Raw genomic sequence first — 68,233 nt, 5'->3', positions numbered from 1 at the left:
TCTAACTTTATCTCTAAAGATATTTTGAATATGGTATATAATACAATCATACTTCCTCACCTAGAATATTGTAATGCAGTTTGGGGAAATTGTGGTATGACTGTTGTAAATAGATTGCAAATAATCCAAAACAGAGCTGCCCGCATTATTTGTGGAGCCCCTTGGGATACCTCCAGTGCAATTGTTCTTGATCAGCTTAATTGGAAGCCACTTTCGTATAGGCATCAATATAACATCTCAATTTGGATTTTCAAAATTTTAAACAACCTTGCACCTCCTTACCTTCTTACTGTTTCAACTTTTTCAAATAAAAAATACAATTTTCGGCAAAGTGCTCACAACATCTTTATTCCACAACCTCGTACTGACTTTAAGAAACGAAGCTTATCCTACAGAGGTGCAATCATTTGGAATAACCTTGATAACAATGTCAGGAATTCTCCAAATTTAAATATTTTCAAAAATAAGCTGAAGGAGGTTTTGTTCTAATTTATTATTTTAGTTTAAATTTATATATTATAATTTATATAAATTTAGTTTTCTCTGAAAATAATGTAAATAATTAAGTCCTCACATATGTGTATCTGTATTTAAGTAAGTTTCTGTAAAAATGTGTATATTCTATGCATGTATTGTATTTATGTCCACGGCCCCAAGGAAGAACAACCTTTGGGTTGATTTGGGCACTCCGTGGTTAAATAAAGTTGAATCTGAATCTGAATCTGAATCTGAATCTGAATCTGTAAGGTCATAGGAAATTATGTAAATAGGCCTGTATATATAATGTTCCACATCGGCTCACGCACTTTTTTCACTCAGTCGAAATTTCGCTAACACTAACAGCACTATAGGCAGCCATTCGATGATGTCAATGCCTTTATGCGTTACGTATTTAAAACGCCCAGTCAGATGTATTTTACACCTGCCAAGCACAAGTCACCCAATTTCGAAAATTGGACGTTGAATGTACACTCTCATGAATATTGATTGGCAACATTTTCCAAAATGTCAGCGCTCAAATCGGACACAATAGAACAATAGACCATTCAGTGCGTTGGTTGTTTATTCAGGGATAGACATGGAATAGGTTTAAGGTGACAGAGAACAGGTGTGTAGTTCGATTCCCAAACCATTCATACCTATCACCTGTTTTTATCTGTATTATCATGCGATTGGCCCGTGGTACCTTATACGACTGTCAAAATTTTATTTCAATGAATATGATGAAATTAACTCTGCCATGAGTGACATTGTATTGTTAGTCTCCACAGCAGCCAGTTTGGTTCCGCTCCCTCCACACAAACAGTCTGCCAATGATCACGAACTGGTCCTTTTTGATTCGCTAACGGTTTTCTGCCGACGTCATCCAGCTTGACGTCAAACAAAGCTTTCAATTGGTCGATCGGCTAGACGGCTACTTTATTATTCATGAGCAAGTTTGACCCGCCATCTCGCCAGCTGACTGAGGTCAATCAAGTTCCCGTATGTACAGCTCTATGGCTACATTCGTGTAGCTAATCAGAAACGGCGTTATAAGTGGCAATTGGCAGACTGTTTGTGTGGAGGGAGCGTAACCAAACTGGCTGCGGAGGAGACTAATTGTATTGTATACCCTCTATTGCTTTAGACTTGACCAAGTCTTTTGACATGGTTAGAACAGTCAAATTAATTTTCAGTGAAAATTCATGTAGACTGTATTATAACATGTATAATAGGCCTATGCCTAAATTACTAAAGTTATAATGGGTGTGCGACATTATCATTATCAAGATATCATAGGCCTATTATTTTGTATTTAACATAGGCTCTAACTTTACAGTTAACACAGTAGGCCTACTTTATGAAGTAGGCCCTAGTGTCAATGAATCATCAAAAATGAAAATTCATGTAGGCCTATATACCAAAATTATTAAGTTCAAAATCTTCCAAACAAGATATAAAAGGTATAACTTACGAGGGCACTATTTTGGTGCCACAGATGCATGCATGTAATCTAAGACCAATTGTAGGATATTGAGTTTGGATCTATGATTTGGTCAGTTTCCTAAAACTTGTAAGTACACTATTTTTGGTCCTACATGAAAATGAACACCTAATTGAAGCGATTTGGTGGACCATTTTGGCACTATTACTGTGTAAAATTTAAGTTTGAACAGTTGAAAAGCCGAAAATTGTGAAATGACGGTCCATAAAGCCTTTCGTTGTCACGTTTTCCCCATTAGACCTATAAATTGTGTTAAACATAGGGCCTGAATTGGCAAATGTCGAGAGCAGAAGCGAAAATGGTCACCTGTTTATCCACTACGCATGGGGGTGTCTGAGTGGGATGTTCCCCCCTGAGAGGGAAAATGTTGTTAAAGTCCAATTGAAGACATGCATCATTTAAACAGAAAAAAGGACCCGAACCCAATTTGCAAGATTTCAAACTGACATTATACAATTTTAGAGACTCGCAATCACTAAAACATACATGGATCGATGCTGACAAAATGTCGGGAGTAGGTCCTAAATACCAAAAGCCGAGAATAAATGCACAATATCGGGTGTTTCTCTATTCAAATCTTGCAATATCTGAACGCGTACGTTTTCAAGATTTTGTACGCATTGGACTTTGGGACTATGGATTTGAAGGAGTCAGAAAAGTGCCTGAACGCGTAAATACGCGTGTTTTATGCGTTAAAGTAAACCCTGCGTGTTATATGGGACTGACAAGCGTTTTTCCTCCTGAAATCTTTGTCTTGGCTGAAAACCGCCCTCCTTGTATATGCCGACTCACAAGCCGCCCTCCTTGTATGTGTCACCCTGTAGGCCTAGTTATAACGCCTGTTGTTCTTTTTCGCCCATCTTTCTCCTGGTAACTCCTGGTTACAAGCCATCATGTGCCGCCCTTAACATGCTAAATAATAGGTTACTGACCAGCGTTTTTGTCTCCTCCTCTTACTTTTTTCCTAGTTATAAGCCACCTTCCTGGTACGTGCCGCCCACAAGTCATCTTACTTCTATGTGCCGCCCACCCTCCTTTCACACCGAAGGCCCATAGTTATAAAGCGTAGTATACTTTTCCATCCCCTCTTTTCTCCTGCTTACAAGTCACAAAGTGGCGCCATTTATAGGTGACTGATACTACTTTTGTCCTGGTTACAAGACGCCCTCCTTGTATGTGCCGCCTCACAAGCCGCCCTCCTTATATGGGTCACCCTGTAGGCCTATAACGCGTGTTGTAATTTTCCGCCCCTTGTATATATTTCTCCTGGTAACAAGCCAACATGTGCCGCCCTAAATAGGTGACTGACAAGCGTTTTTTCTCACCACTCCCTTACTTTTATCCTGGTTACAAGCCGTCTTTCTTGTACTATGTGCTGCACCACAACACATGCCACCATACTTATGTGCTGCCCCACAATGTGTCAAAACCTTAGGCACATAAAGCGTGATCTACTTTTCCACTCCTATTTTCTCAAGTCACAATGTGCCGCCCTTTATTGACGACTGACAAACGTTTTCTCTCCTCCCTCCCTCTTCTTTTGTCCTGGTTACAAACTGCCATCGTATGTGCCGCACGTTACAAGTCGCCCTCGTATAGGTTACCCTGTACGCATAGGCCTATAGTTATAACGCCTGTTGTATATACTTTTCCGCCCCCTCTTTTCTCCTGGTTACAAGTTACCATTGTGCCGCCCCTTATGGGTGACTGACACGCGTTTTTTTACAAGCCAGCCTCCTTATACCGCCCTCCTTCTACGGTTTCGCCCCACAAGCCGCCCTCCTTGCCACCCTGTAGGCCTAATATGGCTCTCTCCCCCTTACCTAAATGTATCGCACATTATAGGTGATAAGCGTAATTTTCTTTCTTTTTTCTCTTTCCTTCTTTTTCTCTTCTTTTTTCTCTTTCCTTCTTTTTTCTTTTTCTTTTTTTTTTTTTTCTTTTTTTTTTTTTTTGCCGCCCTTTTTTTTTCCTGGGGCTGGCGCCCCAAAGCCCTCCCCAAAATACTCGCATGATAACTCTAATAATAATCAAATAATTCTATATAATTACATACCTTTAATTCTGGCGAGTCAGCATTGGCCTCTGTCGACGCCATTGAAATGTTGCCGTTAACAAACGACTCCTTATTATCAATTAGATATTCAATGAAATGTTTACGTATGTTTCAAAGTTCAACTATTGCATGAATGGGGAATTTCCCATATTTTCCCACAAGGCACCAACCATCGAGTCTGATTGTAATAATATTTGAGCTGATCTACTATGTCACATGCTTACATTCTTACATGCTTACGCCCACTGTTGCTTCATACAATGCAAAATAACTAGCAGTGTTATGGTAGACCACATAATATCTTTTCAAAACTAATTTGTCAAGTTGTTTTAATTGTGTGATATTATATGTGCATGTAGCTTGTAGCAACTGCACTAAGAAACGTTTCTAATGAACATGTTAGGCGTTTATTATGTATTTAAAAAAACACGTTGTGGCAAGGTGTTTAAAATTGCAAAGTTAGCCTTATTTCCACGTTAACTCAGATAATTCAGTATTATTCGTCGCGTTTATAATATATAAACACGTGCGTTTAAACGCGTATTAAATCGTGACATATATGTATTGTATAGCTTCTTGAAATGCTTCAATGTATCATACATTTTTTTCACAGCCTAAATTTCGGGTTTTTAAATTACAAATTTTAGCACATGGTATATGTTCACCCCCCCGTGTTCACCAGTTGTACTAAACCATTATAGTAATCGATTGTCCAATGCAAGTTTATTACCACGTGATAATATTAATCCAATGAGCGATCGAATTGTCCGCTACGGTCGATAATTGACGCTATTGACAGGTACGGGTGGAGCTCCACTGAGTTTTGGGGGTATTTTTCAATGGTTTGCTGTCATTTATTCATCAAGGCGGTCCCCTGTTAGGACTATGCTAATGATTTAAAAATTAACATGTAGAGAATAAACCATACTTGATTGACAGAAAGTACTAAGTTTGTACCTATTACGGTTTCGTGATACCCCTCTTCCAAATGCGACCAAGCCAGGGCGGCCCGGTGAAGCAAAATGTGGAATGGGATAACACGGGAGTTTGGATATAGATGCTAGGATTTCTTTCTCATACAAATTTTATTAAAGCTTGTACCGGGTTGAAAATTCAGATATTTTGAAAAGAATAAGTAATTGAAACATAGAACAAGTACTAACAGCATAGCTTTTATAGTTTTTGACATATGACGTTAACTAGTTCATCTCCTATATCGACAAAACAGCGCTACCAGTAGGGGTCAATTGCCTATTGTGAGTGCCCCTGTGTTGTGTGCATACATGTAGGCAACAATAACTTGCACGATGGACAGCTTATGATAGAGGAATAGTTGAGCAGCAGATAAAAGCACAACACTGTTAGTAAAGAAAAGGTGGCCGTTTATTCAGCTGAAAGACGATTTCGTAAAAACTCGCGCTGTATTCAAAAACATGGCTGCCCAGATGACATAGCGGAGGCTGGAGGAACTAAAAATCGCGTCAATCCAAAGATACTCATTGGTTAATCAGTCTTGCTACAACGGTTGATCATTATGCTACTATAGTGATAATTTTGTGTGTGCGATAAATGCTATCAGAAATCGTATCATGCCTATTATAGCACCTATTGTAGGGTCAAGGGTGGGGGAAGTCATAAAGAAAATACCCCAGTTAGAACTCTTGCCGCCAGTAAAAACCCAAAATTACGGAAATTTCCATTTTTTGTGGCAATTTTGCGCAAAATTGTTTGTTTTTGCATCCCCGAATGCCCCGACAAATCCTGGCGCAGCCACTGTTGTAGGGCATTGTGTCTTCTTCATACCGGCGCTGTTGTATATTAAAAAACCTATTAGCTGACATTAAGCTTAGGGTGGGCAAAAATGTAACATGTGTAGGAAGGGTCGGCCGGTCGGTAAAATATTCTATTACAATATTTTGACATTTGGACGCCAACGACTCTGACAACCTGTTCACACCGATCTACTCCTACATGAAATGATTGAAACTACATAATTAATATTAATTAATATATACTTTATTTTACAAATTTTAACAGGTCACAATCAACCTTGCCTTTACTATACGCAAGTAGCTAAACGTTCCTAGAGACAGAAAACCTCTAACCACATCCTCCTCAGACATGCTGGCAGTCTTTCCAACTTTATCAGCTGCGGTCCCACCGGCGCACCGCGGTCCCACCGGCGCACCGCGGTCCCACCGGCGCACCGCGGTCCCACCGGCGCACCGCGGTCCCACCGGCGCACCGCAAGTCTGTATTTCAGTTATGTCATCGTGATTCTCCATTCATATTGATCTTCAGTCTCTTTTTCAACCGCACTGTTCTCAACACACCGCCATTGCCGAAGTTAATGCCAAAAAACCCCAACAAATCATCTTCCTCCATGTAGACTATAGGGTCTTTTGCCCTGCAGGTGTACATGGTGTCCCCCCAAAAAAGAGGCCCCTCATTACGCCCTCTTTTTCTCCAATTCTGAAAGGTTGATTAAATATATTGTGGTATATAAAGAAACCTTAAGGTCATAAGCAAGATCAGACCTACCAAATGTGTAACAACCAGAAGTAACAAGAAATAGCACACACTGCTTGTGTGTAGGTAAGCACAAAAGAAATGGTCAAATTCTTTTGTGTATGCCTATTGTGATTGTGCAAGTGTGACCTTGTATGCAGATACACTAAGATGCACACAGCAATTTCAGCTTTTCTATATGAAGAAATCTATGTGTTTGCTAACATGAAACCTTAGAATTGATATTGAAACTTAAATGTCATTTAAGAAAATCATAATGACAGCATTTAAAATAAGAAATTTAATGAAATATAATGTAGGCCTATAATAATAAACATGTTAACCATGTTAACTATAGAAATCAAAGGGCATTACATGCTTTATCTATTGGTCCATTGTTAAATGTCTCTGAACAAGCATCTTGAAAAATGGACTGATCTTTGCAAAAATGGTGTCAAAAATTATTGGAAAGAGCTATCTACTTTGTTTTTTCAGTACTTACTGCCAATTACATGTTCATTAGTGTGTAAAAGTTTTAAGAACAACAGTAGAAAAATACTGCTACTACAGGGGTTAATTTAAGCAGACACAAACCTTGTAATCACTGTTAAAGTCAGTCTTGAAAAGTGGACTGATCATGGAAATCATCTCCTCTGAGCTCCTGGAGCATTTTGTTTGTCATCCTAAAAATTTTAATTTAAAAGTGCTAATTAAGCAGTTAATTAAGAACTTTATTTTTGTTTTTTTGGCTGAAATATGTAACCTAATATCTTATTCATAAAAAGAAATAATTAGATTGATGTTAATAATAGTTTAGACTGAATTCTACCAATTAAAAGATCAGTGGTGGGTACACAATGCAATTGGTAGGTCTAATCTTGCTTATGACCTTAATCGTTAGCTTTAATAAACCAAAACAATTATTTCAATCGGCTCATAACTTTTGAAGATATGCCCTTTTGAATAAAAGTACCCGTTTTTCACTCTATCCACGGATAGCAAACAGAGTGGTTGGGATGGCTCATGCTGTGGAGTGGATCACCAGACCTCACATCACTTGATTTTGTTCCTTTGTGGCAAAATCCAAGATCTTCGCAAACGTATTACTGAATGCATTCGCAAGTATCCGGCGCACAAGGATGGTACGCAACGCAATTGATGCAATGAGGACCAGGGCTGGAACCAGGGCTGTTTTCGCCAAGGAGGCAACCAGGTAGAGGGCAGAGCAACACAGTAAACTCACTTCAGAAGAACCAAAGACAAACCAAACAGCCTTTTAGGGCTACCTTTTATCCTAAAAGGAGAAACGACTTATGTTATAAATAATAAGAAGAAAGCAAGAAATAACAAAGTAAGAAAGTAAGAAACTTAATAAAACAAAAAGGCATAAATAACCAAGAAAAAATAAGTAATTGCAAGTAAAGCAAACGAAGTCCCATTCGGCATCCATTTTACCCACAAATTAATGACACTATTATAAACCCACCGGTACAACCCATTCTATATAAAGTTATCATTGAGGAATGTTTGATATTCATGCATGGTATGTGTAATCCTTTTCAATCTTTGAAGTAGGCAAACCTTCTCCGTGGACAGACGGGTACATTTCTTTAAAAGCGCATATCTTCGAAAGTTATGAGCCGATTGATATAATTGTTTTGGTTTATTAAAGCTAACGACTCAAGGTTTCTTTAAATATCAAAATATATTTGATCAACTTTTAAGAAATAGGAGAAAAAGAGGGCGCAATGAGAGGCCTCTTTTATTTGGGACACCCTGTATCTCATACCAAGACAAACTTTGGTATAGTGGAAATATTTGCTCATAGTTGGAATATTTCTTATCTTGTTATTTCTTTCAATAGAACTTTCAGATTGAATTTGGGCCTGAAGCACATGATAGCCTTAACATTGCCCTTGCCTAATTAAAGTGGGCAAATATGTGGACTCGAGTTGTTTCTATATTCTTCAGGTATTTAAATATAATGGTCTGTAATCGTCGTGCTTGCTTTATTGTTGTTGATTACTCAAGTACGTTTTACAAAAGTGTTGTTGTTTCAGCCCTCTTTACAACATAACTCCAGAATCACATGACCTACAAAAGTATATCTGTGATATTTGCATTCTTCTACAAACTCGCTATGAAATGATCAATGCTGTTCTTGCCATAAGCTCACTACCATTCGCAAGATGCTGTGAACTACCAAATCGCAATAGTTTAAAATAGTTGCTAACCTTGAATATATAATAACTCAAAATCTATGCATCGCATCCAATTTTCAAATTGAAATATCAAAAAGAAACCCAGTTTTGTGTCCCTTTGAATCAAAAGGATGATAGCGTTATTCGATATATTGGTTATCTTTATTCAAAGGGTCACCATGACAACAAATTCTGGACAAATGAGCAATCAAAATGTGCGGAACAGAACTGGGTTTTGTTTTGCTATTTCAATAATTATTTTAAAATGCATATAGATTTTGAGATATATATCGTGGTGTGTTTACTTAACCTTATTTGAAATGGACAGAGATATGCTCCTGTTGTCTATTCACTCTATTTATATACTCAATTCATATCATTATTTTATACATCGTAATCTTCAATCTGAAACCAGGCTTCATTCCATTTTTCAATCGCCTCCGATTTCCTCTGGCGCCTACCAAGAAAAAATGCTTCGGCTGGATCAGTGGCAACTCTCTATCTTGAAAATTCGCAGCAAGTATACCCCAATGGGATGAGCACTGCGCACAGACAATACGCTTCGTCACTGTTACACCACCATCGAGAGTTTTAGGTCGCTCATGTTCCTTGGTTTCGAAACGCGAAGTGAACGATTCATCAACAACTACTCGATGTTTGCCACTGATGCAACGTATGTCGTCACTGTAGCAAGCGAACGTGTTGCATATCAAGCAACTGAATTTGACTCGTTCTTTAATACGTTGTTCCTGCTTGGAAGCTTCATACCTACGTTTCTCTTCGCGGTCGTGATGATCTGTCTTTTGCAGTTGCAGAATCTGAAACAGTATGTTTGAACCAGGGAATTAAAACAATGACAATAACAATTAACAACTAGAAGGCTATATATTTGTACACAAATACGGCTATACCCGCATGTTATCGGTGTACCCAAACTTACAGTCCTTATTTGCTGAGGACTTAAAATAAAGAAATTGTAAAAAGTCGCCCGATTGGGCAGAAAATGTGTAAAAAGTGAAAGTCCAAGTCATAAGCTTTAATTGAATGTAGGTTGCACTGTCGTAGCACTTAAAATAAAGAAATTGTAAAAAGTCCCCTCCCAGGGGAGCCGTCTCCCTTACTCTCCATAGGTTGCTGTTGTCAGTCTCTCTTACTCACAGTGAGGCTATGCAATGTAATTGGGGGGGGGGGGAACTATTCCAGAGGGAGTACATGTAAATTAAATGGAACAGCAATTTCAAAGGGAGTATGTAAATTAAACGGAACATCCTTTTTGGGGGCCATTTCAGAGGGAGCATGTAAATTAAATGGAACAGCCAATGGGTATGTAATTTAACTGGAACAGCCTTAACGCTTCACGCTGGTATTTCCAATTATGATATAATACGATCTGTCTGTTTAGTCCTACGTGTGTGTGGTGGATGGGTGTGTGGGTGTTAGTAACAATATAATTCTCAGGTGCTATCTGTGTACAAATTCTGAGCCCGGAAGCTGCTTTCTTTGATGAGAAACGGCCCGCCCTTTGTTTTAACATTTGGGGCCTTGGGGCCCATAATATTTGACTTATGAGGCCCATGTACATAATTATGTTGAAGTATAATTCTCTAGTGCTATCAGTAGACTCAAGCTGGCCACTGTAGCTACTTTATTTACTGAGTAACGGCCGGCCCTATGTTTTAGCTTTTGGGGCCCTGGGGCCAATATTATGTGATATATGGGGCTCATATGTACATATAACAATGTAATTCTCAGGTGCGATCGGTGTACAAACTCTGAGCCATAAAGCTGCTTTATATGATGAGAAACGGCCGGCCCTTTGTTTTAACATTTGGGGCCCTGGGGCCCAATATATATGACTTATGGGGCTCATGTACATATGTTGAAGTATGATTTTCAAGTGCTATCAGTAGACTCAAGCTGGGCATTGTAGCTGCTTTATTTACTGAGTAACGGCCGGCCCTATGTTTTAGCGTTTGGGGCCCTGGGGCCCATATTATGTGATATACGGGGGTTATATATACATAGGACAATATAATACTAAAGACCTATCTGTGTACCAAATCTGAACCCTGTAGCTACTTTATTTGCTGAGAAACGGCCGACCCTTTGTTTTAACATTTGGGCCTCTGGGGCCCCCAGCCTTGTACATCTGGGGCCAAAATGGGCAAAAGGCACATCTACAACTTAGGGCCCATACATATGCCACATATGAGCCATAGTGATCTTGTACTTTTAGAGCTAGGCTTGCCAATCTGTTGCACCATATTTTAACATTTGGGCCCCTAGGGCCCATAATATATAACATATGGGGCTCTTGTATATTTGTAAATATAGAGTATCCCTAGGGCTATCAGTGTACCAACTCAGGGCCCTGAGGCTGCTTCATTTGATGAGAAATGGCGTGCTTTGTATTTTCACATTTGGGCCCCTGGGCCCGTGACCGTTGACCTCTGGGGCCAAGATGGGCAAAAGGCACTTCTACGGGATAGGGCCCATAAGTGTACCACATATGGGCCCTGTGGCCCTTGTAGTTTTAGCGCTAGCCTTGACAGAATGATGTGTTTGATAGGAGAAGGAGGAGGAGGAAGAGAAGGAGGAAGAGGAGGAGGAGAAGGAGAAGGAGAAGAAACTAGAAGGCTATATATTTGTACACAAATACGGCTATACGCGCATGTTATGGGTGTACCCAAACTTACAGTCCTTATTTGCTGAGGACTTAAAATAAAGAAATTGTAAAAAGTCACCCAATTGGGCAGAAAATGTGTAAAAAGTGAAAGTCCACGTCACAAGCTTTAATTGAATGTAGGTTGCACTGTCGTAGCACTTAAGGCCAGAGTAATGGAAGACACATTCGTCCACGACCGAATTTGAGATTTTTTGATATTTATCAACACTAAGATGTATTCTTTCACTTGAAACTGATAAAATACAACTTGCTAATATTTATTCGTATTTTCGCTTGATTTATTTCACTCTTTTCAACTCTAAAAAGTCACATGGCTGAAGACAGCTTAGTAAATTGGCGGGAAATAATCTGAGTCAGAAATGCGTGAATGCGGAATATTGATATTACGCGCGCGATTCGCGTCGCGTGACGCGGCGCAACTCTGCGCGTATGTCAAACGCAGTCAAGGCGCATTCGGTATGTTGTTAACGCCAGCAAATGTGGTGTAAACAAAACAAAAATTTGCAGTCAAAATGCCACTTAGATTTTTTAATTATTTTGAATTTTGGCGCACTGAAAGCAGAGATTATAGATTCATTGGTGCAAAAAGATGCATATTTAGACCATGCACCAGATACAGCTTTTACAAGTGTGAAAGTCTTACCGTTTTAAAATTTAAGGACGTTTTGTGCATAATTTTGACATTTTTTTACTAAAACGTCGATTTCTCAGAGTTCACTTTTGACAATATTGCGCGATTTTTGTGACAAGATAACTCGAAAAATATGCAAGCAAAGGGTAAACTTTTTGCACTATCCTTTAGAGTACATCAAAGTCTAGGGAAGTTTTTTCATTTTTTAAAAATATTTGTTTTAAACAAAAATATACACCATTATGTGCAATTTTTAGCTTAATAGAGTGACAAAATGGCTTTTTTCACATGTTTTTTTCAATATTTCGAAAAAAGAGACGAATTTCAAAAAAATAAAAAACCTTCCCTAATTTCATGTCTCTTCTTCATGAAAAGCTAACTGAATTTTTTTTTTTACTCCGAACGGATTTTTTCTAAGTTGTCACAAAAAAATTGGGGTAAAAAAGTGAATTTTTGTTCTTTTTTCAAAAACTTGAGATTTTTGAACAAATCTGACGTCACCATGGGATTCCTTGACTCATTTCCTTTCCAAAATGTATAGTTTTATATACTTTGGACATACAATTCAGAAATAATGAAGCTCGAAAAGGTCCATGTTCTCTCCCATTACTCTGCCCTTAAAATAAAGAAATTGTAAAATGTCCTCCCAGGGGAGTCGTCTCTCTTACTCTCCATAGGTTGCTGTTGTCAGTATATGATTAGGGGGAAACTATTCCAGAGGGAGTATGTAAATTAAATGGAACAGCCATTTCAGAGGGCGTATGTAAATTAAACGGAACAGCCAATGGGTATGTAATTTAACTGGAACAGCCTTAACGCTTCACGCTGGTATTTCCAATTATGATATAATACGATCTGTCTGTTTAGTCCTACGTGTGTGGGGTGGATGGGTGTTAATAACAATATAATTCTTAGGTGCTATCTGTGTACAAATTCTGAGCCCGGAAGCTGCTTTCTTTGATGAGAAACGGCCCGCCATTTCTTTTAAAATTTGGGGCCCTGGGACCCATAATATTTTACATATGAGGGCCATGTACATAATTATGTTGAAGTATAATTCTCTAGTGCTATCAGTAGACTCAAGCTGGCCACTGTAGCTACTTTATTTACTGAGTAACGCCCGGCCCTATGTTTTAGCGTTTGGGACCCTGGGGCCAATATTATGTGATATATGGGGCTCATATGTACATATAACAATGTAATTCTCAGGTGCAATCTGTGTACAAACTCTGAGCCATAAAGCTGGTTTATATGATGAGAAACGGCCGGCCCTTTGTTTTAACATTTGGGGCCCTGGGGCCCAATATATATGATTTATGGGGCTCATGTACATATGTTGAAGTATGATTCTCAAGTGCTATCAGTAGACTCAAGCTGGGCATTGTAGCTGCTTTATTTACTGAGTAACGGTCGGCCCTATGTTTTAGCGTTTGGGGCCCTGGGGCCCATATTATGTGACATATGTGGGGTTATATATACATATGACAATATAATACTAAAGAAATATCTGTGTACCAAATCTGAACCCTGTAGCTACTTTATTTGCTGAGAAACGGCCGGCCCTTTGTTTTAACATTTGGGCCCCTGGGGCCCCCAGCCTTGTACATCTGGGGCCAAAATGGGCAAAAGGCACATCTACAACTTAGGGCCCATACATATGCCACATATGAGCCCTAGTGATCTTGTACTTTTAGAGCTAGGCTTGTCAATCTGTTGCACCATATTTTAACATTTGGGCCCCTGGGGCCCATAATATATAACATATGGGGCTCTTGTATATTTGTAAATATAGAGTACCCCTAGGGCTATCAGTGTACCAACTCAGGGCCCTGAGGCTGCTTCATTTGATGAGAAATGGCGTGCTTTGTATTTTCACATTTGGGCCCCTGGGGCCCGTGACCTTTGACCTCTGGGGCCAAGATGGGCAAAAGGCACTTCTACGGGGTAGGGCCCCAGGGCCCTTGTAGTTTTAGCGCTAGCCTTGACAGAATGATGTGTTTGATGGGAGGAGAAGATGGAGAAGGAGAAGAAACCACAGGATGGCAATATACCCGTCCATGCTTCGCATGCGGGTATAAATGCGGGTATAACTAGAAGGCTATATATTTGTACACAAATACGGCTATACCCGCATGTTGTCGGTGTACCCAAACTTACAGTCCTTATTTGCTGAGGACTTAAAGAAATTGTAAAAAGTCGCCCAATTGGGCAGAAAATATGTAAGAAGTGAAAGTCCAAGTCACAAGCTTTAATTGAATGTAGGTTGCACAGTCGTAGCACTTAAAATAAAGAAATTGTAAAAAGTCCCCTCCCAGGGGAGCTGTCTCTCTTACTCTCCATAGGTTGCTGTTGTCAATATCTCTTACTCACAGTGAGGTTATGGAATATGATTAGGGGGAAACTATTCCAGAGGGAGTATCATCGAGTATGTAAAGTAAATGGAACAGCCATTTCAGAGGGAGTATGTAAATTATACGGAACAGCCTTTTTTGGGGCCATTTCAGAGGGAGTATGTAAATTAAATGGAACAGCCAATGAGTATGTAATCTAACTGGAACAGCCTTAACGCTTCACGCTGGTATTTCCAATTATGATATAATACGATATGTCTGTTTAGTCCTACGTGTGTGGGGTGGATGGGTGTATGGGTGTTAGTAACAATATAATTCTCAGGTGCTATCTGTGTACATATTCTGAGCCCGGAAGCTGCTTTCTTTGATGAGAAACGGCCCGCCCTTTCTTTTAACATTTGGGGCCCTGGGGCTCATAATATTTGACTTATGAGGCCCATGTACATAATTATGTTGAAGTATAATTCTCTAGCGCTATCAGTAGACTCAAGCTGGCCACTGTAGCTACATTATTTACTGAGTAACGGCCGGCCCTATGTTTTAGCGTTTGGGGCCTGGGGCCAATATTATGTGATATATGGGGCTCATATGTACATATAACAATGTAATTCTCAGGTGCAATCTGTGTACAAACTCTGAGCCATAAAGCTGCTTTATATGATGAGAAACAGCCGGCCCTTTGTTTTAACATTTGGGGCCCTGGGGCCCAATATATATGACTTATGGGGCTCATGTACATATGTTAAAGTATGATTCGCAAGTGCTATCAGTAGACTCAAGCTGGGCATTGTAGCTGCTTTATTTACTGAGTAACGGCCGGCCCTATGTTTTAGCGTTTGGGGCCCTGGGGCCCATATTATGTGACATATGGGGTTCATATATACATATGACAATATAATACTAAAAGACCTATCTGTGTACCAAATCTGAACCCTGTAGCTACTTTATTTGCTGAGAAACGGCCGGCCCTTTGTTTTAACATTAGGGCCCTGGGGCCCCAGCCTTGTACATCTGGGGCCAAAATGAGCAAAAGGCACATCTACAACTTAGGGCCCATACATATGCCACATATGAGCCCTAGTGATCTTGTACTTTTAGAGCTAGGCTTGTCAATCTGTTGCACCATATTTTAACATTTGGGCCCCTGGGGCCCATAATATATAACATATGAGGTTCTTGTATATTTGTAAATATAGAGTACCCCTAGGGATATCAGTGTCCCAACTCAGGGCCCTGAGGCTGCTTCATTTGATGAGAAATGGCGTGCTTTGTATTTTCACATTTGGGCCCCTGGGGCCCGTGACCTTTGACCTCTGGGGCCAAAATGGGCAAAAGGCACTTCTACGGGGTAGGGCCCATAAGTGTACCACATATGGACCCCAGGGCCTTTGTAGTTTTAGCGCTAGCCTTGACAGAATGATGTGTTTGATGGAGGAGAAGGAGGAGGAAAAGGAGGAGGAGGAGAAGAATCCACAGGATAACAATATACCCGTCCATGCTTCGCATGCGGGTATAACCACAGGATGGCAATATACCCGTCCATGCTTCGCATGCGGGTATAACAACAATCAACAGCAACGTCAATATCAAACAAAGCACAAAACAAGCGGAGATACTAAACAGAAAAACGAATTTAGGCTAAAATGGAATCAGCAAGAAACAAAAACGAACGAACGTAAGACAAGACTAGAAGGCTATATATTTGTACACAAATACGGCTATACCCGCATGTTATCGGTGTACCCAAACTTACAGTCCTTATTTGCTGAGGACTTAAAATAAAGAAATTGTAAAAAGTCGCCCAATTGGGCAGAAAATGTGTAAAAAGTGAAAGTCCAAGTCACAAGCTTTAATTGAATGTAGGTTGCACTGCCGTAGCACTTAAAATAAAGAAATTGTAAAAAGTCCCCTCCCAGGGGAGTCGTCTCTCTTACTCTCCATTGGGTGCTGTTGTCAGTCTCTCTTACTCACAGTGAGGCTATGCAATATGATTAGGGGAAACTATTCCAGAGGGAGTATGTAAAGCGTTGAACACACCAAATCGAGAGAGCGTCGGGAAATTAAACGGAACAGCTTTTTTGGGGCCATTTCAGAGGGAGTATGTAAATTAAATGGAACAGCCAATGGGTAATAGGCTCTCTTATTCACAGTGAGGCTATGCAATATGATTAGGGGAAAACTATTCCAGAGGGAGTATGTAAATTAAATGGAACAGCCATTTCAGAGGGAGTATGTAAATTAAACGGAACAGCCTATTTGGGGCCATTAGAGAGGGAGTATGTAAATTAAATGGAACAGCCAATGCGTATGTAATTTAACTGGAACAGCCTTAACGCTTCACGCTGGTATTTCCAATTATGATATAATACGATCTGTCTGTTTAGTCCTATGTGTGGGGTGGATGGGTGTGTGGGTGTTAGTAACAATATAATTCTCAGGTGCTATCTATGTACAAATTCTGAGCCCGGAAACTGCTTTCTTTGATGAGAAACGGCCTGCCCTTTGCCCTGGGGCCCATAATATTTGACTTATGAGGCCCATGTACATAATTATGTTGAAGTATAATTCTATAATAATAAGTGCTATCAGTAGACTCAAGCTGGGCACTGTAGCTGCTTTATTTACTGAGTAACGGCCGGCCCTATGTTTTAGCGTTTGGGGCCCTGGGCCCATATTATGTGACATATGGGGCTCATATGTACATATAACTATATAATTCTCAGGTGCAATCTGTGTACAAACTCTGAGCCCTGAAGCTGCTTTATTTGATGAGAAACGGCCGGCCCTTTGTTTTAACATTTGGGGCCCTGGGCCCATAATATTTGACTTATGGGGCTCATGTACATATGTTGAAGTATAATTCTCAAGTACTATCAGAAAACTCAAGCTGGGCATTGTAGCTGGTTTATTTACTGAGTAACGGCCGGCCCTATGTTTTAGCTTTTGGGGCCCTGGGGCCCATATTATGTGACATATGGGGGTTATATATATATATGACGATATAATACTAAAGACCTATCTGTGTACCAAATACGAACCCTGTAGCTGCTTTATTTGCTGAGAAACGGCCGGCCCTTTGTATTAACATTTAGGCCCCTGGGGCCCCTAGCCTTGTACATATGGGGCCAAAATGGGCAAAAGGCACATCTACAACTTAGGGCCCATACATATGCCACATATGAGCCCTAGTCATCTTATACTTATAGAGCTAGGCTTGTCAATCCGTTGCACCATATTTTAACATTTGGGCCCCTGGGGCCCATAATATATAACATATGGGGCTCTTGTATATTTGTAAATATAGAGTACCCCTAGGGCTATCAGTGTACCAACTCAGGGCCCTGAGGCTGCTTCATTTGATGAGAAACGGCGTGCTTTGTATTTTCACATTTGGGCCCCTGGGGCCCGTGACCTTTGACCTCTGGGGCCAAGATGGGCAAAAGGCACTTCTACGGGGTAGGGCCCATAAGTGTACCACATATGGGACCTGGGGCCCTTGTAGTTTTAGCGCTAGCCTTGACAGAATGTTGTGTTTGATGGGAGAAGGAGGAGGAGGAGAAGAAACTAGAAGGCTATATATTTGTACACAAATACAGCTATACCCGCATGTACCCAAACTTACAGTCCTTATTTGCTGAGGACTTAAAATAAAAAAATTGTAAAAAGTCGCCCAATTGGGCAGAAAATATGTAAGAAGTGAAAGTCCAAGTCACAAGCTATAATTGAATGTAGGTTGCACTGGCGTAGCCCTTAAAATAAAGAAATTGTAAAAAGTCCCCTCACAGGGAGTCGTCTCTCTTATTCTCCATAGGGTGCTGTTGTCAGTCTCTCTTACTCACAGTGAGGCTATGCAATATGACTCAGGGCAAACTATTCCAGAGGGAGCATGTATATTAAATGGAACAGCCATTTCAGAGAGAGTATGTTAATTATACGGAACAGCCTTTTGGGGGGCCATTTCAGAGGGAGTATGTAAATTAAATGGAACAGCCAATGGGTATGTAATTTAACTGGAACAGCCTTAACGCTTCACGCTGGTATTTCCAATTATGATAATACGATCTGTCTGTTTAGTCCTACGTGTGTGGGGTGGATGGGTGTGTGGGTGTTAGTAACAATATACTTCTCAGGTGCTATCTGTGTACATATTCTGAGCCCGGAAGCTGCTTTCTTTGATGAGAAACGGCCGGCCCTTTGTTTTAACATTTGGGGCCCAATATATATGACTTATGGGGCTCATGTACATATGTTAAAGTATGATTCTCAAGTGCTATCAGTAGACTCAAGCTGGGCATTGTAGCTGCTTTATTTACTGAGTAACGGCCGGCCCTATGTTTTAGCGTTTGGGGCCCTGGGGCCCATATTATGTGACATATGGGGATTATATATACATACGACAATATAATACTAAAGACCTATCTGTGTACCAAATCTGAACCCTGTAGCTGCTTTATTTACTGAGTAATGGCTGGCCCTATGTTTTAGCATTTGGGCCCTGGGGCCCATATTATGTGCTATATGGGGCTCATATGTACATATAACAATGTAATTCTCAGGTGCAATCTGTGTACAAACTCTGAGTCCTAAAGCTGCTTTAATTGATGAGAAACGGCCGGCCCTTTGTTTTAACATGTGGGGCCCTGGGGCCCATATTTTTTTACTTATGAGGCTCATGTACATATGTTGAAGTATAATTCTCAAGTGCTATCAGTAAACTCAAGCTGGGCATTGTAGCTGCTTTATTTACTGAGTAACGGCCGGCCCTATGTTTTAGCGTTTGGGGCCTTGGGGCCCATATTATGTGACATATGGGGGTTATACATACATTTGACAATATAATACTAAAGACCTACCTGTGTACCAAATCTGAACCCTGTAGCTACTTTATTTGCTGAGAAACGGCCGGCCCTTTGTTTTAACATTTTGGCCCCTGGGGCCCCTAGCCTTGTAAATCTGGGGCCAAAACGGGCAAAAGGCACATCTACAACTTAGGGCCAATACATATGCCATGTATGAGCCCTAGTGATCTTGTACTTTTAGAGCTAGGCTTGTCAATCTGTTGCACCATATTGTAACATTTGGGCCCCTGGGGCCCATAATATATAACATATGGGGCTCTTGTATATTTGTAAATATAGAGTGCCCCTAGGGCTATCAGTGTACCAACTGAGGGCCCTGAGGCTGCTTCATTTGATGAGAAACGGCGTGCTTTGTATTTTCACATTTGGGCCCCTGGGGCCGTGACCTTTGACCTCTGGGGCCAAGATGGGCAAAAGGCACTTCTACATGGGGTAGGGCCCATAAGTGTACCACATATGGGCCCCAGGGCCTTTGTAGTTTTAGCGCTAGCCTTGACAGAATGAGGTGTTTGATGGAGAAGGAGAAGGAGAAGAAGGAGAAGAAACCAAACTAGAAGGCTATATATTTGTACACAAATACGGCTATACCCGCATGTTATCGGTGTACCCAGACTTACAGTCCTTATTTGCTGAGGCCTTAAAATAAAGAAATTGTATGTGTAAAAAGTGAAAGTCCAAGTCACAAGCTTTAATTGAATGTAGGTTGCACTGTCGTAGCACTTAAAATAAATATATTGTAAAAAGTTCCCTCCCAGGGGAGTCGTCCCTCTTATTCTCCATAGGGTGCTGTTGTCAGTCTCTCTTACTCACAGTGAGGCTATGCAATATGATTCAGGGGAAACTATTCCAGAGGGAGTATGTAAATTAAACGGAACAGCCATTTCAGAGGGAGTATGTAAATTAAACGGAACAGCCTTTTTTGGGGCCATTTCAGAGGGAGTATGTAAATTAAATGGAACCGCCAATGGGTATGTAATTTAACTGGAACAGCCTTAACGCATCACGCTGGTATTTCCAATTATGATATCATACGATCTGTCTGTTTAGTCCTCCGTGTGTGGGGTGGATGGGTGTGTGGGTGTTAGTAACAATATAATTCTCAGGTGCTATCTGTGTACAAATTCTGAGCCCGGAAGCTGCCTTATTTGATGAGAAACGGCCCGCCCTTTGTTTTAACATTTGGGGCCCTGGGGCCCATAATATTGGACTTATCAGGCCCATGTACATAATTATGTTGAAGTATAATTTCCTAGTGCTATCAGTAGACTCAAGCTGGCCACTGTAGCTACTTTATTTACTGAGTAACGGCCGGCCCTATGTTTTAGCGTTTGGGGCCCTGGGGCCAATATTATGTGATATATGGGGCTCATATGTACATATAACAATGTAGTTCTCAGGTGCAAACTGTGTACCAACTCTGAGCCATAAAGCTGCTTTATATGATGAGAAACGGCCGGCCCTTTGTTTTAACATTTGGGGCCCTGGGGCCCAATATATATGACTTATGGGGCTCATGTACATATGTTGAAGTATGATTCTCAAGTACTATCAGTAGACTCAAGCTGGGCATTGTAGCTGCTTTATTTACTGAGTAACGACCGGCCCTATGTTTTAGCGTTTGGGGCCCTGGGACCCATATTATGTGACATATGGGGATTAAATATACATATGACAATATAATGCTAAAGACCTATCTGTGTACCAAATCTGAACCCTGTAGCTACTTTATTTGTTGAGAAATGGCCGGCCCTTTGTTTTAAAATTTGGGCCCCTGGGGCCCCCAGCCTTGTACATCTGGGGCCAAAATGGGCAAAAGGCACATCTACAACTTAGGGCCCATACATATGCCACATATGAGCCCTAGTGATCTTGTACTTTTAGAGCTAGGCTTGTCAATCTGTTGCACCATATTTTAACATTTGGGCCCCTGGGGCCCATAATATATATCATATGGGGCTATGTATATTTGTAAATATAGAGTACCCCTAGGGCTATCAGTGTACCAACTCAGGGCCCTGAGGCTGCTTCATTTGATGAGAAATGGCGTGCTTTGTATTTTCACATTTGGGCCCCAGGGGCCCGTGACCTTTGACCTCTGGGGCCAAGATGGGCAAAAGGCACTTCTACGGGGTAAGGCCCATAAGTGTACCACATATGGGCCCCAGGGCCTTTGTAGTTTTAGCGCTAGCCTTGACAGAATGATGTGTTTGATGGAGGAGGAAAAGGAGGAGAAGAAACCAAAGGATGGGAAGATACCCTGCATGCTATTGCATGCGGGTATAACTAGAAGGCTATATATTTGTACACAAATACGGCTATACCCGCATGTTATCGGTGTACCCAAACTTACAGTCCTTATTTGCTGAGAACTTAAAATAAAGAAATTGTAAAAAGTCACCCTATTGGGCAGAAAATGTGTAAAAAGTGAAAGTCACAAGCTTTAATTGAATGTAGGTTGCACTGTCGTAGCACTTAAAATAAAGAAATTGTAAAAAGTCCCCTCCCAGGGGAGTCGTCTCTCTTACTCTCCATAGGTTGCTGTTGTCAGTCTCTCTTACTCACAGTGAGGCTATGCAATATGATTCAGGGGGAAACTATTCCAGAGGGAGTATGTAAATTAAATGGAACAGCCATTTCAGAGGGAGTATGTAAATTAAACGGAACAGCCTTTGGGGGGGGCATTTCAGAGGGAGTATGTAAATTAAATGGAACAGCCAATGGGTATGTAATTTAACTGGAACAGCCTTAACGCTTCCCGCTGGTATTTCCAATAATGTAGCTGCTTTATTTACTGCCGGCCCTGTTTTAGCGTTTTGGGCCCTGGACCCATATTATGTGACATATGGGGCTCATATGTACATATAACTACATAATTCTCAGGTGCAATCTGTGTACAAACTCTGAACCCTGAAGCTGCTTTATTTGATAAGAAACGGCCGGCCCTTTGTTTTAACATTTGGGGCCCTGGGGCCAATAATATTTGACTTATGGGGCTCATGTACATATGTTGAAGTATAATTCTCAAGTACTATCAGAAAACTCAAGCTGGGCATTGTAGCTGCTTTATTTACTGAGTAACGGCCGGCCCTATGTTTTAGCTTTTGGGGCCCTGGGGCCCATATTATGAGACATATGGGGGTTATATATACATATGACAATATAATACTAAAGACCTATCTATGTACCAAATCTGAACCCTGTAGCTACTTTATTTGCTGAGAAACGGTCGGCCCTTTGTTTTAACATTTAGGCCCCTGGGGCCCCTAGCCTTATACATATGGGGCCAAAATGGGCAAAAGGCACATCTACAACTTAGGGCCCATACATATGCCACATATGAGCCCTAGTCATCTTATACTTATAGAGCTAGGCTTGTCAATCTGTTGCACCATATTTTAACATTTGGGCCCCTGGGGCCCATAATATATAACATATGGGGCTCTTGTATATTTGTAAATATAGAGTGCCCCAAGGGCTATCAGTGTACCAACTCAGGGCCCTGAGGCTGCTTCATTTGATGAGAAACGGCGTGCTTTGTATTTTCACATTTGGGCCCCTGGGGCCCGTGACCTTTGACCTCTGGGGCCAAGATGGGCAAAAGGCACTTCTACGGGGTAGGGCCCATAAGTGTACCACATATGGGCCCCAGGGCCTTTGTAGTTTTAGCGCTAGCCTTGACAGAATGATGTGTTTGATGGAGAAGGAGAAGAAGAAGGAGAAGAAACCACAGGATAACAATATACCCGTCCATGCTTCGCATGCGGGTATAAGGATAACAATATACCCGTCCATGCTTCGCATGCGGGTATAACCATAGGATGGCAATATACCCGTCCATGCTTCGCATGCGGGTATAAAAACCAATGAAAGAATGAAACAGAGAGAAGCAAATTAAGAAATAAGTGTCAGTCTGAATGAAAAAAACAACAACTCCGGAATAACACGACTAAGAAAGGATAAAGGGAAGAAGGAAGGGAAGACGAAACACAGATATAAATGAACGAAATAATGTACAAGAAACAAAATACAAGGAAAAGACGAAAACGAAATATAGGTCAAACAGAAATGGATTAAAATTACTCTAACCTTTTTACGGACAGCTTGTGGGCTTTCATGCAAAAGTTTTTGGACCTTTTTTGTAGCATTCATCATGGTCTTCTCTCCAATGCGATTCATCATCTCTTTATCCCTTAGCTTGAGGCCTTCATCTACTACTAGGTAGTATACGCTATCTTTGGCACGGTTCCTGCCTGAAATGATTATACAGATGTGCGTTACATGCATCATACTTTTACTGAGATCCATACCACGGTAATCTTTCTGAAAAACTCAAACGTATAGGCCTATATCGCTTAAGAACATTTTTGGTTCTACAAAGAACTCCATTGGTTTTCCATGGGTTCTTTGGGGATCTAAGTTTAGCCAAGAAAATGGTTCTGTATAGAACCTTTTAAGGTTAAAAGCTTAACGAACCTTTAAGGATCCATTAAGAAAGAACCCTTAAAGGGAAAGAACCTTTAAAAGGTTCTAAGTAGAACAAAAAAGGTTTCTTAGCCAAGAAAATGATTTTAACCAAAAAGGGTTAACACCTTACCTTTCTTAACCCTTTGTGATGAGTCCCTGAATTAACTAATCAGAAAGTCCCTCGGCCTATTTAAATCTGTAAGGTTCTTTATAGAACTTTTTAAGGTCATTTATACAACTTAAACATTGCTTAAAGGTGAACCTCATTGAAAATAAAGTTATATATCAATGAAAAGCTTATGATGTCAGGATACTAGAAATTATTTTTTCCGATTTTTTGATGGCCAATAAAGCTGAAAAATTAAAAAATGAATGAATTTTTGGTCTTTTTAAGGCGCCCAAAAGCACCCAAATCAATCGTCTATGACCTTGTGTACCTTCGAAAACACGTAAACAAGACTTGCTTCCTGTACTTTGCAAGCTGCCCGGCAAGTCTGATTTTCACAATAAACATGATAAAGCTTGAAATTAGAGGAATCTTCAAGTTGCTGGTTCCTTCTATATATATTAGAAATAATAGAATTATTGTCAACACATAAATTTTCCGTAAATTTTTGACAAAATCAGTCATAACTGGCTGGGTATAACTGGGTAATTGAGTTTGAATTTCGCGCTGGGATCAATCCCATGCGCAAATGCTTGCTGCTACCGAGTACCGTTCATGTCATGGACTGAATAAACATGATCGAATAACAAATTAAATACTTGTTTGTGACATTCCCTATTCTTGATTCATTTTAAAATATCCGATTTAAAAAAATATCGTCTTGCAGTAATCAAAAAATTAATAAAGAACCGCCGATTTCGTCAAATCCAGCCCATATAAAGGTTTTCATATTTAGCGCATTGCGGTAATCATGGTAATACATTCTTTCCACACAATCACGATTGAAAGAAACAGATACTCGGGCAGATACTTTATGATAAAATAAATACAATTTAGGCTTAGTAGACCGTTATTAAATGGAAATCTGAATAAAATTAAAACATTGTCACTTGTGTCACGATTCTTTAATGATAGTACAATCCGTGTACGGTACTGAAAAAGTGAAACATTCATGTTTTATGGATTACCGAACACGATGCGTAAATTGCTGAAGAAATTGCAGGGACGGATATGCACAAACACAGCGACTCGCTTCGGGGCTTCGTCCGCCGGCAGCACTTGCGTTGTGTGTTCCATATATCTGTGGTTTCATGGGGTGTTTCAGCAGATTTGATCAATCGTTCCCTTATATTTGGAACATTTACAGGAATAAATTTTGCTGATGAAGTAGCAATAAGTTGGAAATATCAGAATGTGAATATCAAATCGGTCATTCTGTCTGCAAGTACAGTACAGTCGCGGATACTGAACACTCGGCGTAGTGAGACTCAGTCAGTCACTGAGCTAATCCCGTATGTATCTATATACAAGTTCGCCTATCATACATGACCGGTTGTAAAGCTAAGAAATAATTAAAAAATCCTGTACATGTACCTTATTCTATTCCTTCATTTTCTCATTGTGATAAGTTCATCTCAACTTGGTGTGACGATCTGAACTGGTAGCACTAGCAGTTATTTTTTGCAATCTGTTTTCATTCGGCGAATCTTCGCTCTTCGTGCTTTACTGTAATATTCCCTATGCATATCGTGGATGGCTTGGCCTATCCCAAATCACCCCGGCCAGCACATTTTTAAATCCCCACACTTTATTCAGGAACTTCATTCTTGATTTGATCATGATATTTCCTTCATGTAATTCTTATTTTATTGAAGATATTTTTCATGTAAAGTTGACAATGACTGAATTGGCCCGATGCATGCCACAGTAATACACGGACATTGTGTTTACAATCAAACCCGGAAGTAACTGTGTGTCCCTGGGCTGACGTCATCAACGAAAGCGCCCAATTTGAACGATTTCGTTTTGTAATTTAGGGGGGGTGCCAATATCCAATCTTTGCATGGAGATTATGTCTAGCCTGGTACGCTATGCAAATAAAAATATTCTTTTCTGCTTCCTGACATCATAAGCTTTCCATTGATATATAACTTTATTTTCAATGAGGTTCACCTTTAAGGGACAAAAAATAGGTTTTAAGTTGCAACTTTTTTCTGAGAGTGAAGTATGCATGCTGCTAAGAAGATTTCGGTACACCGTATTACGATTGCAGTAGTCGTGAAACACAGGAATAATAATCTATATTTGTTAATTGGTGCCAGGACAGATTTATTAATTGGTGCCAGGTATATCAATGACTAACTTTTTAAGGTTTCTTTATAGAACCGTTTCATTTATTTATAACATTCGGCCGAAGCCAGGCTAATCCCAATAGTGCTCAGAGGCTACTAAATTCAAGGGATGCCATCCGGATATGACGGGACAGGGATATGGAAAGAAGTCCGATTTTAGATGCAGGAGGAAAACCGGAGCACCCGGAGAAAAACCTGCGAGGACGAGCATGGATCGGCAACCAAACTCACATGTGGCGCCGCGGGGAATTGAACCCCGGCCACAGCGGTGAGAACCCAGCAAACACAAAACGTTTTCGATATCATTCGCACAAGGTTATAAAATGTTGTCAGAAAACGTTTAAATGTCGGGTTATATAAAGGGTATATTAAGAGTATAAAACGTTTTCATAACCTTAAAAATAATTTTTTAATAATCTACTACTCAGCAAACAAAATGTTTTACAGAAAACGTTTAAATGTCGGGTTATATAAAGGGTATAAAAACGTTTTAATATCATTCCAAAAACATTCTTGAAAACTTGATACAAAACATTCTAAACAGAATGTTATTTTGGGGTTGAAAAAATATTTTGCGAAAAATGTTTGCCCAAAATATTTTCAATAACGTTTTAAAAACGTTTTCATGACCTTTATATAACCCGACATTTAAATGTTATTAAAAGGTTTTGAAAAAACATTTTAAGAACATTTCAGTGTTTGCTTGGTTCAAATATTTTAACATAATGTTATTTAAGTATTGACACAATATTTGGCAAAAAGATTTGCAAAAGTAGTTTACAATAACATTTTTTGAAAACATTTAAAAATATTGTTGTAGTGTGTTTTCATACAAAACGTTTTAAAACGTTATCTTGACCTTTATATAACCCGACATTTTAATGTTATTAAAACGTTTTTACCTAAACCAAAAGCCAAAATATAACTTATTTAAAACGTTTTTAAAACGTTTTTGTGTTTGCTGGGAAGCGAGTGAGAAGACCACTACACTAACCCGCCCTCCCTAAATGTTTCATTGCTTGTGGTGCTGTATAAAAAGGTCTAAGTTGCATTTTTTTCTAAGAGTGTTCTCTTCCCTGATTTTATCATAAAAATGGCAAAAAACATGAAAGATGAAGTTGCAATCAGAGAAAAAGAAGATTAAGAATTACCTTTAGTCTGAATTCGTCCCACTATATTCGTTGTGTGGTTATATCGTACAACCACATTGCATGATGCGACATCCAACCCTTCCTGAGCAATAGACGTCGCTACGATTAGCTGGTGATTGCCTTCACGAAATCTAGAGAGGAGATCTATCTGCTGACTTTGTGTCATTCGTATTTCTGAAACTAAATAGAGTGTTTGAGAGCTTTTGAGACGAGAGTGCAATAAAAAGAGTACCTTTGTATACACGTGCGTGAGTGGGTGGGTGGCGGCGGTGGCTGTGCATGATAGTGGGCGAGAACTTGTGCAAGTTCGGCCATCCCTCTTTGTGAAATGTCTTTTGAGACCGCGGATAGTGCAGTGACACACGTCTTTGCACTGCAAGATTTTAATTCCATGATAAAATTTACATTGGAAAAAAATTACACTGATCATTCCATAGCGAGTGTGTAGAATAATTCAAATATCACAGATATACTTTTGTAGGTCCTGTGGTTCTTGAGTTATGTAAAGAAGGCTGAAACAACAACACATTTGTAACACGTACATAACTCATTAACAACAATAAATCAAACAAGTTTTCAAAGTATATGATTTGTAGAATGAACTTTTGCAAAACATCAAAGTGTTATTTTTCAATGATATATTGATTTAGATAATAAAAATCGTGTACCCTTAACTGTGTTATAGTGTAACGAGCTACACAGTTGAGTGGAAGTACACAGGTACACCCGTAAATACCCGACTACAGTGGTAATTAAAATGCGGCAAAAGAAACGGTGGATCTTTCTAATGTCTTACCAGTTTCTGGAATCACATTTCTCAAAAAGATTGTGAAACTTTGCTCAGTGGAAAGAACCCGAAATCATTTTTTTACGCACATTGACTTATTTCTTAATTAAGTACGCACCACGATCACCAGCATTGCCGGTGCCTGTTAAAAATCCAGGTCTCAGAAATTTCAAATCGTCTGTTTCTTCAATCCACCTCTTGAGAGCAGCAGTATATGACCTAGTCTTTGCAAATAGAATTCCGCGCTTCAATCCGGTGCGGACCAATGGGGTGAAAGCTTTCTTGAGTACTGCTTCTAACTTCATGAGAACTGGATTGGGATTGGCTGGGTCGTTGCTTATTTCCTGTAGACGATTTCTCTTTTCTGCATTAATGAAACGCACGGGAATAATATGTTATTGGTATTAACATGATTATAGAGCAGGCATTCTTAAATAGATTCTGTGAAGTGCCACATTAAAAATGAAATAACATAACCAAAATAGAGTAATAAAACAAATAAATTATTATTAATATTATTATTATCATCATTATTATTGTAACGACCCTACATCCTGGTATAGGCCTACACAGATCGTGACTTGAGTAACTGAGTGACCATGCTACATTCCTTGAACTCCAAGCCTTGCCAGGGCGTTGAACTACTAGCCACCTTGGACTTGTATGTATCTCTTGACCAACATGTGATAGCCATGAGCTTGCACTTGATCAACATGTGACTAGCATCCTCTCTTAATCGTGCAAAGTCAGCATAATGATATCTTAATCGTTCAAAGTCAGCATAATGATCAAGTGCCACGTCACCTCCCAAATAGTATAAATACAATAAGTTGCTCATGTTCAGTGTTCAGTTTGGACCTGGCGGCCCATAGTACAGATGTACTGGCAGAATATACTTCAACTACACTAGCCGCCTACTACCGGCTTGATTGGTAGAAGTATAGTTACGACACTAGTCGCCGTACTGGCTTGATTGGTAGTAGCGGGCCGGCTCTGGCTAATAACTTGGCCACCTCTGCCAGCGCACCCTTCACGGGACTGATCCCTGCTAAGTCCAGCAGTATTCTCTCACATGCGGTCAACATACAGGTTTAAGGGACCCTCCCTGATATGATGTTGAAGAAATAATACCAGTACAGCTACCAGACAAACATAAAAGCCTAGTTGTCAAGACAGTCTCACTTCTTGTGTGATTCATTCCTTCTACCAAGCCCCTCTCGCCCCGGCAGAAAAGTTACATTATTATTATTATTATTATTATTATTATTATTATTATTATTATTATTACTATTACTATTACTATTATTATTATTATTATTATTATTATTATTATTATTATTATTATTATTATTATTATTATTATTATTATTCCTGAGGTGGACTCGATCAATGAAGGCAAAGCCAAGCAAATGTCGATCCCATGCCATGAAGAGATTTGTTTCAAATAAGAAACAAAAGCAAGAGTGACATAAAACCTGAGACTAATATTCGTCTCAGCATAAAACCCAATATGTGGCATACCATCCAAAGTTGACAATAGATGAAGAAGAGATTGCAAATATCTACGACCAACCCATGCGATTCCTCGGCAAGCTTATCTGAAAGATAAGGAAATCAGAGAGTATGTAAAGCAGAAACTAACAAACATGCTGAAAAAGACGGACAAAAGCCTACTCAATGGAATCATGAAGATGTGGATATATAATAATTCAATCCTACCCAAACTGACATGGGAGTTTACCATCTACAACTTCCCAATTACATACATCGAGGGCTTGGAAGCTACCTGCACCAAATACTTGAAAAGATGGGCAGGAATAAGCCGATGTACCACCAACAGTGCTCTATACAGAAGCAGGAAGAAGTATGGGCTTCACCTTAAAAGACTCACCACTTCTGTAAAATGCATGAAGTCACCAAGCACCATCTCAACAAGTATTCTATAGATGGAAAAACACAGACTCTCTACGAAGACTGCCTACAAAGAAAAGCAAATCAATCAAGGTGGAACGGTGTCAGAGAACTTGAACAAAGAGAGCGACATCTGATACTGAATGAGATGTGCAGAGGTCAAACAGACAGAGCAGGCCTTGGTTTCAAAAAGAACCAGAAACTGTTAAGAGACATGTAACCCCAAGAACACAGGAAATGCCTCACTAGTCTGGTAAAAGATGTAGATGAAGATGACATGCTTGTGTACATCTATGGCTGCGCCAAACAAGGACAATGGCTCAGATGGGACTCTGCCATGCAAGTAGATACATCTTGGAAGAAGCTCCTTTATGTATGGACACCAGAGCTCATATCTTTCCATGTCAATGCCATCCACGACCAACTTCCATCACCAGCTAATTTGAGACTCTGGGGAAAGACCAACCTCGGATCCTGCCATTTATGTCATCATAATAACTGCACTCTATTCCATATCTTAAATGGATGTAACTATTCTCTGCAGAGTGGTAGATACAACTGGAGACATGATCAGACACTGAAAGCTGTAGCAAATGGCATAATGCCCTTCATTGAAGATGCAAATCAGAAGTCGTACACCCCTCCAGAAGATACCCACTATATGACTACTATCAAATTCCGCACTGCAGATGGTGTAACCTACCGGAATCCAGCACTGCCTCTTCCAAAAAGGGATTCAACAAAACTCTTACAGAAGGCCAATGACTGGGAATTTCTGATGGATGAGGAACATAAGCAAGTAGTATTTCCTTCCATAATCACAGAGACTGCAAGACGTCCTGATATTACAATCTATTCTGAAAGGACCAAAACAGTTATCATCATTGAGCTTACAGTCCCAATGGAAGAAAACCTGTCAAATGCCAATGCAAGAAAGAAAAGCAAATACCAAGATCTTGTAGCCGAAATTGGAAGCAGAGGTATTTACAACACATCGCTGACAAAATGCATCGCTGCTCTCGGAGTACCAAGTGGAAAGAGACGTAGCATCACGGATGTGGCTTCTAAAACCGCACTCAGAACCAGCTATGTGATATGGTTATGCCGTCAAAGCAAAGCATTCCGACAGATAGACCTGATTCAAAGCTGGAAACCGTCTCCATGTGAAGATAAAGAAGACGAACCAGCACAAGTCACTCAGACCTAAATATGCCAAATGATACTTATAAATATTCCTCAACGACACTTTTCATAGCTGTACACTAGTCCTGCCTGCTGCCTTATATCACCTCGGGTGGACCGTTGCAACGGTGTGGCACTTGCTAGTGTAACAAGCTGATTTTGTTCGTGTGTTAGTTAGACCGCAACAAGGTGATTTTTCCAATTTTGTCATCTTCCAAGAGAGAAATACACCAGGAGTGCTCATCTTAAGAAGGGTGAAATTAGACTCCGAAGATAACCGCGCTGGTGATCTCTGATGATGGTTTAATTAAATCTATCTCTGAGGGAAGCGTGACGGTTGTGCGCTCTCAAAACCGGTTTACCAGAGTCTGGTCCTAAGTCCAGAGACCTCAGAGATTCCTGCTTCGTGGACACAACGTCTGAGGATGTCCTTTTGAGCTCGCTGCATGTATGCAGGTGCTCGGGATCATTTCGGCTGATGGAGTTCATGTCAGCACTGGAATATGCTCTGAGGGAAGCGGGAGGGTTGTGCGCACTTAAAACCGGTTTAACCCACCAGAGTCTGGTCCTAAGTCCAGAGACCTCAGGGAATCAATTGATGCCTACCCAAGACAAGCAGATATGCAATGCAAGAAATACTTCCCAAGACACCTTCAAAGAGGCATTATAATGGAGTGCTCATCTGTATAAGGGTGAAATAAGACTCCGAAGGTGACTGCGCAGGTGCTCTACCAATGAATTACTTCTCTTCCTTATTATTATTATTATTATTATTGGATCCTGCACTATTGGGAGGGCGAGTTAATTCTCGCTCGCCTCTCATCAACAAGGCCCGGGTTCAATTCCTCACGTTGACACAAGTCAATTTGGTTGCCGATCCATGTTCGTCCTCCTAGATTTTTCTCCGGGTTTTCCTCCTGCATCTAAATCAGACCTCTTCCCAAATCCCGGTCCCTGTCATAGTCGGTTGGCATCCCTTTGATGTAGCAGCCTCTGGGCACTATTGGGCTTTGCCTGGCTTCGGCCGAAAGTTATAAAATAATTAGCCGACTTACTCACCATCAAAGAGCCGCACTAAATATTTATCGGTATCGTCAAATCTCTTCCGATTGAACTCGAGATCTTGTCTAAAATTCTCCAAATGCGCAAGGGCGTCCTTTGAACGAATGTTGCGATTGATGTCAAGGCTCTCATTGTATTTCTAGATTAAGAAAACATGAAATTGACAAGGGTTTGAAATTTGTACATTCTTTTGGTATTTGGGGTAAAATATTGGTATTATTAATGAATTTAGTGAAATGAAACAAGGCGGTTCTTGAACTATGAGCCTACTTTCGCGATCACCTGGAACATTTGAAAATCCAACAATAATTATTTACTAATTTGGCCTCAGATGACCCCTGATGACCTTAATAAAATAGCCATATTTTTCAAGTAGATGTACCAAATTTCATGAAAATTCAATATTTCCAAATTTCAAGTATATAGAAGTACCAATTGTAGTAAAAAGCCCACAATCTTTACTATTTTGACCTCAGATGACCCCTGAAGACATAAGAATGACCTTGAAACAAATTAAATTTCTATATTATTCAAGTAGAAGTACCAAGTTTCATGAAACTGCAACAATATTTACTAAATTGACCTCAGATGACCAATGGCTACCTTGATATATGAAAAACCCCACTCATATCCTAATGACACCACAACACTTACCTTCCCACCCCAAACTTTAAAGCTTGGTTATGGGTGGGGGTGTTGGTTAGGTACGGTTGGGCTGTGTGAACTTGGGCAAACCTGAACCCAGCCGTATCCAACCAATACCCCTACCCATAACCCAAAACATTAACCAAAACTTAACCTTTGTGCAACAATCTTTATTCAGTTGACCTCAATGACCTCCCGAGACAAATATCCTAACAATTACGGTACGTATCTGACCCTTGGAACCCTACTTATAAGCATAACACTGATACACCCATACTACAAGAATGTGTTGCAATATGGGATTAAAACGATTCACCTGAGAGCATTTTGATTAAACTTGAACCAAATCTTGTAAATGGATACGACAATACATTACATAAATACAACCATAAATGCTTATGGAAGGTTATCTACTTCCAGACTAGACTGTAAAATGAACAAAACAGCCGTGAGTTTTAGGTTGCTGACAATTGAATCGTTTGCTGTGTCAGATGTTAGCTCGGATTCTGTTATTCCGTAAACAAGTTAAACAACAACAGCAACAATGAAAAACAAACAAGTTAACCAACCTCAAGATGTTTTGCACACGTCAGCAGCTTGCGTCTTAATTTATCATTGGTGACTATCATGAATGCAACGTCTTGTGTGTGTCTTAGCCACTTAATGTAAGCGGTGTGTCCGTGATGGTTTGAAATCTCTAACAGGGGATTGTCCTCCACGAGAGCATTGAAAGCTATAGAAAAATAACAATAATTAGTCCTATTTAAAAGGTTTATTCAGCGCTTTGCTCATTCGGAGGATCGTAAAAATCATCCAAATTCACACAACGAAATTAAAAGTAGGGCCCCATTGGCGGTCACATATAAGATTCTTGAAATACTGATTAAGAAAAGTGCTTCATAAATCCACGAAAGATTCTGAATGATAGTTAGCAGAATCATAGGATATATGTGACGTGTCATGTCAAAAGGAGACACTCTTGGGCAGGTTATGAATTTTGAGTTTTTACATATCTTAAATATAGAGATATTTTGCTCCACAACGCCGTTTTCCCCAATGAAATCGGACATTCCTAAGGGAAGATATTGAGTTCGAAAGTTATGGTATTATGAAATTGGCAATTGAGATATCGGCCTTAAAAAAAATATTATTGACAATGTTGATAGTATGAAATAACTTGAAAATGTCTCAAAAACTACACGATGCCATGCAGTTATATTCCGGTCTGAAACTATCAGACAATATTTTTAGCATTCATAACATCACAAATTTGCAACAAACCTAAATTGTGAAAAAATCACCCCCGGACAGATTTTTGGCTATTTCTCCATTTATGATCCTGCCCAAAAGTGTCTCCTTTTGACATGACACGTCACATATATTAAGCCAATGAGCAAAGTCATTGATGATTTTTACGATGAGAGCATTTTCTTCTACGATTTACTTAAAGGTGATTATGATATGGGTGGATTATCATATACCTGGTGTATTCTGCATCAGTCCTTCAATCTGCTTCATGATTATCTTGATTTCATCTGCAAAGGGATCTTGCCTTCGTCCGGGAGCCTCCACAATGGCTAATAAAAGAAATGAAAAGTTGGGATCATTTTTATGAGCCGGTGTAGCAATATCTATCTATTCCAAGCCTGTTCTGAAGCTTTCTGGCGATTTGGATACAACAACTCATTGGATACAACAAATAACATATATAGATCAAATACACGAAGCTGGTAAATTTGTGACTATTTTTGCATTTTTCTCAAAAATTAATAACACACTGGTAACAAAAGTTATGTATATTATTGGGGCCAGGAATCCAATTACTACACTGAAATTTCAGTGAATCAAGACAAGCTGTTCAGTAAATATGATAGGAAATGAGGTACATCCTAGCGGTACCTCATTTTCTATCACTAGTATCGAACCGCTTGTCTTGGGTCACTGAAATTCCAGTGCAGTAATTGGATTCCTTGCCCCTATAATATACATAACTTTTGTTACCAGGGTGTTTTTAGTTTTTGAGAAAAATGCAAAAATAGTCACAAATTTATTGAGGGGTGTAGTACCCCCTTAAACTTTCATAATTACCTTCATCGGGGACGTTTTGATGCTCAGCAAGTTCTTCCAGACATTCCGGGCTGTGTACAGTTGATATAACTTCAGCGTCCAGATTGGCGCACAGTAACAACGTGTTTTCTTCAGCTTGGATATCCGTATTAGCTTGGCCACGGGAAAGGGATGCCGTCATGCCAAATATCTGTGGAAATCGTGATGGTGGACGATGGGTAGGATGATGAACAATAATGATTATAAATATTTGGGTGTTCAAATGGGTATATCAGCAACTCACTCACACACACTCACATATCGTACTCCATCCACACAACCCACCCCATCCAATACGTGTGGGGGTGAATGTGTAAGTTGGGGTGGGATGTGGGGTGTGCTTGTTGTGGCGGGTGAAGTGTATGTGATGAAGGTGTTTGTGACGCCAAATCATGCCACATTCATGTTGTACCGGAATTATCATACTGTATAGATAATATAAGGGCTAAATACTGTATTGCCAAAAAGGAGGAAGTTAAGGTCAGTTGGTCGGTTTTAATGTAAAAATAGTTTGCCATAATTATACAATATTAAAAAAACGCAAGTTTGTCACAAAATACAATGGTAAAAATGAGTTTTTCAGGCTGGTTGTTTGAATAATCAGAGTTGAAGTACGAATTACAAACAGGCAAAATATTTTTGCGAATTTCATACTCTAGTATGAAAATTCAATAGGCCTATGGAAAAAAGCGTGACTATTTTTTTTTCTGAATTCCCGACGAGAAAGCTTATCTATTAATTTGGTTTTTTTTAGGCCTAAAGTTTTACCTGTGGTCTTGAGTCTTCTCCAGAGAGCTTCATTGACCTATATATTGCCATGATTCTGTTATATGGGTTGCCTCCCTGTAAAACAATTAGAGAAGAAGCAAGGAGTCAAATATTTCTTCATTAATATTATGGTTTTTTTGTATTTTGATATTATGACCAGAGATTAGACATTTCGTCTGGTGCATTACATAATGATTTGTGACTTTTTTTGGAGAAAATTGGTGAATGGGAATGTGACATTGTGCTTTTCATATCGACAAAGATTCAGACTTGACTCTGCTTAATTAGCTACAGCCTCATCCCCATTTTTCGTCACAAAAACGGAGATTGTGGTATCAGATGAAAGTTCATATTTTTCTCATTATCCCAGTAAAATTTAACGCCAAATACATCTTTTCGTCCAAATGTTGTGAACATTTTTGGAAACAATAATGATAGGCCTCAATGTACAATAAAAAACGGAACATATAAAATCGGACAACGGTTCTTTTATTACATTTTTATTAATTAATTGGGGTAATATCAAATTTCACACACAGCATCCAGAACCGGCATCCAGTACTCAAAATATTGGTCCAGCCGTGTACAGGACAGTAAAAACAAACATTCCTATCGTTTCTCTAAGGATAGACAGGTCGAATATTTATCGTATTGTTCGCGGTGTTATTGGTCCAGCCTATTCTGTGTCAGGGATAGGCAGGTCCAATATTTTATCGTAGTGGTTATGGTGTTATCATGGTTATTGGATCTGCCTATTCTGTGTTAAACGATAGAGGATAGTAAAAACAAAAATTCCTATCGTTTATTCTTAACCAATTCGACCCGACCAACCTGGCAGTTGTGGCATTCATCCAATATAAGCAATCCAATCTCAGATAGTTTGACAATCTTTTCCTCCAAGGCATAGATCAAGATTCCTGCAGTCATCACAATGACCGACTTCTCCTGGAGTATGTGATTGAGAGGACGGTAAGGGGTTCCTCCGCTAACACCGATAATCGACTTGGAATCCAAAAAGCGACGAAACACCTTGCACTGCTGGTCAACTAGAATAACCTTATGTTGATTCGAAAAAATAGAAAGGTCAAAACTAATCCCCCAAGCATTGATGACTTTTTGGGCGGGTGCGTGCCGCACCCGCCCTATATTCTTTGGCTATTGACCTACTTTTTCACATGCCGCAGTGTTGAGAAAATATTCGTGCCGGTTATATCCCAAACACCCACAGAGGTGATAGTTTACGGCGAGTTTTGTAATTATTACTTGATTTTGATATGTAAGTAATACGATAAAGTCGTCATAGGCAGTAATGTGTTTGTATTAAAAGAAATAACAAAAATAATTATTTAAGTAATAGAAATACTATTTGGAAATTGCAGCAAGATTTGCCGATGTTTTTATTTGAACAGTACCAGTTCACCAGTTTTGCTAGTTTTCCTAATCTTTGGGCTAAATTAATAGCATCGTGAAGGTCATTTTTATACTGATAGCTTCGGTATGTACTTAAATACAGCTTGTATGTGCATTGTGTTCAGTGTGTACATAAGCTATTTACTTTTCAAATCTTGTGACAAATTGCTGATGCTTGTATAAGGTATCATAGACAAATTATTAGAATGCATGTGCACCAGTAGAAATGACCCAGGTTGAATAAAATAAATAAACATATGAATGAATATTTTATTCCCTGGATTATTTTTGTTGGGACAAAATAATGATATAGTTTGACGCTTTAAAATACAGTTATGTTAATCATACAAGTTACAAAGTTAAAAAATAATATCGAAATATTGTAAAATCAAATATTTGATGTATCAAAACAACATATTGAGGAAATTGATATGACAGATTTTTAAACTTTGATATGGAAAGATACCCCAGCCCTGTTGTCTCACCAGAGAAGATGAGCAGAAGTCTTTCTATCTGATGATAAAAAAACTCTAGGTATGATTACGAAAATGTTTTAAATAACTATTATCTACAAAAGTTTTATAACAATGTTTTATATAAAATGTTAACATAAAACGTCTTCTGTTATGATGTGAAGGGTTAATATAAAAACAGGGAAAATCTGTTCCAAATGACCAGTAGAGAACAAGGGATAAGCAATAGATAAGATTCAAATCAGGGAAAATATGACACAACCTCCAATTGGGAATAACAAACGTATAAACGTATAAAGTTAAAAACTCCTTTAACTTTGGTTATACGTTTTGTGTTATTCCCCCATTGGAAATCGATGTTGTGTCATATTTTCCCCGTTTTTAATTGTGAAGACTTACTCATTCTTTCATTTCTCTTGACAATTTTTCATTTGCCCGCCCTATTCCTTTTAAAGGAATTTTTATTTACTTATATTGAATGTGTATTTCGATTTTAAGCACTAAATCTGTACTCCGTCTTTCGGAGGGGATGTCAGCCCCTCGGTACAGCATAGAGAGCTTGGGGCACTTAATATTGAGGTTTGCATTGCGGGCCTTATAAGACCTCTTGTTTTATTCCCCAAAACTTATCCTAAATCGGCCTTGTATCGGGACAAGGGACAGGAATATCACATATCTTGTCTTTCGATCCAAGGTCTAAGGGCAAAAATATAAATTGTTACTTGTTGGGTGTCAGAGGATGGCCTCCATTTTTTTTAAATCTATATCTTGTTATTCTTCTTTGTTTTAACTAAAGGTATACTTTTGATAGGTTTCTTAGTTTGGCTTAAGCATTTTGCATGGGTCTGGTCTTTTGATTTTCCATAATCTTGCGTGTGTCATTTACCGACCGACTGGACCACATCAAAATACAATTAGTTGTCAGCCGAATTCTAAACATAAAACAAACCTTTAAAATCATTCTCTGCGATAATTTTCTTCATTTCTGATTAAAATGAAAACAGGTACTACTACCATGACTACAGTTTAAAAGAAAACTACTGCAGTTTAAAAAAAATAAACAAATAAACAAGCCAAACCTTGTCAACCAGGAAAACGACCTTCCTCGGCCTCTCTGTAACTGCAAAGAACTTGCTCCCTCTTGAAGACTACCACGTGAATTCTCTAAGAACTCCTTGGCTACCTTCACAGCAACGATAGTCTTGCCGCATCCGGTTGGAGCTACGATGATCGTGTTCTTTTCACCATCTGGTCCCGGCAGAGCTGGTTCTACTAATTCAGACTGATAGTGACGCAGTTCAAGTTCTTCTTTTGGAGTCTGTTCGAGGGATTCTTTTAATTATTTTTAAATAAAAAGATATAAATAGTTGAAGTAAATTTGATATCAAACTGTTTCTTGAGGTAATAAACCAAATCGGTATTGGAAGTTTGCAATGCATTGTGGGACAGTTTTTGCAGTTTTGGGACACTTTGCTCTCTGGGAAAATTCAGAAAAATTCTTTTTTTGTGCGTACAAAATATAATCTTAAATGTTTTATATGAGTTAAAACAAACCCAAAAAACATTATTATTGAATAAATGAATATTTTAAATATATCGTCGGTCGCAACACATAGTGGCGTACGGTGATTTTGGTCAATTTTATAAAATTTTGCCCAACGGTTTTATATATCAAGTTCTTCAAGTATACCGAGTAAGAAAGCTCAACTATACTTAATTAATAAATAACGTTAATTAATCAATTGACGTATGTTAACAATCCCGTTTCACAAACTGACGCACGATCAACATACGCCATTATGTGAAACGGCGAAATCGGATTTGATGACATTTAGGCACATCATCCGTCAATAATATGGCGTATGCTTCAGACACGAGCCGAAACCCCCCAAATCTTCCGTTTCACATAGTGGCGTATAAGTTTAGAGCTAGATATATCATGTAAAAGTTATTCCTTTTTAACTATTAAAGTTACAGTTTAATAGTTTAATCCTTTAACTTCAATTTTAAATGTAATCGGTCCACGGAGAGATAATATTGAAGTAGTACTGACTATGTTATTAGTAGCATATTCTTCAAACGCGTTTTTCTCGGAAATGTATTTTGCGTTTGTCCTGCACGTACGCCACTATGTGTTGCGACCGACGATATCTAATGATAACAATATGAGAATAATAAATTAATTAATAATAATTACAGCAATTTTCCGGATATGTCAGGGGTCAAAGTGTCCCAAAACTGCTTTCAAAAACCGGAAGTTACAATGGCGATTGGGCTTATTCAATGGGTTAGACATTGGAAGATGGACATGAACCGCCTCCCCTACTTTAGTTAGTTTAAGTTAATTAGTTTTGTTTCAATGTGACTATTTACTTTTCAGTTTTAAAATAGCAGCAATCGAAAAAAATTTCTGCGACCCTTAAAACGTGTTCTTCTATGGATTGTTCAAGTGACCATACACAATACACAGTGCTCTCACCATTGACGCGTGACCTCTACAAACAGTGTGTGTTATAGGTATAGGGCATTGTCTAGTAAAGATTTAGTAAGGAAGGGCACGCATGACCTGAAATATTCCCCGTGTAAATCGAATGCAACTTTTAGTGACTATCACTTACTTGTGCACCGCTCTCTTCCGAGGGCATTAAAGCTAAACCCCTTGACTGATATTTTTTGTACTTGATGACAATCAAGAATAATGTATATATTACGTACATGTAGGCTAAAAACTGAGTAGGTGGGGCATCTACAAATGTTCGTACCTCCCTGATATGTAAGTGACAAATAACAGGAAAACAACTCCCATATCTGTCCATAACTTTGTCAGTGGAGCGAGATAGGGGATTTCAAGTGGGTGATTATTGATTGGCAAGTGCCATATTTGGGCATAAGTACAGTCCACCATTCAATGTGGAGGATGGGCTAGACTTTATCGATTGATTTTCCTGTTAACCAGGTTTAAGTACTGCAAAGGTCGTGTTTGCTGTAGATAATAACTGCACTATGCCCCGCCCGGGAATTGAAACCAGGACCTCTGGTTTAACCACTTGACCACGGGAGCTTCATGATTAGGCAGACTGTGAATTCAACCTATAATCGGTCACTTAACCCTACCTCCTTCATGCAAGTCATTCCATAATTGCTAGGGCTTGACAAGCTGAAAACGGTGGCATTTTTCGACGGGAATAAACAAACTATGATGGGATGACTTGCATGAAGGAGGTAGGATTGCTTGACCGCTTATAGGTTGAATTCCCAGTTTGCCTATTCATGAAGCTCCCGTGGACAAGTGGTTAAGGCGCTGGTCTCGTAAACCAGAGGTCCTGGGTTCAATAACTTTTTCTATCCCCCCCTTTAATCATGGCTCGACGGCGAAACTGATCATAGTTTGCTCATTCCCGTCGGCGAAACTCATCATAGTTTGCTCATTCCCGTCGAAAAAAGCCATCGTTTTCTTTTATACAGTTTACTCATGTTTATGAAACAGTGCTAGTCCCGTAGCCGCCCATCTACGGGTGAACGGACTTACGAAGCAGCAGCAAATAAAATCATAAAATATATATTGTTAACCTTCAATTTTAAATTATTACCTTCCTTGCTTCTTTTGGGATCAACAAGTGTATCCCTTGGCCTTCTCACAACACTTAGAATTTCTTCGATAGTTGGCCGTTTGTAGCGATCTTTTTCCCAGCAGCGCTTCATCAACTTTTCCAGGTCTTCAGGGCAGTCTGATGGAATGATGGGACGGAGATTATTTACTGTTACATTAAACATGATGCAGTGTGGTTCCATGCCTTCATACGGAGTCCCTCTTGTAAGCAGTTCCCACAAAACGACTCCATATGAAAAGAGGTCGAATTTTGGCGACAGTTTTTCGTCTTCATGAATCTCAGGTGGCATATATGCAGGAGTTCCTCGAGGGGTTGCATTGGCCATTGTCTTATCGGCATACTTCGACAAGCCGAAATCAGCCAACTTTAAGACATTCTCATCTGCAATAAGGTAGTTATCCGATTTCACATCTTTGTGAATGATTCCTTGTTTGTGGAGATATTCTATTGCCTGTGCTGCCTGAGTGGCCCAAGATGTAAACTGGTCTGGTGGTAACTTCTCTTTGCTCTTCTTGAGGTACGACTTCAAGGAACCTCCGTTACAGAGTTCAAGTATGAGAGTGAATGCTTCGAAAATTTCATCTCCCGGACTCTGCGCCACAATACCTATTAACTTAACAATGTTAGGGTGACTTAGGCCACAAAGTACACCAAGTTCAGTTTCATATTCCTTTTGATCATCCCGATCTGGGTTGAATCGCTTGACAGCAACATCCAGGCATTTACTTTTCCATTTCATGTGATAAACCGCTCCGAATCCGCCTTCTCCGAGTTTATGAACTTTGCCCTCTACCTTTTCTAAGTCACCACGTTGTATTTCTGGTGGAGGAGATGATGTTATCAGTTTCTGTTTTGAATAAAGCAAATGGTACACCAGTTTATGTAAATAAAATGGAAATGTTTTAAGGGGTCTTAACGGCTACGGTGTCATGCACAGATTTGCTTGAAGATAATACAGGATGTGATGGGTGAGAACAAATCTATATACCACTTGGTAATCGAATACCAGGGAAACTATAGTTGGAAAATAATGGGGAAAAAGTGTGGTGTCTTTATTTTTATCATTTCTGAGCCAGAACTTAAAGCCATATTGTAACATTTCCATAAAGATATATTAGTATTAAGTCCATAAAATGTTAGCTTTTAGTTACTGTCAGATATGTCCCATTTTAATTTCGAGCCGAACAACTGAGGTAAAGCAAAGAAAATTGGAATTTACTACCAGCGCCAGTCAATTGTGATACGGCACGATCGTTTGATGTGTATGACTGCCATAAACGCCATATACCGTATTATACGTACTGTGTTATGAGCATCGCATACGCGTTCGACTAATATTTGTTCAGACGGTTTATTCAGAGTCTCGGCTAAAGTCTTGATTTTTGCAAGGTATCTTTATACCTTACTAAAGTACATTCACAATCGTGTAAAAACAGAATTAAAAACAATATTGATGGTGTTCTTCTCGTCAGCCAATGGCTTTAAAGGTCATTTCAATTTCATATAGGTAGATGATCGCGAAGCAGATTTTCATGCTCTAAAAGACCATCACATGTAAAAGTAAAAATTTGATGCTTGTGTAATATTTTAAAGTTAATTAAAATGCATTTTTATTTCTGGTATATTAAATTTCTGTTTGGTTACAGACTTAACATTCATTAAAACTCATCATCCCTAGGTCTAAAAACAATCACTACTGCACACTGCTTTATGAGGGAAATGAGGTTACTATTTCATCCCTAGGTCGAAATGGTCAAGTCAAAGAGTTCACTGCTATTACGAATTATGTCATGGAGAATAAGACTACTTTTTAGCCTGTTAATCCACCACTTATATACTACGCGTTGTCTTACAAAATCGCTTACTGAGGACGAAGCAAATGCATGTTAAAGTCATAATGTACGATCTTATAATATGAATTTGGTTAATTTTTTTCAAACCTGATTTTTTGGCATATTTGTAATGTTTACACATGTCACAACTTGCACCTAAATGGAATCAGTCAAATTTGTTGTGTTTGTAGGTAAACAGAGCAAAGTTCCACATAAAGTCATAATTCAAGAAATTATGACTTTATGTCCGCCCATAGAACTGCGTGTTAAACGGCCAAAATAACAAGCAGTGTTTCTTTCACGTTACCTCGTTATTTCAGCTCAAAATGGACCGAAACCATTCCCGATCATTATTACGGTATTATTTCAGCATTTTGAGTAATGACAAATTTAAAATTTCAAGGAAATCGTACATTAAGCCTTTAAGAAGTCTCCTACTTCTTTCTACTTCGGTTCAAAGGTTGAAATACTTCCAAGGTCGGAAACGAATGATAATAGAGATTGGCTTTGCAAGCATCATCACTTTGGGGTAAGTGGGACACATTCTGGGGTAGGGGGTAAATTTGACACATATATTTATGATATTATTACATTAAAAGAACATATTTTACAGCAATGCATATTTATATCGGAGCATTTGGGCATTATTAACATAATTAAACCAAAAAATAGTAATGCTATACTATCATTATGTTTATTAATTTCATCTGAATATATAGGGGGCCTACAAAAAAAAAGTAATAATCAAGTCATTCAATAGGCGTGTTCAGTATTAATTTTATTTTTGAGCTAGTTGGCGGCATTATATGCAATTTAACTTAGTAATTTTGTTATTTTTTGTATCAAAAATTAATTTCAAGAACGACTGTCCCACCTACCTCATGTGGTTGGGGTAAGTGGGACATGCTAAATAGGCCCTAATTGGCTCATTTGTATAATTTCATCATGATTGTTTGCTATCAGGCTTGTAAAAAGTATTTTTTTCATGGTAAATGAAATATATTATCTCTCAATTTGTCCATCATCAGCAAAGATTTTAAAATATTTAGTAATAAATAAGTATAATTCCTCAAAGTTGGCCGCCACATCAAGGTAGTGTTAGTCTCAAGCATCTCCCGCAGCTCAAATACCAAATAAATACCAATATTGAGCAGTGAAATTATAACATACATATTTGATATGGGGTAAGTCACCATTCGGTATCGTATTGGTGGATTTAGTGCTGCAATTAAGATGTAGTATATAGTAAGTGTCCCATCACTTACCCCACTGTCCCACTTACCCTAACAGGCTACAGCCATATATTAGGCCATGGACGATTCAGAGAATGAATCTGTTCATTGCAAAATAATGATGCAAATTTACTTTAATATTCCACGTACCTTTAATTCTGGCGAGTCAGCACTGGCTTCCGTCGACGCCATTGCCACGTTGGCTATGTGACTAGTAGTAGGCCTAGTGAGTACATTATATTCACAGCTCTGTAAGTCAATTGCATGAATGGGGGATTCATATGATATACACGACATGCACGATTTAGAAATTGGAAAAAGTGTTGTAATTCCAAACACAGCACGAAAACACAACAGAATAAGAGAATAATAGACAACGCATTAATTTAAAAATTCCATGCTGTATAATTTCCAAACACAGCACGCAAACACAAAACTAGAAAACATGACAATTAAAAAATCCATGTCACATTCCCACAGCACCAAAACACGTCACTATAATGTAAAACATAAGAATTTTAAAAAATTGCATTATGTTCCAACCACAGCACGCAAACACAGCACTATTGAACATAAGAATTATTTCCAAACACAGCACGCAAATATAGTACTATAGGGTAAGATGGGGGTAAGTAGGACAGTGGGGTAAGTGGGACACCATACTACATCTTCATTGCAGCACTAAATCGGCCAATACGATATCGAATGGTGACTTACCCCATTGCAAATATGTATGTTATAATTTCACTGCTCAATATTGGAGTTTATTTGGTATGAGATGCGGGACATGCTTGAGACTAACACTACCTTGATGTGGCGGCCAACTTTGAGGAAATATAGTATACTTATTCAGAGGCTCCGGAAGATTTTGAATAGGGGGGGCAAAAATTTGGCCTGCTCCGAGGCGCGAAACGCAGAAGGGGGTGGGTGCTGATGAAATTATGCAGATGAGCCAATTAGGGCCTATTTAGTCTGGTGCCCCACTTATCCAATCCACTTGGGGTAGGTGGAACAGTGGTTTTTATAAAATAAAAAAAAAATTATTAAGTTAAATTGCATATAATGCCGCCAATAATCACATAAATTAAATTTTATATATACAAAACCCAATGTAATGCTACTCGCCGTCCCCAATGTAATACTATTCTCCTGTTCACAAGCAAAATGTCGCGTTTGCCCCAGAATAATAATTATGTTTTATTTTATATGTTTTATTTCATATAGAGGGTTTGTGATTTATAGGCTTATAATAGGTCTATACTGTTTATTATTTTATTATTAGATTATGAAGCATTTTTACACTGAGTCATTTCTACTAGGGACACACTATAGTGAAGCGGGACATCCGGGGGAATTTCCCTAGTACTACATGTTCATGCAATCATTGAACTTTGAGATTCTGTATTACAATATTGATTAATGTTGCCATTTCATTACCACTGATAACATGGCGTCGACGGAAGACAGAACTGACTCGCCAGAAATAAAGGTAGGCATACGCTTGATTTATTAAATGTACTGGAATTTGAAATAAGTAAAATACTGGAATTTGAAAATGAAATAAGCAAAATGCAATATGGGGGCCTAATAAGCATTTGTAACGAGCTTGTAAGGTTTTGTATATTTTAGTTATAAACAGTGTTGTACCGTTTATATAGACAGACACGCAATGGCTCAAATTTAAGTATGCCTATTTACAGGCCTAAGAATATAGGCCTAATAATAATTATATAATTATATTTAAAAATAATGGTAATGGCGCGACGTAGCGTAATAGGGTGGGGTAGGGTGGTGGTTAAGATTTTGTTTGGGGGTTGTTTTTAGAGGGGTTGAATTTTCTTTTTTGGGGGGTTCAGTTAGCACAGGTTTAACCCCCTAACTCCCTCCCCCGCAAAGACCACGCTGTTACGAGAAACTACTATTTGTTTTTAGACAATTAACTCTGTATTAATAACATGCACGAATCCAATATCCCATATCGACTGAGTTCAAACAGTTTTCAAACGCATATATTAAGGGCTCGAATAGCGACGCCTTTCATGTGTATTTTTTTTTGGGGGGGGCCTGAGAGCACATCAGCCATATCGAATTGGATTTTGAATACGAGGAATGTCCTTCTGATATCAAATGATTTTTGAAAATTGTATAAATCTAATAATAATGTACTAAAATTAAATGATTGAAGGCCGTCTGTCATATGAAAATTTCGTATTGTAGATATAGATATTTTCCCCCAAAACACCAAAAAAAAAAAAATGTAGGTCTTTTGGGGAATAAATGTATATCGCGCATTTCAACAAATCAAAATTATATGATATCAGAAGGACATTCCTCGTTTTCAAAATGCAATTCGATATGTTTCATGTGCTCTTAGGTCCCACAAAAATACATGAAAACATCGCTATCTGAGCCCTTAAGAGAATAGACAGAAAACAGCTAAAGTTTTTGTCACGTTTTCATGAGAATCAGCCACCTGTTTACAAAGACTGCGTTTTTACTATGGAGGCATAGCGATGAATTAAGAGATCTGGAATGAGCGTTTTAAACGTTTCGACAGTATTTTTTTGTGGGACATGAGAGCACATCAGACATATCAAATTGTTTTCTGAATACGAAGAATGTCTTTCTGACATCAAATAATTTTCATTTTTTTTTTTTTTGATATAATACAAATTTTATGACAAATTATTATAATTTGATATTTTTCACATTTTTGATATATAACAGTCCTCGAAGTTAATAAATCTAATGATATATTCCTAAAGTGTATGAAGCTGGGAAGAAAAGCCGACGATCAATTGAAAATTTTGACCTTTCATATTGAAGATATGGATTTTTTTCCCCGAAAGACCTAATTTTTTTTTGGTGTTTTGGAAAAAAAATCCATATCTTCAATACGAAAGGTTAAAATTTTCAATTGATCGTCGGCTTTTCATCCCACCTACACACACTTGAAGTATAAATCATCAGATTTATAAAATACTGTTAAATCTCAAAAATATCCATTTTTAAGGATTTGCCATAAAATGTGTATTACATTGCGAATTTCAAAAGATCAAAATTATTTGATATCAGAATGCAATTCGATATGTCTGATGTGCTCTAATGTCCCACAATAAATACTGTCCAAACGTTCATGTAAATGAACTAGGACTTTGCTAAAGAGTGCTTACAAATTGATATGTGATAAATTTTGACATCTTCTCTAAAAGTGAGCATTTTTACCAAAATTTGACGTCACAGATGGATTTGTCAACTTCTTTCCATTCTAAATATACATAGTGCAGTTTTGTCCACGGCAAATTCACCGTGACCTTTTCAGCCATAAACCCGCTTAGTGAAGATTAAACCGAAACATGCAGTACTAAACCATTATAGTAATCGATTGTACAATGCACATTTCTTACCACGTGATAATATGAATCCAATGAGCGATCGAATTGTCCGCTACGGTCGACTAATCCAATCGATAATGACGCTATTGACATGCACGGGCGGAGCTCCACTGACTGAGTTTTGGGGATTTTTCACTGGTTTGCTATCATTTACTCATCAAGGCGCTCCACCGTTATTATAAGGACTATGCTAATAATTTAAAGATTGACATGTAGAAAATAAACCATACTTGATTGACAGAAAGTACTAAATTTGTACCTATTACGGTTTGGTGGTACCCCTCTCCCAAACGCGACCAAGTCAGGGCGGCCCGGTGAAGCAAAATGTGCATTGGATTAACACGGGAGTTTGGATAAGATGGTAGATTCCCTTTTTCATACAAATGCATGCTCCCCCGTTATTAAAGCTTGTACCGGATTACAAATTCAGATATTTTGAAAAGAATAAGTAATTGAAACATAGAGCAAGTACTAAAATCAGAGCTTTTATACTTGTTGTATATGACGCTAACTAGTTCATCTCCTATACCCACAGCACAGCGCTACCAGTACGGGTCAATTGCCTATTGTGAGTGCCCCTGTGTTGTGTGCATACATGTAGTTAACAATAACTGCATGATGAATGTATACTTTTGGTATATTTAGACCAACTATTTAGCAGATGAGGCGAGAAAGTTTTCATAATCCCCAACCTTAAGGGTACCTACAAGTGACTCATTTCGGAATGCATTGTGAAAAGAAAAACAGTTTCCGCGGCGTTAATGGGACTCGAACCAGCGATCAGTTACTTCATTGTTTATGAAGCCATGCAGGTCTTACCCGCCAGGCCGCAAAAGCAGTTGGACGGGTATGATATAAAATGTAAATCTCATAATGCTGTGTTTATCCTTTTGTTTACGTAACACATTTTGAAAAGATGGAATGGCCGTTTTACGTAATAAATAGCATAGCACGAACATTTGGAGAGGGTCTCGAACAAAATAATGAATACACTGATATGATGATGAAATTACATACCCAGCAAACACAAAACGTTTTCGACATCATTCGCAAAAGGTTATAAAAGGTTGTCAGAAAACGTTTAAATGTCGGGTTATATAAAGGGTATATTAAGAGTATAAAACGTTTTCATAACCTTAAAAAACACTGCTCAGCAAACAAATATGTTTTACAGAAAACGTTTAAATGTCGGGTTATATAAAGGGTACAAAAACGTTTTAATAACATTCCAAAAACATTCTTGAAAACTTGATACAAAACATTCTAAACAGAATGTTATTTTTTTTTTTTTAAAATATTTTGCGAAAAATGTTTGCCCAAAATATTTTCAGTAACGTTTTCATGACCTTTATATAACCCGACAATTAAATGTCATTAAAAGGTTTTGAAAAAACATTTTAAGAACATTTCTGTGTTTGCTGGGTTCAAATATTTTAACATAATGTTATTTAAGTATTGACACAATATTTGGCAAAAATGTTTGCAAAAATAGTTTACAATAACATTTTTGAAAACATTTAAAAATATTGTTGTAGTGTGTTTTCATACAAAACGTTTTAAAACGTTATCATGACCTTTATATAACCCGACATTTTAATGTTATTAAAACGTTTTTACCTAAACCAAAAGCCAAAATATAACTTATTTAAAACGTTTTTAAAACGTTTTTGTGTTTGCTGGGTAAGTCGGGAAATTCTGCGTTGCAATGTTTTGTTTTGGTTTTTGGAATTTGATCTTAATATTTAAGACTTCGTGATATTATCATTCGAAATCAACATAAGATATTTCAACAATATAATTTATAGTTTCATTCTTTCTCTGGAGATGTTTGAATATGCATGTGAAATAGCTTCAACAATGGTTCGCTGGTAAAATCAGGCTAAATTCACAATTTATATAAAACGTTTGTTTTTTTGATCGATTACAAAACAAAAATTGTCATTGATTGAAATTGTGTCTGCTGGCAGTCATCACAGTGGTCAGTCATTGCACTACAATTTTTACGCCAAAGGCTTTTTGATTTCTCTAAATAATTATTTATTTCTTATTATGATAGAGGGAATCCCCTGACCATCTATAATTACGCAGAAATGTTCCCGCTGCCGTAAGTCCCTATGTTAATGGCACGGTTCCTGTAATATTTAAAAATATCATGACATGTTTTATTGTTTGCAGAAAAGGAAAATATGGCATCCTGCACCAACAATACCACTGGATGACTTAGAAAAGGTTGGTAAACTCGGCGAAGGTGGATTCGGAGCTGTTTATCGAATGAAATGGAAGAGTAAAGGTCAGGATGTTGCTGCCAAAAGATTCAATCCAGATGGGAATGATCAAAGGGAATACGAAAATGAACTTGACAAACTTTGCGGTCTTAGTCACCCTAACATTGTCAAGTTGATTGGTGTTGTGGCTCGTAGTTCGGAAGACGAAGCCTTCACTCTGATACTCGAACTCTGTAACGGAGGTTCCTTGAAGTCGTACCTTAGGAAGAGCAAAGAGAAGTTACCAGCAGACCAGTTTACAGCTTGGGCCACGCAGGCAGCACAGGCAATAGAATATCTCCACAAACAAGGAATCATTCACAAAGATGTGAAATCGGATAACTACCTTATTGCAGATGAGAATGTCTTGAAGTTGGCTGATTTTGGCTTGTCGAAGAACGCAGAGAAGACAACGGATAATGCAAAAGACACAGGAACTGCTGCATATATGCCACCGGAGATTCACAAAGCTGGTGTATTGTCGCCTAAATTCGACTTCTTTTCATATGGAGTTGTTTTGTGGGAGTTGCTGACGAGAGGGATCCCGTTTGAAGAAATGCAGGATCGTTATGCCATCATCTGGCAAATCACTGAAAAGGGCCTTCGTCTGACAATTCCATCAGACTGCCCTGAAGACCTGGAAAAGTTGATGAAGCAATGTTGGGAAGAAGATCGCAACAGGCGGCCAACTATCGATGAAATTCTGAGTGTTGTAAGCCGGTCGAGGGATACGCTAGTTGATACCACCAAGCGAAGCAAAGAAGGTAGTGACTTTAAGTTTCACTTTGCAAAAATGTTTATATTTTATCCACACTACCACTGTGGAAGATTTTAGAAATATCTTCCACGTAATGAGTACAAATTTCAAATGTAAGGAACACATTGAGCAACTCTATATGAAACGCACCCTCTTTCTCAGATGGTAATTACAAATTTAAAATGGAGCTGCATAATGTGTTCATTCCATATGAAATTTATATTCCCCTATGGAAGATATTTCCAGTATCTACCACATGGGATTGTGAACTTTAAATAGAGTAGCCCATTTACGGGAAACGTGTATAATCTGAGGCACTTTTCACATGCACTAAAATCAGAAGCTGTTGTTTAAATATTACATTGTTTTGCGTTGTCTCACACTAGAATATCGTAGGTCGTTGATAGGAATAATGCTTTTATAAAAAAATGAAACAAAAATGATAAAAAATGAAACCTTTAATAGCTACCAATAATTGCCATTAAATGAAACCTTTTTATTTACTGTTGATTACAAGTGATATACTTCCATTTTCATGCTCACATACTCATATGCCACCTATAATAGCTACACCACCGAGATAACCTCCTTGATGACAATATTCGTTTAAAAGATTAAATTAATCATGAATTACGCTTAATTAGTTTTAATATGTTTTTCTTTATGAAATGAAAGATTAATAGATAGTGAGGTTAATGTGAATTTACTTCAACTATTCATATTTTTTGTTTCAAAATTGAAAGACTCCCTCGAACCGACTCCAAAAGAAGATCTTGTACTGCGTCGCTTTCAATTGGAGTTGGCACAACCAGCTCTTCCGGGACCAGATGGAGGAAAGAACACAGTCATCGTAGCTCCAACTGGATGCGGCAAGACTATTGTTGCTGTGAAGGTAGCCAAGGAGTTCTTAGAGAATGCGGGTGGAAGTCTCCAAGGGGAAGCAAGTTCTTCTGCAGTTCGAGAGATGCAGAGGAAGGTCGTTTTCCTGGTTGACAAGGTTTGGGTTGTTTGATTGTGATATTTTAATAACCTTGGAAGTTGTTTTTTGTTGTGAGCGATTGTGTGAGAATTAAAATACGTTTCCCCGTTTACTATCCAATCATGCACTCTTCTAGGGTACCTCGCACCTATATAGAGTAAATCCTGCAGTCCTCGATACTCACGCACGGCTATGCACTGTGCTTTATACACTGTGCCATCCTCGCACCCTCATTTACGGGCATGAGATCGAACGCATCCCATGAAGTCCGACATTGCACATGTTGCCGGTGGAACCCTGGAATAGTGCATGATGCGATATAAGTAAAAAGGTCTAATGCTCTCATTTTTTTTCAAATCGACACCAGGTTCTTCTGGTTGACCAGCAGTGCAAAGTATTTCGTCGCTATTTTGATGCCAAGTCAATCATCGGTCTTAGCGGTGAAAATTCTCAAGGTTCTCTCAAAAACATACTCAAGGAGAAGTCCGTCATTGTGATGACAGCACAAGTCTTGATGAATGCAATTGAAGAAAAGGATGTTAAGCTATCTGACATTGGATTGCTTATAATGGATGAATGCCACAATTGTCAGGTAGGTCAAAGAGTATTATGCGAGCTTCATACTTTCTACCGCTTGCCACTAAGCGGTGTGACGTTTCATCATGCCGCTTGTACTTTTCAGCGAGCGGAGCGACACGCCGCTGAGTGGCAGCGGCATGACTATGAAAACCAATGTTGCCGCTCAGCACCACCAAAAAATCGTTTCCTGTTCTCGATAAATCAGGGCGGGGCCTCTCCCGAGTTGACTTGAGTTCAACTTCTAGTGATCTACTGCATTGGGCAAAGCGGTGGAGTGATCGATATACTGGCTTGCCGCTGGTCACCGCTAGAGCGTTTGTCGTCAAAGCGGCAAGCGGCAGCAAAGTATGAAACCAGCATAAGTACGTAGTCATCAGCGTGTATAGCCCTACAGTCAGTCTACTCTGAAGTACAAAGTACCGACGCGGACGAACGCATTGTGCCGACTTTAAAGGTACGCATATCTGCAGCAGAGACGCAGCACTACGCACTGTTTATACGCTGTATACGCGCGCGTTGTCACTTTGTACCTCAGAGAGGACAAACTGTATAGGCTTTATGAGATTGTCCTAGCTTACGTAATCCAGGGCATGCGATGTCTTATCATTTCACGCATCCAATCACTTCGAATGGACTCGAGTATGTCTGGAATCTAACAACAGGAGTTACAAAAATCAGTTAATGGAGCCATTGAGTTGTCTCTCTTGCTTAGGCTAATGCTGACATTTCACAGCAGTGTTGTAATCTGCCGAGTTCGACGAGCCATCATTTTTTATATTCCGACACCTTTTTGTCTGTTTTGGACAGAAATTTGCCATTTGCAAGCAAGATCTTTTAACATAGATTTAAGATTAAAAATGTATGCTTTTCATCTTTCATCAAATATATTATGATTATTGTTTTACAGGGGAAAAGCCCGTATAACAACATTATGGCAATATATAGAACAATGAAGTTATCTGGAGAACAGCCGAGACCACAGGTAACATACTGAATTATGTTCGTTATACTTACATTCACATATCACATCTATTTAGCACATCTCTTCTGGGTCCCCTCAACCGGACATACCCTGTTTGTAAATACCTGCAAACGAGGACCTCATTCTGCATATGACTTTATCATATCTAACCGAGGACACACACGCTCAAAGAGAAGTTACCACCAGACCACTTTACATCCTGCAGGAAGGTAAATAGCAAGTGAAATTCTTTCATCTTGGTGAGCAGCTCCATTGTTGTTGCCCACGCAGTTGAAAAGATCTCAAGTGCTATTTACCTGTCTGACATCCTGGGATACTTGAGCAGCACATGCAGCAGGAAAATCCTTTAATTTGCTTCAAAAAGTCTTTCTGATACACGGGGCTGCCGAGAGCATTACGGGCCCGTGGTATAATTGAACATGAACACACGGGCCCCTTGATAGTGACATTCAAGATTTCATAAGTGGGCGATAGCAGCCAATCGACTTTGGAAGTGACGGGGGTGTATACAATGAATGCCTCTGCGATATATAACTGTATATCACAAAGCTTCATAAAAGTTCAGAATTTTGAAAAACAAGAAGTTTATAACAAACAAATCCCAACTTTGCATTTATTTCAAGAAATTGTGGAAGCTCCCGGACGGACGCATGATCCCTTTGCAGATGAAATCAAGATGATCATGGAGGAGATTGAAGGACTGATGCAAAATACACCAGGTATTATGCAGAGATGCACTGAAATTTTAAATACCCGCGCGAAGCTTCGGCAAACTAATTTGAGAAAAGGGAGAAAAAAAGAAGAGAAATGGTAAAATTGTGCGCAATTGAGTACTAGATCCATGCCTAAAAGTTGGTGATCCATAATAATATATAGTCTGAAAATAATAAATAATAGTGTAACGATCATTAAGTTTCACTACCTGACGAGAATTGATAAAAAGTTGAATTCCCTCCTGAAGTTGGTATCTGTCAATAAGTTGACCAGATCACAAGGCTGTCATTATAGCTAGAGGCAGTATATAACCCAAATGGGTCAATGAGTTACATAAAAATGACCTTGTGTGGTATTTAGTTCCCAGTAAGTGAGTTTTGCTAGTGGTTAAATGTTGATCCCTCACTACAAGAGTTATTACCGTCAATTTGGTTGAAAAAGGAGGTGAGACATGATCAATTTTGTTCAGGCAGTGAAACCTAATGATGGTGCAACAATGACTTCTTTTGGTCTCTCATTTTGAAGACAAATGGCTAACTTCTCAGTGGGAGCATCACCCATCAGACTCCCCAAGCTTTGAGGGTCACGCTCCCCTAACTTCATATCCTGGTTACCTCTGAATCACTGCTCCTGTAACGACTCTGCTAAAAAAACAATGGACCAACCAAAGGTCCTTCACATTATACTTTCCCAAAGAACTGTCGATCTAGTCAGATACTGTGCTGCGGGGCTTGGAAACTAGCCTTCTGCCCGTCTCCTACGTAATATAATTACTGTCATTTTCTTTAGGTTGGAATGCTCTTGTGGAGGACAATCCGTTGTTAAAGATTCCCAACTCACGTGGAAACAGCGCTTACATTCAGTGGCTAAGGAAAACGGAAACCGATGTCGCCATCATCATCTCCGACAAGATAGTGAAACGCAAGTTGCTGACCTGTGCCAATCACCTTGAGGTTCGTTACTTTTATTGGTTTACTTTCTTGTGATGAAAGATTAATTTAAGAAGCAGGGGGAAACACGGCTGGATTAGGAAAAGGGATAGGGAACCAAATGCACATAAACCACCAGGGGAGAGCCGAGAATTTGGTCACCCCAAACAAGGACAGATCCTTACGTAACCCGAACTCACACTTCTTTAAAAAAAACCCATTACATCCGAGTGATGACAAACACCGTACCCAACTCCTTGCTAACTATTCACATAATGGTGGAACACAAGTTGCTGATGTCTGCCATGCCGAACAAATTGAGACATATTTATCTATTTTAATGTTGCTAGATAGGTTTTGGCCCGGAACTTTTTCTCGGCTTTCCTGGTCACTGGGTTGTAAAATCGGCACATTCGTCAGGCAATTTCGGCGCGGGAATTTTGAATATTGCGTGTTGAGAGCCGGCTCTTTTTATTCGTTTTTATGGTCAATATGAGTTTGTTTTAAATGAAACCACGTGATTCGTGCTTGGTAATTGTTTTTTCTACCATATAAGGCAAAATGTTGTGATTGCTGGAATGTTCCTTTAAAATTCCTCATAAGTAAAGGTAACTCTTGTTTTTTCTCATGACATAGAAATACAATGAGAGCCTTGACATAAATCGCAACATTCGTTCAAAGGACGCTCTCATGTATTTGGAGGAATTCAGGAAAGCTCTCGAGTCCAAACGGCAGGGATTTGATGATACTGATAGGCATTTGGTACGACTCTTTGACGGTGAGTAGACTATCATCATGATCATTATATAATGTTATAATGATTGAAACGAAAAAACAACATGGACGTTTTGTGATTAATATCTTGCTGTAATTTAATATGTGAAGGTGGTATTTTATTAGTATCATGATTATTGTTAAAGCAAAGGATATTGTAATTGCAGAATATAGTCCGCCCGCTAATCTTAACTATAACCCAAATCTTAACTCTAGCCCTAACTCAGGGAAGACTAAATTCTGCAATTACGCTGGACTTACATCTGTCAAGTTCTGCTTGGCAATTAATCGAGTGATTATTGAGAAGAGCGAAAAAGTGTCTGCTATCCTTCTGTGATCCTTTTCTATTGTTTACTAATTAAATGTAGTAAATATATATCTAGACAACTACATGGGTTTACAACTTAACTTTACATTATGCAGAAAAGAGAAATCGTCTGCAGCAAATCAGCAACGACCCAGCCAATCGCAATCCACTTATCATGAAGTTAGGAGCAGTCCTCAAGAAAGCCTTCACCCCATTGGTCGGTACCGGTGCGAAGCGTGGAATTCTGTTCGCGAAGACTAGATCATTTGCGGTTGCCTTAAAAACGTGCATAGAAGACACAGACGATTTGAAGTTTCTGAGGCCCGGAATTTTAACAGGCACTGGCAAAACGGGTGGTGAGTATTCATTAAAATATGTTTTCTACATAATACGTGTGAAATGATCTGGCATCTCAGACCAAAGTCTGAAATTTTGAAAATTTAGTTAGCGACCAGTGCATTTCTAACTTGCTCAATACCTACGATGACTGATGTTCTGCCTATATCTCAATTTCATTATTGCAGAATTTCGTCTGATTGGATCAAATCATGTCACAATTACAGATTGAAAAATTTCGTCGGAATTAGCTTGGTCCTGCTCCAGTAGTATCTGACACAACTACTCCTGAAAAACAATTTACAACTCAAGGAAATGTAAAATTCCTAATGAAAGTAATTCAAGAAACAAATTAGAAAACAACAAACCAGCAAATCTACACAATTTTAATCATCTGAAACTGTTACGTATATTAGTTTCAGACATACAGATGACACAGCGTCAACAGATAGATCTCCTCTCTAGATTTCGCGAAGGCAATCACAAGCTCATCGTAGCGACGTCTATTGCTCAGGAAGGGTTGGATGTCGCATCATGCAATGTGGTTGTACGATATAACCACACAACTGACATAGTAGGGCGCATACAGACCAAAGGTAATGTTTGTCTATAATGGAAGACCAAATTAAAAAGACTAGTTTGCGTATGACGTCCTGTCAACCAGCCCGAAAATGCTCTACTGCGCAGGTCAGCAAACAATCACGTCGCGCCTTTGCCCTGACGTCAGACGCACACTAGTATTTTTAATTCGGTCTTCAATTATAACTTTTTGTTTTATTGATAAAAATAGGGAAGACATGTCCGCTGTTGAGAAAATATTAACTGTCGACTGCAGTTGAAAAATGTCAGAATTATAAATTTGGAATCAGCATGAAAAATGAGTACAAACAAGTCTAGTATTGGTTCAGTGGTTCTTAAGATAGTTTTTGATTGTTGAGAAAATATCTAAAAATTTGGGACTTATTAATATGTTGAAGCCTATGGCAACACGCAGAACATTAAAGCTGAAGAACGTTTTTTTTATCGTTTCCAAGTTCTAGCCTACAACGGATGATAAAAGATCTTCAGGTGCTCAGTCATAAAAAATCATCGGCGTAATGTTGCCGCGATGGCAAGTGCACATTCATAAAACAATCATCGGCGTAATATTGCCGCATTGTGGGCATAAATGAAAACGGTGATCTGTCCGTTTATGTACTTTCCATTATTATATACCAGTATCTGTTTTGGTCTGAAATAATTGACTTGGAACTTTATTGCAGGACGGAATCGCGCCAAAGATGGCGTGTACTATCTGGTAGTAGATGAAGACCTTAAACTAAGGGATACTGACATGAGGATTCGCATTGGGGAGGAAACCATGATGAAGGCTACCAAAAAGATTAAAAAACAACTGGATGAAAGGCAACAGCAAACACTTGAAAAGGTTAGTAATGTGGGCGCCGGTTCGAACCTTAGAAGTAGCGGACTTTTTTTTTAGGTATAGCGAACCCTTTTCTCTATTAGAGATAGTGGGATTCTGGTCTCCATAGACTATACACGTTAGAGATAGCGAACCTTAGAGATAGCGGTCCTTGGAGATAGAGGGATGTCCCCGTAATGTGAACCCCACTATGAATTTTAACAACCAGTAAGAACGAGGTTTTTGAAATAGGCGCAAAGATTTTTAGCCGTTGTATCGTCGTGCGCATGGATTAAGAATTTCGTATCTCTTGACCTAAGGACTCATTATTTACTGCTTGTTGCGAGTGGCCTGTTTTTCTTCCGTCTATTTCTTGCTAGTCTTCTTTCTTAACTAAATGATCGATCGACTAGCATTTTTTTATTCGTAGCCTTACAAATGGTATGGGTCTATAGTCTTTGGATTCTCCATAAACCCAAACAAATTAATAATGAATAGATAAATAACTGCATTTAGTCAAATTACTGCAGTTGATAGAGCATTAGACTTTTGTGCGAAAGGTCAAGAGTTCGAGCCCCGATGTGGTTGGAAAATGTTCTCGTTAAAATAATGGTAAATGTCTCACAGACCATCACGATATGTTATGTTACTTCACTCATTAATGATTAATGTTCTTCGTTTGCTTCTACTTTTTCAACGGCGCCGGAAGCATTAAAATTTAGGGGAGACGAGCATACTTTGGTGCTGGATTACTGAAACATTTGCGCGCAAAATCGCGCGAAAAAATTTCAATTTCAGACTATTGTAGCTCAAAATGAAAGCGAATTTTGCTATTTGATAAGCCATAGCGAGGGAAGCGCGCACAAATGTGCAATTTTACCAATTTAATCCAAAACACGGTGTTTCGGGCTAAAAAAGAAGAGCACCATTACTGCTATATTTTTTCTTCTTTTAGGATTTTTTTGGGACCGTCCCGCAGGAAAAACATTAGGAGGGGGATGTCACATCAGCCGCATGTTCCTTTTCACTATTCTTCATACTCACCTCTCCTGTTTTGTTATAACTTTTGTTTTTCTCTTCATACCAACATGATCAATATTTTCTCTGTAAATTACAGATCCTACAATTGCAAAAGAAAGACCACCAAAATCGCGAAATGAAACGCAAGAAGGATGAGTCTAACAAGCAAAAACGTGTTCAAGAACGAGTTACGCTTAGTTGCTTAAAATGTGGGCAATTTGCTTGCTACAGTGACGACCTACGTTGCATCAAAAACCAGCATCATGTAGTGGTTGATGAATCATTCACCTCGCGGTTCGAAACCAAATTCAAAACACCCATACCCCTCAATGATGGTATTACGATGAAGAATATGATAGTATGTAAGGGGTGCCAACGGGATTGGGGTACTCTGGCTACGTATGATGACAAAGAGTTGCCCCTTCTCCATACCAAGGGTCTACTCTTAGAAGATGCGGGAGGAAAACGAAGGAAATTGAAAAAGTGGAAAGATGCCTGGTTTCAGATCGAAGAATATGATCTTTAGGCCTAATGAGAGAATTAAATTGAATGAAATTGAATGTATCGATGTGTTTCTTAGCAGTCCGGTCCGACTGCCTGATCAGGAAATACTGCCGAGTTAGGCAGCGTGTTGCCTAATTTGACAGACTAAATTGTTCATGGTGATTTTATAAAAGATCGGTGGAAATTTTACTTTGACACATATTAAATGATGTACAAATTCATCATGGTACATTTAAAAAGATTATAATTATTGTTACTTATGTAACTAATATGTGTATCTTTTGTATACCTTAGAGACATATTGTTTACTGCGCCTTTTTTAAAAATATAAGTGTGTGCAAATATTGATTATCATTATTAGGCCTATGGTGTTCTTATTATAATTATATAATGTAGCTAATTACAGATTTGTGTAAAATGTCATATTTTGTCTTATGATACACCCGGGGGAAATATGGAAGTGATGGCGATGTGCGGACACGACTCCAAAAGTAGGGGTACGTTTGTAAATGCCTCCAACTGTGGAGGTGTGTGTGTCTTGTCACATTCACACTGTGGAGTCTGCACTGAAAACGAAAATTAGTAATTTTCCGAAAATAGTTAGTCAAGTGGGTCGAAATAATTAGTCTTCTATTAAAAACGGCACAGGACTAATTTCATGATATTGTCGACTAATGACGGACTAATTAAAGTTTGGTCATTACGAATGCAGGACAAATGATAATTCTTGACTAATTCGTTCAGGTTTGACTGATATCACGCACTCGACTAATTGCAAGACTAATTAATTGTCGAAATACTAACTTCGTCCAGACAAAACGGGTTTCCAACTCAACACAGCGGGGCCAGCAGGGAAAGTTCTGTGCCAGGCAAAATTTGGAGGTAAGCTTTCGTGAATTTTTTCTCCAGAATTACACGTAAAAAATTGTTTTAACAAGTACACATGGAACATAAATTAAAGGTGTACATTTTATTATATATTACACTCGCGGTCGTGGCTTTAACTCAGATTTTAGTCCCATTGTTGGAGGTAATTCGAGTCGTCGTGGCTCATGCTGCATATTGTCATGATTATGGGGCTTAAGCTTATGTAAATTATCAGCAGACGACTCGTTCCACGACGGTCGTCTCTTTGACATTGTGAATGTGAGTTTTTATGCAAGTCATCTGCCATTGTCTGTGTTGCCAGGGAATGTAGTTAAAATCTTAAAATTAAATCTGTGGCCATTTTTATAGAAAATAGAAAGCATTGGCATTGCATGATTATGTACATGTTCATGTCAATCATGACATGAATACTACTGTTTTGGATTTTAATTCCTGAACGCGTACTCGAGAGTCTTGAGTTGACGCGCACACCACGACCTTGAAAATGTACGCTCGCGTCAGAGACCATTGCGTATACGCTGCAGGCACTCGTTCACGAATTAAGACTAATTATAATGCCTTTGACTAGTTCATAATTAGTCAAGAGACTAATACAAGACTAATCGATTTTAGTGTATGACTAATTACGGACTAATTAATTTTGTGCTAGACTAATCATTTTCTGGATTAGTCAAATAAGACATAAGCTGAAGGACTAATTAATATTAGTCAATTCAAGAACTAATGACTAGTTATTTCTTAGTCAAATAAGACATAGCAAATGACTATTTTTTTTTAGTCAATTGACCAACTTTCGTTTTCAGTGTGCTAACAACCGTGGAGCTCCACAGTTGAAGATAAGCTCAAAAATGGGGTTTTTGGGCCATAGAGGGGGGTATACCACCTGTCATTTTCTGATTAGAGCAACCTCCACAGTATGGCGGTTGCTGTGAGATTTGTGTAAAAAAATCTCCCCAGTTTGAATGTGGGTGTGTGAATCTCCCCAGTTGGAATATACACACACCTCCACACTTGGCGGCATTTACAAGAGGGGGTGCGTCGGTGACAGACTAAATAAAGAAAAAGGGGGTATTTCAGTAACAGAACAAAAAAATATGGGGTCATTTGGTGAGGATGAATAGGGGTGGGAATATGGGGTCATTCAGTGAAAGCATTAATTTTTTTAAAATTTGGGCATTCTGTGAGAGCATTTATTCCTAAAAATGGGGTCTTTCAGTGAGAGCATAAATTTTTGAAAATGGGGTCATTCAGTGAGAGCATTTTTTACTAAAAATGGGGTTTATTTAGTACTCGAGCATTTGGGAACCTGGTTGTCATTCAGTGAGAGCGTTTATTTCTAAAAATGGGGGTCATTAGGTGAGAACAAAATAAAAAGGGGGTCATTCAGTGACAGCCGGTTTGAAAATTCCCATCACCTATTTTTAGGGAGTGCACCCCGGGTGATACACATTACACAGCTTTCGACTTAACCACTAGCAGGCTATGTAAGCTTATCTATTACAAAGGTACCAAAATTAAATTTTGATGATTTTTACGATGAGCAAATCATTGAATAGGCCTTTTTTTTAAATAAAATAATTGCTTAAGTCATATTTTTACAAATTTCAGAAAATAAGATAGCATAAATCAGCTCTTCGTCATAAGAGACGCCTCAGTGCAGTAACAATGCTTAATCCTTACACTCACTTTATAGGCTTAAATAGGGTAGTCAACTCACAAAAATAATTGCTCAAGTCCAATAAAAATGAGAGAAAAAAAAACCTAAAAACAAACAAACAAAAAACCCGAGGCATGTCTTTTTTTCTTAAGACACTATCCTAGAGCATGTTATATTTTATTCAGGGTGTTCCAAGTTGCCTGATCAAAAAAAAGTAAAAAAATCTGGGTACAAATAATTTGGGCTCACCCTGTATTGTTTTTTAAAATTATTAAGTTAGGCGTCCAGCCTAACTTATTTCTTTCTTGCAATTTCTTTCTTTCTCACAATTTGCTACTCCTTCCACATCCTTGATCGGATTTTGACCAAACATAATCACAAGCAGTATTGGGTAGCTGGCTACAATCACAAGCAGTATTGGGTAGCTGGCTACAAAAGTTATTGGTTGTTTAACGTCAAAGGTCATCCAGGGGTCAAAAATGGTCATTTTAACCGAATAATGCTCCAATTGAGCTGAAATTTATATGCAATGATCCTTATGACATTCTAAACATGTTTAAAATATTTTTAAACTTATTTAAAGTCATTACGGGGTCATAAAGAGGTCAAATGTCATATTTTTTCAAAATACTCCAATTGAGCTGAAATTTAAATGCAATGATCCTTATGACATTCTAAACATTTTCAAAATATTTCAAAATTCATTTAAGGTCATGCCAGCTTTCCAGTCTTATTAAAATTAATCATCCACCTAACTTAACTCGTGCCCTTGCAAAGGGCACATTTGCTCTAGTTATTATTAATTATTCATGTATTGTAATAAAGAAAATAGTCCAATCAATTCTGGAATACATAGATTTATTTATTCAATATTTCGTTCAAATTGTCTGATGCAATCTGATGTATGTACTACATAAAGATATATTTGAAACATTGATGTTCGAGTGACATAACATGTCAGCTGTTATTCTACTACTTAAATTTTTGTTTACCATGGATGGGTGTACACTGGGGTTTATTTATAGTAGAACCACATCCCACATCAGCTATTCTAGTTGAAATTCATACAAGGGTATGAATAATCATGACTTGTTTCAGGCCCATGAGTTGCCTACTGTAGCCCATTGAGATTAAAAATCACACCACCTATTCAAGACATGGTTTTAATCTCCCACAGAGGGAGTGTTAATTTTAAATGGGGTTACCTGAATGGGTAACTCCGTGTACTCAAATGTACACCCCCTGTGTGAGAGATTAAGGTAATGTCTTCCGTAAGAGGTGTATGGATTTTAAATGGATATGCTTATAGCTCATTTTCATCTTGACTTATTACCAACTAAAATGTGTAATTTTACAAAATAAATAATGCAAAGTTGGAAAGAATGATTTCTCAAAATGAAACCTAAAAACCTGCTGGGCTATTCCATTCGAAATCCTAACACCCCCATGGAAGACATGACCTTAATCTCCCAACACAGGGAGTGTAGAGTCACCCATTCAGGTAACCCCATTCATACTCCCTGTGTGGAAGATTAAGGTCATGTCTTCCATAGGGGGTGTATGGATTTCAACATTGCCCTGGGAGTATAAAGGTCATTACTTTTTTCCCGAAACAATAAAGTGGTACCTTGTTAATACAAAGTTGTCTGGGTGTCGGATTTTAGTGTTAACAGAAATGTTGTCTTTAGTATCAGGTAGTCGAGTTATAATTATGCTTGGAACTGAAAAACCACTTTGGGGATAAGGAATTTTGTTTTAATGAGTTTCCACAGCAATCATTTGCCTGTTAAACCATAGACTCTGATAAACACAACTGCCCACAGGTACTATTACTAGTAAAATGGGGCGTGGCTTCAAAAATAAATGAGTAAGTGCAATCATTTTTACCATTGCTATATTTATCTTTTTTCTGAGGGGTATAGGAGCTTAAGTTTTCTTAAGGGGCATGAGCACCCAGCATGAGACATACATGTAGCTATAAGTGGGTGTGATAAGTGAGGAGGGCTTTTCTTTTTAATAAGCATTACCTACAGGGTTGTACCGGCCACCAATCCAATATTTTCAAATTGCCCCACTGACCAGCAACTAAAATGACTTTACTCAAATTATATGTTGAGAAAATACAAATTTAAACAAAGTTCTCACAACTTACATTGTGGAGGTTGGTGGCCTGCGACCAGCATCCACTGGTCTTCAATGCAGACTGATGTTGGTTTTGTTGGTAGCAGGAGATTGGGTCATCTGACCTCCGACGGTCAAATTATATGATTTATTGCTGTTTTATGGGCATATAATGGCTCTTCATCATACAATTATCTTCTAAATTGTACCATACAGATGCATTTTCAATTATAATATTTTACAAAAAATATAAGTTTTTGCTTCATAAACAGATTCATTGTCATCACAAGGCAAGGAAAACAAAATTAAACCACCTTTGGTAGCAAAAATCTCTTCTGTTACAATCTATATAATATTTTTGGAATTTTTGTTTTTTTAGAGGGGAGAGCATTTACAAGAGAAAATATGTAAATGACACCATTACTTGCACTGGCCTCAGTTCACTCACTGACAAATTAAAGTAAAGTTGATAAAATAAACTGCTGCACTACTATAAATCTGATCGATACACAACTTTTGCTTACACAATATCTAACTCCTGGGTGCATTTGCAATACTGAATCCCTCCATTGGTGGCTCAAATCCCTATATTTTTGCAATGCATCATGGTCAAAAGATGGCCCCTGACAGTGTGGTCTTTAATAAATTTCAATCAAACGATTTGGGCTAACCAAGGCCTTCAGTTAACTGCGCAACATATTGCGCATCCCTCAAATTCAGTAAATAAATATATTTGCATGTTGTTACTAACATTGATACAATATAGAATCTTGATAAACCATGAACCCTCTTGATAATTTCAAGAATAAAATTTTTCAAAAAATGCTTACTCTATTCTATCTAATTAAAGACCCTCTCATTTTTTCAACCAAACTGTTTCATAAATATAATATTTTTGAAAATGCGATCAACTATTTCACGATATCCATGTATGCATCCATTGTACAGCACAGACTGCTACAAACCATGTGTCAACAGTCAAAGTCCCCATGTATTGTATGCTGTGAATTCTCGTATATTCACGAGGGCCGATTTTTCGATCATGCCGTGTCTAACAATCACGCCAGTGTTGCTTGCCTTCGCGTATAAGCGATAGAGCTTTGCGTGCCTTCGCGATTACGCAATAGACCATAAAAATACACTGTAAGTGCGTAGCAGTTTTGCCTGTCACATTTCAGGGAACCATCGGCCCTCATTATCTGCCGATGCTGAGACTTTGACTATTTGTACGCGGTCTGTTATCTTTTTCGTCCATGGTATATAGTATTTGCACAAATTCCTCATTGTTTGTGGAGCACCGCAGCACTACAAGACGGTACAAGCAATGTTTTGAATGGAATTATCATTATAAAGAGACCTCTAATTATCACCCCTTTTTGGAAAATGCAACAGCCCCGCTGCATTAATTAAAGAGAACACAGGACTTGCATGTACTTACATACAATATAGAATCTCGATGATAAACCATGAACCCTCTTGAATAAACTTCAAGAACAAAATTTTTTCAAAGATATTTATACCAAAAACTAAGCATAACTTCTGTCACATGTCAATAAAAATAATTAATAAAAACTGGCCACCTGCGATACTATACAGACCACTCTATTTTTCCAAATACAAATTTACAACAAAATACATTCTTAATAGTAGAGCTAACATTTTGCATTGTCTTTATCAGATACAATGTCACTTTAATCCACCCATTTTATGGATAAGTGTGTGCTCAAACTACCGTATTCGTTCCATTAACCGCCCATGCCCCTATACGCGCCCACCCAGTGACTTTACAACAAGCAAACTGTGATATTAGTTTATTAACTGCTCATGCAAATCTGAATCATGGTCTGAAACATGATGGCACACTGATGATGATGGACTGATATTTTGTCTTTTTTTTTACGTATTGTTGGCTTAAACAATGTAAAAAATGAGTGCCCACCCAAAACGACTTTGTCAAGCACCCTGGGCGGTTAATGGAAAGCATACGGTAACCCAGGAAAGGTCACTAGTCATTCATATGGCTTGGAGAGAATCCATATTTCATGAAATTTGCATCCATCCGCAAATCTTCCTTTCCCGACGATAGGATTATACAGTTAGCGGAATAAAGCTGTCTAATATCTCAATGAAGTCTTGGCAATACATGTCTGGCTTATTTTGTATATGATAGGCCCCTAAGTACACTTATCATGCATCCAGAACAGATTTTTAATCTTTGATTTTGTCATTTCCTGAAATGGAAATCTGCGAACATCAATTCATTACTGAATGACCACTTAACTTGAGAGAGTAAGTTTATCTCCATAATATAATCAAATTTTGCTACAAAAAAAGGAAATAAAGTCGTACTCCTGCTGATCCACACTGATAAGCTGTCAATAAGCTGTCGACAAGGGCATAGAAGTGTGACCACTAATTCTACAATAATCATCTTTGAGGCAATGAGAAAATAACTGACCAGGCCTTACCAGGACCAGTGCAGTTGCTCAGTGATCATTATCAACGGATGTACGCCTACTGATGGGTAAAACTAGCCAAGGGGGGTAATTACAAGTAACTAGGGTGGATTAGTGACTTTGGTTTTATTCCTTTTTCATAGAGGAACTGGACTATACTCTCTCTTCATTTGACCAGTGACCCTTCCTGGAATATTCTCCATGTTTTTGACATTTTCAAGGCATCCTGTCCCAATTGCACAAAATCAAATTCTTTACACACGAACATGTTCATCATTCCATTTAGTCGCAATGCATAGTTATAAATCAATCACTGCTGTGGTGTTGAAAAACATTTCATATCATAATTATTTTCTCTCTCAATTGAAAAGAAAAATATAAGTTGGATGTATAATTTGAAGTTTTTGATTCCAAAATCATATTTGTTTAAAATTAATGCTTGTTTTCAGAGTCCAAGTTCATTATAGAAAAGTGATTGGATTGATCCTTTTACGTTCGATGGATATCACAAATATGGTAAATGTGTATGATTGAGTGACAGCTGCTAAAATTAACACTTGTCAAATTCAGAGATAACCTTGTCACTTATTAAATTGATAACCAGGCAGGCTTGGTTCACCCCAGAAGAACTGCTCTGACAGGGATTCCTCTGTAAACTAACGCATCCGGATGGTATGTATAGAGGCCGTCAGCGTGACATCATTTGCCGCCATCTTGTGGGTACACTCTGTGATGGTTGTTCGATCTCCATGCGTGGACAACAAAATCACCACGTTGATGCGTGATAACAGCTGCGTGGCAAGATGCGCCCTGTGCGTAGTGTCCGACGCATGAACACGCAGATCATTTGTACCCACAAGATGGCGAAAGGCTGACGGCCTCTATTAGTGGACAAGCTGTTCCATTAGCAAGAAGATATCTTACACTTCCCACAATGCATTTCTTCCCTGTACTGATGTGCTATACAGTGTAACATAGGTCGATAACGACAAGAAATACCTCGATTGAATGATCTGTAAGATCTTTTTTTCTTTAAGTTATTTTTTGTCACAAGTGACCCATATTACACTGAATAACAAATCAGTACATGGAAGAAATGCATGGGTGGGCAGGCCTTGCCGTCTAGATTTTAAAGGCGAGTGGTTAATCACTCGCTAGCATGATGCTAGGCGAGTGGTCGAATTTTCACAAAAAACACTTATTTGGGTATAATCAAGTTTCGGTCTTAAAACGGTATTTATGAAAAATTTGTGACTTTCCCCGCTTGGAGGGGGCACAGAATCGATTAAATGCTGAATTGGCTGATTCGATGGCTGATTTTGAGAGATTCGCAGCGAGTGATTTTTAGTGTCTATGGCGAGTGTAAAATCGCTCGCTACAAATCAATTTTGGGCGAGCGGTGGCGAGCGAGAGCGATCGCTCGCCTCAAACGGCAAGGCTTGGGTGGGAAGTGTACAATATCTTCTCCAATAATGACTGGACTCTGAATCAAGCACCAGCAAATTGCAAACTTAACTGGTTTTGTACAATATAATATATCACATTTGGGGCTGGTAGCTTTATGTAACAATTCTTTCATATTATGATAAATATACCATACATTATTACTACATAATAGATTACATAACACAGTATAGTAGGAGATTGAAGGGCATTTATAGATATTTTTGAAGTGACTTGGGAGGGGGGTAGGTTGATGATGTATTTGCTACTATACACCTATGATCAGAGGAGGCTTAAATATAGTCCCACAATGCACTATGATTGGGAAATTTGATCAATATAACCTAACTTTAAAGGCAAAGTCCTCATTAGACATCCTCTGTCCTATGATATAAAGCCAAACAAATTCCAACCACATGGGATGTTTTAAAAACCAAACTGACTAACGGTCGACTGCAGAACCAGTGACTGGGCTGTTGCAGTTGAAATCGATACACCCCCTATGGACGACATGACCT

General features: G+C 38.6%; 4 protein-coding genes across 5 annotated transcripts; 2 read left to right on the top strand and 2 right to left on the bottom strand.

Annotated features, from left to right (window-relative positions):
* Nucleotides 1–8,887: 8,887 nt before the first annotated feature.
* Nucleotides 8,888–44,433, bottom strand: LOC140162600 (antiviral innate immune response receptor RIG-I-like). 2 transcript variants are annotated; one of them, XM_072185865.1, is made up of 12 exons: nucleotides 44,359–44,433; nucleotides 38,613–38,865; nucleotides 36,482–36,706; nucleotides 35,651–35,725; nucleotides 34,865–35,033; nucleotides 34,258–34,353; nucleotides 33,346–33,509; nucleotides 32,129–32,270; nucleotides 28,095–28,340; nucleotides 27,190–27,369; nucleotides 23,363–23,526; nucleotides 8,888–9,567 (listed from the first exon to the last, which is right to left on the bottom strand). In XM_072185865.1, the coding sequence occupies exons 3-12, from the start codon at nucleotides 36,575–36,577 to the stop codon at nucleotides 9,121–9,123; spliced, it is 1,779 nt and encodes a 592-aa protein (XP_072041966.1). In that variant the 5' UTR covers nucleotides 36,578–36,706; nucleotides 38,613–38,865; nucleotides 44,359–44,433; the 3' UTR covers nucleotides 8,888–9,120. The 2 variants fall into 2 exon arrangements, with proteins under 2 accessions (XP_072041966.1, XP_072041965.1); XM_072185864.1 differs by lacking the exon at nucleotides 44,359–44,433 and adding an exon at nucleotides 41,124–41,931.
* On the bottom strand, nucleotides 38,202–44,400 carry LOC140161716 (mitogen-activated protein kinase kinase kinase 20-like). The gene is made up of 4 exons (XM_072185016.1): nucleotides 44,359–44,400; nucleotides 41,124–41,991; nucleotides 38,613–38,865; nucleotides 38,202–38,229 (listed from the first exon to the last, which is right to left on the bottom strand). Exons 1-4 carry the CDS (start codon nucleotides 44,398–44,400, stop codon nucleotides 38,202–38,204), a joined length of 1,191 nt encoding a protein of 396 aa, XP_072041117.1.
* A 1,160-nt stretch (nucleotides 44,434–45,593) lies between the features above and the next one.
* Nucleotides 45,594–53,176, top strand: LOC140161715 (mitogen-activated protein kinase kinase kinase 20-like). The gene is made up of 5 exons (XM_072185015.1): nucleotides 45,594–45,697; nucleotides 49,779–50,631; nucleotides 51,368–51,621; nucleotides 51,971–52,195; nucleotides 53,090–53,176. The coding sequence occupies exons 1-5, from the start codon at nucleotides 45,656–45,658 to the stop codon at nucleotides 53,174–53,176; spliced, it is 1,461 nt and encodes a 486-aa protein (XP_072041116.1). The 5' UTR covers nucleotides 45,594–45,655.
* Nucleotides 53,177–53,790: 614 nt separating this feature from the next.
* LOC140162599 (antiviral innate immune response receptor RIG-I-like) lies at nucleotides 53,791–59,195 on the top strand. The gene is made up of 7 exons (XM_072185863.1): nucleotides 53,791–53,883; nucleotides 54,668–54,831; nucleotides 55,444–55,585; nucleotides 56,005–56,244; nucleotides 56,641–56,820; nucleotides 57,487–57,650; nucleotides 58,744–59,195. Exons 1-7 carry the CDS (start codon nucleotides 53,841–53,843, stop codon nucleotides 59,170–59,172), a joined length of 1,362 nt encoding a protein of 453 aa, XP_072041964.1. The 5' UTR covers nucleotides 53,791–53,840; the 3' UTR covers nucleotides 59,173–59,195.
* Nucleotides 59,196–68,233: the final 9,038 nt, after the last annotated feature.

This window comes from Amphiura filiformis, chromosome 10 (genome assembly GCF_039555335.1).
Source record: "Amphiura filiformis chromosome 10, Afil_fr2py, whole genome shotgun sequence".
NCBI lineage: Eukaryota > Metazoa > Echinodermata > Ophiuroidea > Amphilepidida > Amphiuridae > Amphiura > Amphiura filiformis.
The sequence above is the reverse complement of the archived record's forward strand: the minus strand, read 5'-3'. Positions and strand labels throughout refer to the sequence as shown.

Coding starts and splice junctions, on each gene's coding strand:
- LOC140162599 (XM_072185863.1), top strand. CDS start 53,841: ATGATCATGGAGGAGATTGAAGGACTGATGCAAAATACACCAG. Junction 56,821..57,486: donor AGGGCGCATACAGACCAAAG/GTAATGTTTGTC, acceptor ACTTTATTGCAG/GACGGAATCGCGCCAAAGAT. Junction 57,651..58,743: donor AACAGCAAACACTTGAAAAG/GTTAGTAATGTG, acceptor TGTAAATTACAG/ATCCTACAATTGCAAAAGAA.
- LOC140162600 (XM_072185865.1), bottom strand. CDS start 36,577: ATGACTGCAGGAATCTTGATCTATGCCTTGGAGGAAAAGATTGTCAAA. Junction 34,354..34,864: donor TCAAAACGTCCCCGATGAAG/GTAATTATGAAA, acceptor TTCTTTTATTAG/CCATTGTGGAGGCTCCCGGA. Junction 9,568..23,362: donor CACAAGCTGTCCGTAAAAAG/GTTAGAGTAATT, acceptor ATACTGTTTCAG/ATTCTGCAACTGCAAAAGAC.
- LOC140161715 (XM_072185015.1), top strand. CDS start 45,656: ATGGCGTCGACGGAAGACAGAACTGACTCGCCAGAAATAAAG. Junction 45,698..49,778: donor CTGACTCGCCAGAAATAAAG/GTAGGCATACGC, acceptor TATTGTTTGCAG/AAAAGGAAAATATGGCATCC. Junction 52,196..53,089: donor ATGAATGCCACAATTGTCAG/GTAGGTCAAAGA, acceptor ATTGTTTTACAG/GGGAAAAGCCCGTATAACAA.
- LOC140161716 (XM_072185016.1), bottom strand. CDS start 44,400: ATGGCGTCGACGGAAGCCAGTGCTGACTCGCCAGAATTAAAG. Junction 38,866..41,123: donor TCCCAAAAGAAGCAAGGAAG/GTAATAATTTAA, acceptor AATAATTAAAAG/AATCCCTCGAACAGACTCCA. Junction 38,230..38,612: donor TCGTTTTCCTGGTTGACAAG/GTTTGGCTTGTT, acceptor TTTTGCCCTTAG/ACCTTGGATCGAAAGACAAG.